General features: G+C 41.1%; 1 protein-coding gene across 1 annotated transcript; it reads right to left on the bottom strand.

Annotated features, from left to right (window-relative positions):
- Positions 1-1,437: 1,437 nt before the first annotated feature.
- bgnb (biglycan b) lies at positions 1,438-42,530 on the bottom strand. The gene is made up of 8 exons (XM_052090959.1): positions 42,284-42,530; positions 15,055-15,320; positions 8,900-9,012; positions 6,087-6,300; positions 5,849-5,959; positions 4,261-4,354; positions 2,896-3,034; positions 1,438-2,815 (listed from the first exon to the last, which is right to left on the bottom strand). The coding sequence occupies exons 2-8, from the start codon at positions 15,299-15,301 to the stop codon at positions 2,618-2,620; spliced, it is 1,116 nt and encodes a 371-aa protein (XP_051946919.1). The 5' UTR covers positions 15,302-15,320; positions 42,284-42,530; the 3' UTR covers positions 1,438-2,617.
- Between the last annotated feature and the right edge of the window lie 18,418 nt (positions 42,531-60,948).

Below are 60,948 nucleotides of genomic sequence, written 5' to 3'. Positions count from 1 at the left end.
CTTGATTACACTTCCTAGCGCCATCAAGCACTAGGAAGTGTAATCGAGCTTGAAATAATTATTGTGCCTAGAGACATGTACAGATGTACATTTTAAAAAGGAGTTACATTTTGCTCTGTTCTCACACAAAAACGATTCGATCATTTCATTTGTGCAGGGTGCCAAGGCCCTGTTTTAGTAAACTATTAACTAGTATCTTGGGTTTCATTCCACATATAGCTTTAAAGCTTTCCTTGTCATTCCAACATGAGCTATGAGTTGCTTCCCCAATTATGGCAACATTTATCTTTTATGACACAAATATTTTTTTAACATACAATGAATGAAGAAGACCAGAATTAGCATATGCCTTTGGTATGAATTATGATGTTATCATAGTACTTGCAAAATGGCAATACTTCTGAATTTCATTTGCAAATATGATATAGTCAGAACAGGGTAAATGAACACATGGATCATTAGATTAAGGTGCTTTCACACCATATATCTCTGTGAAGATCATTAGGCAGTTAAATTAAATGGCACTGGGATATCAATGATTTTCACTGTAGGTCCACTAAGCAACTTGTGGTAAAATAACTGACATCAGGCTCCATTCCATTTTCATGTCACTATGTAAGGTTTTTAACAAATTAACCAAAAAGAAATTAGGGTGACAGAATAATTACACATAAATTAAAAAAGGAAATTGATTATGCCAATGTTACATTTGTGCAGATTTTTTTCAGCCAGCAGTGCTATAGAGACACTGATAACAACTAATATAGACTCTCACAAGGTCAGAAGAGCACAACGAAAAATAACTTTTATAGTTGTAGACTAGTTGATTTTCTAAAGGTTGCTCTGCTGTGTCAATACGACATAGAATGCATGTCATCGCAAGAATGCACAAAAAGCACAGACTCATCAAAACACGTTACAATCTACAAACTGTTGCGAAAATAAGAATAGTTGTAGTTTAGGCTGAACTTCGACACTGAAACTTAATTACCTTTTCAAAATAATCAATTAAAGGTGTAAATGTTTTCGATTCCACACGCCTTTTGAGGAAACTCGTGAATATTAATGTTAGCTCCGCCCAGTGAAACCCAAACTGTGGGGTGTGCGCCGCCCGCTTTTGGAGTTGGCCTTTCTGTACTTCAGAAAGGGGCGGGGTTACTCCAAAAGGAGGTTGCGCCCATTTCAAAAGGGGGCTTCACTTAGGTTATCTTAGCTGGCGGTTTGGACCTCCCGCCTCTTTTTGGAGCTCTGCCTAATTCCCATGTTTTGTGTTATTTAAATATTTGCCACATTGTTCTGTTGTCAAAACACGCAAAAAATGTGGCTATGGACATGCAGTTTTTAATTATCTGTTGATATTACACGCTTTATTATTTTTTTATTGGCAAATCCTAAAATAAGTCATCAAACACATCTCCACCAATATTTCAATGTTTTCATATTTTATTTTTATTTATGAAGTGAATTACTCAGACATGGTTTGCACCACTTAATGTAGAATGACTCATAGACATTGTTCTTGTTGATCATTCATTCAATCAATATTTGGCTTTAATGAGAAAAAGCTTAACAAAGAACATTGCAAATGTTTTATTCCACTGAACTCATCAAATTAATGTTAATTAAAGTTGTATTAGTTACAGCTTTCAAACCATGATGGTACGCCATTTCTGCTCTTGAAATCAAGTTGAAAAATTATTTATTGGAACATGCGGTAGTGTAGGGAACAGTGTATGCATGCAGTGCCATTGCCAAATTCAGCCAAAAAACACTGGGGGAAAAAACAAAATTAGAAAAACAAAAACCCTACAAAGAATATATTTTGAATTTGTTGAGAAACTGTGCAAAACAATACAACATTACAATCCTTATATGAATCAGCCTCAAACTCATGTTGGCAAAAGCTTAGAAATGTGGGTGGGTATAAGGATGTGAGGCATTTGGATGACTTATTCTTAGAAAGAAAACTGTATTGTGTTTCTATACTGTATAACACCATGCATCACTCAGTTCCTTAATTGCCCTAAAGTACTCCCACAAGAAAAAAGACCCCTGAAGCATGGAAGCAATGCAAAGACACAAAAACATGGCAAAACTTGACAAACAACACAAAGATACACTTATTAAGCACCATGAATTTAAAATCTATATTCAACCTTTTTATTCCAACATCCCAACTAAACTTTACCACTGATAATACAAATAAACTGATATAAAATAATAACAACATAACAGTACATAACAATAATTTTACTTATGGAAATGTTGAGCAAACAAAGAACCCTTACAAATAAAACTGATAATATATTGGTAAGACTTTCTGTGAAACACTTACAAAACAATGGCCAATATTTGTTTTTGTAAATAGACTTCACATATTGTAATTTCTCTGCATTCTCCACACACCTCTTTTATAAAGTTTAGGTTTGTTTTTGAAATTACCAATGCTTATTTTTCTTGCACCCTTTTTTTCCCTGTAGATATCACATCCAAGTGTACATGGTTATCTTCTCCAGCACACTGTTTCTTAACACCCCCCCACACACACACATTCTTTTTCCTGTTTTGTTTAAATTCCAGCATTACTTGTTCCCATATTCATTATATAATCCTTTCTTTATTTTTTATAGTTTCCGAACTGAATGGCCAAACGGTCACTAACGCAACGGAAAGTGGCAGGCTGCACCTCCCAGTAGTTAACTGGGTTGCCATATAAACTGATGCCATTGTAGAAGGTCCTTTTCATGCCAAAGCCTCGAGGGCAGAAGTCATTTGTGTCCACCTGGCTTATTTTGTTAGAATGAAGGTAGACCACCTGGGAAAAAACAAAAGTAAATGATTTGCATGTATAAATGAGATATTTGTGAAAGTTTTGGTCTTTCAATGATTCCTGACCTGTAGGTACTTCATGTCTGGCAGGCCTCTTGGGATGCGTGTCAGGCGGTTGTTTTCCAAATGCAACTCCCTCAAATTTGGGACATATGATAGACTGCCATTCTCAATCATCCGGATATGGTTGTAACCCAAACCCAATCTGGCAAACAAGGACAAACAAAACAGTGAGTGAGAAAACAGATAATAAATGGGGCACATCCATTGTGGCAGACACCTAGTGAGGTGGAAACACAATAGACTGTAAACTGTGAACAGGCATTGGGTCGACTGTTTCCAAGCAGGGCAAACCACATTATATTTAAAGAAAGATTGTCTGACACAATTGTGCATCTCTCCAATACAGGGCTTTTGAGCTGAAATAAATGTTGTGTGCTGCCAACTGAGATTAAATTGATAAATAACAGGAATTATTTTTGAGAAATTTTAAGAATAATACTTGATGATTTTTAAGTTTTTTAAAAACGGGTAAGGGGAGAATTTAGAGTGAAAGAATCTAATATCACTAAGTGCAGCTGCTGTTTTCAGTAAACGTGAAGAAAGATCACATAACCACAGATTTCCCTGAGATGAAAGACCTTGCAAATAGGGTCTGCAATTGCTTATATGACTGAAAACAAGTATAAAGGTTAAATATCTAATAAAAAGTTTTTTTTGTTGTTGTTATTAAAGGGTATATTGAATATTTGGATTATCACTTACTAGACACTAATGTACTTTACTAATGTAACATCTAATGATAAGCATAGAACTTTTTCACAGAGTGTGATGACACGTATCCACCTTATTTAGCAGCGTAAATCTCGCAATTTGTTTTATATTATATTATACATTTGTACACATTAAAATTTAGTGTACATTTATAACATTATGCTTTGTGTCATATCACCCTGGTATTAGTTAAAATAAAAAAATTACCACAGCTGCAAGGTTTTTTTTTATTGCAGCTACTGAGAGAGTGACAGTAAATTTGGTATCTTCTCCCATTTTACTGTGTTAATCCACCTTTTTTTCAATTCTGGAAAGTCATTAAAACATAAGAGTGTATTTTATCTTTTGATCTTGGAGCAAATGGGTACATAAAAATAATATTTGTTGTGGTCTCACATTCACCGCTGTCGAAGTTTACCCTGCAAACATTTACTTTCGCGTTACAAAACCCAGAGTGTGGAAAAATATCTATTGTTGTCTATTCTTATTTTCCTCATCCTTGAATTTTCTTTCTCCAGATGGTGCTGTTGCTTTAGGAGTCAGTGAAGAAAGTCTTGCTGGTTTTACCTTCTTCACTCTTTTTTTTCATGTAATTTCCATGCACCTAGTTTGTTAATGATGTGTGGTTAAATGCTATAGAGTCCTGAGCCGACTTACCTGTCCAGGAGTTTATAGTGTCTCAGGTCCTCCAGTTCGATGGCTTGGATCTGGTTATTGTCCAAGTGGAGCTCATGAAGACTGGCAGGGAGGTCTGAGAGGAAACAGGGAAATTCATCATTATATTACTTGAAAGTTACACCACATGTCAGCTCTTAGATTCTTACATAAAAATCATGCAGGGGGCCTGAGTAGCTCAGCGAGTAAATATGCTGACTATCACCACTGGAGTCACGAGTTTGAGGGCGTGCTGAGTGACTCCAGTCAGGTCTCCTAAGCAAATAAATTGGCCAGGTTGCTAGGGTGCGTAGAGTTAAGTTGGGTTAACCTCCTCGTGGTCTCTATAATGTGGTTCTCGCGCTTGGTGGGGCGCATGGTAAGTTGTGTGTTTATGCCACGGAGAATAGCATGAAGCCTGCACACGCACTAGGTCTCTGCGGTAACACGCTCAACAAGCCACGTGATGAGATGCGTGGATTGATGGTCTCAGACGTGGAGGCAACTGAGATTCGTCCTCCGCCACACAAATTGAGGCGAGTCACTACGCCACCATGAGGACATGAAAAATTGTACATTCCAAATAGGGGAGCAAAAAAATAGAAAACAAATCATGCAAATTGTGATATATTTCTGAGGATATTACCAAAACCCATTCAAGTGAGAAACTGCATAAAGGACAATGAAATCGAGACTGGTGTCTCTGCAGAACAAAAATAGGCATCTACCAATCAGTGTTCGTTTTCAAACAGGGATGAGCATTTTGCAGCTGCTTTACATGATTTGCTTACTACGTTGATATTCCCTACTTTCATTGGATAGTTGAAAAATGCCCATCCCTGTTTGAAAACGCCCACTGATTGGGAAACACCCCTTATTGTTAGATAAGATAGTGTAGAGACCTACACTACCGGTCAAAAGTTTTGAAACACACTCATTCTTTATTATATTTTGTTTCTTCACATTTTAGAATAATAGTAAAGTCATCACAACTATGGAATAACAGAAATTAAACTATGGGAATTATGTTTTGACTAAACAAAATCCAAAATAAATCTTATTAACTTATTTTTATTATATTTTAGTTTTATAATTAAATAAATTAATATGGTGGCACAATTATATTTTTTGTCTACAAAACTAATTTCAAACATTTAAGCATACGCCTTCAGATCAAAAGATTTTTAAGATCTTGAGAAACATTTCAGTCAAGTGTTTCAAAAGTATTGACCAGTAGTGTATACTTCATGAAATCATGGGAGTTTTTGAAGTTTTTGTCCAACTGTACTACTTGGAAAACAATAGGAGCCTATCATTTGACCCTCACTCTCACTTTTTAAGGAGACAGTTCATGCAAATATACAGATTCTGTCATTATTTACCTACACTTATGTGTTCCAAACCTACATTACTTTTTCAATGGAACAAAATTGAAAGTTTCTATTCACTTCCATACTATTTTTTCCCCATACTATGAAAAGCGAATGGTGACAGAGACTAACTCATATGTGTTTGGAACCACATGAGGGCGAGTAAATTATGACAAATTTTAAATTTTTGGGTCAACTAACTTGTTATTAAAATGAATCACCTTTAGGTATTCCAGTGAGTTGGGCCTCAGAGATGCGCAGATAGTTGAGTTTCAGGCCTTTAAAAGCACCGGGCTCAAAGCCGCTGTTCTGAATGGGGTTTCCGCCCATCTCTATAAGAAGCATTCAACATCAGACAGAATATCCCATCACAAAAACCAGCAGGCTCCATCTAAAAAAGGAAATGGTTTGGTCACACTGTAACCTCTATACCACATAATGGCAAGAGTGCATACAAACCAATGCAGTTCATGCTTCCCAGATCAGAGAAAGTTCCCTCTGCAACCTTATTAATACGATTCTCATGAATACGCAGCTCCACCAGGGATGGGGGCAGGTTTTTGGGTACCACTGTCAGGAGGTTTCGAGAGAAATAGAGCTTTTTTAAGTGTCTGAGTGGCATGAAGACTCGCGGGTGGACTTTGGAAATCTTGTTGTTGACCAGTGACAGGGCCTGGGAAGAGAAAGTGAGAGGTTAGCATTTGATACTCAAAAATACATAATTAATTAATAATAGCTTGAGCATGAACATAAAACTTAATGTCTTGTTCTTTTTTGTTCTTTTACAGGCCATGTCAAATATTGTGTTTGGTCAGGGACAGACTGAATAAATATTGAGGATAATATGAGTTCTAAGAAGGGAAATAAAACATTAAGTTTGGCCCAGGCATGTGTTTCCAGAACTACAGGAGCATTCTTCTTCAGAGACTTGAACCGTTTTAACATCAATTCAGACTGTTTTGTATTGAGTGCCAAATGTAAAGTAATGCGCCCTGCAAATGACTGCTCAATTTTTCAAGAGTTAGTCCAAACATGCTTTACAACTGGTTGTGCAGTTTTCAAATGTCACTGTTTTATATACATCTGGGGTTTATTAAAGATTTAAATGTTAAATGTTATTACAAGTCTTTATCTTAAAAATTTAAATCTTCAAATGTTAAAAATCATAATGTTACAAATGTACAAAAAAATTTTGTATTAACAGAATAATGCATAGCTGAATATTTAGATAATATGGAACTTGATGAAACTCCTGCATGAGAAGCCATCCATGGAGTTATATATCCTTATACAACAGTTTCTTTCCTCTAATCTAATTGGACAAATAGTGTTCCAATATTACAAACATTTAGAATAACAGCACAGCTACGCTTAACTGTTTCAATTGCTCCACTTGTCTGTGTTTGCAGCATTCCATTCAGGCTGTCAGTCTTGTGTGTTGCTTGGTGATATACAACAGTTGATTTGGCTTTGTTTGGAACTATTTTGCTTAATCAACAGCATTTGTGGCATAATATTGATTACCAGATCAAATTTATTTATTAAACATTTATTTAAAATCACGGTTAGAATGGGGGGGCCTGGGTAGCTCAGCAAGTAAAGACGCTGACAACCACACCTGGAGTCACAAGTTCGAATCCAGGGCGTGCTGAGTGACTCTTGTCAGGATTCCTAAGCAACCAATTGGCCCGGTTGTTAGGGTGCATAGAGTCATGTTGGGTTAACTTCTTCGTGGTTGCTATAATGTGGTTCTCACTCTCGGTGGGACACGTGGTGAGTTGTGCATGGATGCCGTGGAGAATAGTGTGAATCCTCCACACACGCTAGGTCTCCGCGGTAACGAGCTCAACAAGCCACGTGATAAGATAAGTGGATTGACTGTCTCAGACTTGGAGGCAACTGAGATTAGTCCTCCACCACCCGGATTGAGGTGAGTCACTATGCCACCACGAGAACTTAGAGTTCATTGGGAATTCCAAATTGGAGAGAAAAAAAGGGGAGTACAAAAATTGCGGTTAGAGTGAGTCACTCCAAATTTGTGAAAAAGTGAACAGGGCCATTCTATAAACATTAAAATACACACAAAAGTATAGCCACAAGATCTAAACATTATATGCATTGACATTCAGTGTCATAGATAAGTTAAGAGATACAATATTACAACTTTGTTACAGTGACAATGCAAGTAAAGCCTATAAGCGATATTATCCACAATAAAATAATTTGAGTTAACATGAAAAATGTTTACGTCTTGTAGCTTATACTGGCTATACACTCACTGAGCACTTTATTAGGTACACCTCTACATCTACTTATTAGTGCGATTATATAATCAGCCAATTTTGTGGCAGCAATGCAATGCATAAAATCACGGGTCAGGAGCTTCAGTAAAGGTTCACATCAACCATCAGAATGGGAAAAAATATATATTTCAGGGATTTCGACCATGGCATGATTGTTTGTGAAAGATATGCTGTATTGAGTATTTCTGTAAATGCTGATCTTCTGGGATTTTCACACACAATAGACTCTAGTGTTTATTTATAATGGTGCCAAAAACAAAAAACATCCAGTAATTGGCAGTTCAGTGGATGGAAATGCCTTGTTGATGAGAGAGGTCAACGGAGAATGGCCAGACTGGTTCGAACTGACAAAGTCTATGGTAACTCAGATAACCACTCTGTAGAACTGTAGTGAGAAGAAAAGCATCTCAGAATACACAACATTTCAAACTTTGAGGCGGATGAGCTAGAACAACAAAAGACCACGTCTGGGACCATGGCCACGTGTTCCTAATAAAATGCGTAGCGAGTGTACTTTTGAAACAGTGCGTATTGTAATGTTTATGGAGTGGCCCCATTCACTTTATTGCAAGTTTTTTTTTATTGTTACCACAATTAAAGGAAATGTTGAAAATATTTTATTAAAAATATTTGTTGAAAATTATTAACTTCTTATTTATAGAACTTTTGTGTAAAAGCAATTTTACAATCGCAATCACTCGCTTACAAGTGTGATATTGCTAATTTAAGTTATATTTATCATAAATATCATAATAATATTAAACATTTGAGTAATAAGTTACTGCTTTAAATAACTTAATTGAGTGTATTTTACTTGTTTAGCTTAATCTAGGAAAACTGGGCAGATATTTTCAGCATATTTTATTTTACATTCACCCACTGTTTTAAATCTTCCTTTATTTTCACACTTATTTATAGTTCCACCTTCACCCCCTCTAATTCTCATTTCCATCTGTATCTGTGTCTTACATAGAGGTTTGCAAGTCCTTTGAAGTCATTCTCCTTCAGTTCTGTGATGCGGTTGTTCTGTAGGTCCAGGAGTTTGGTATCTATGGGAATCTGCCTGGGGACTGCAGTCAAACCTAAACAGCAAGAACACATTTTTACACACTAGTTTACTATAGAATACACAGCTCTGTACACAAATCTGGGAGACCATTAGCTTGCCATCTGGTTTAGATTTCCTTTAGCCTCTTAGGACAGGACTTCCTCTGTGTCAAAACAACAGAAAAAAATAATGAATAGAATGGAATATCTCAACCATGACAGTATAAATTCTGATGTGGTGTGCATAAATTATTGTGTGGTAGTTATTTTGCATAAAAGCTTATTGTTTATTGTGCAAACCAACATTGGTCAATTTCAATTCAGTATCCGATTCACATTTGAATCAGTCAGATGTATCAACTTTGTATTAGAGTACACCTGAAGGTGATTTGCCACCACTATATACAAGCACTTTAAAATCATTTAGCTTCTTCTGCCAACACATGGACCACATCACAAAGCTATATGTAAATTATACCAGAACCACATCAAGTGCATGAATCCAACAGTGTGTCTGTTTTAGCAGTGCTGTGTCCAAGATTCTAAATCAGGGCAATGATTCATGACGATTTCCAGCAGAGCCCAATAATTGATACTAGGATGGGCTAGACCTCTATTCCCCTCCAGTCATTTATAAATGAACCACAACAGCCACCCAGGCCACCTTGCTTCCCAGAAAGGGTGAAGAGTAAAATCACTGCAAGAGATATTCAATGCATTGAGGAAATATGCCAGGTTAAATACATCTGTGGCCTTCTGTCAATAACCAAAAAATGTATAAATAAACTTGAATGGTTCCTCAGTTTGTAAGAAAAAGAATGGAAAATAATTTACAGTAATGCACTTACAGTGGAAGGCATGCTCTCCAGAGGGTTTAAAAGCAGAAATGTGAAGCTCATATGTTTGTTAAAGCACTTTAATGAACTCTTCAGTTAAAAAAAAAAGTTTGTTATTTGGGCTGTAAATTTGTCTACATTGTCCTTTTTTGAGATGGGACTACTTTTCTAAATGGAACTTCTGATTATGCATTAAAATGACTGCTGTCAGTCGATTAAAAAGTTTAATTGCGATTAATCACATAATTTTTTGTAATTAAATGCAGATTTTTAAAGTGCTGAAATTTGAATCTAAATATTTAAATTTTCCTGTCAAAATGCATTTCCTTCTTAGGAAACAATATGAAACAATATGTAAGAATATAATGCTTAATTAACATTTGACTAATTAAAAGAACTAGTCCCCACATAGGTTGCATATTCATTGCAATGGGCATTACATTTTGTGAACTCTCATCATTTGGTAGACTGCAATCTGCATTGTTACAGCAATCGTGCATTCATGATTTGCATCAAGACATCAACAGGAGCGTTAAGCCCCTCTTGGTTTGTACTGTATAAATGGATTCCAAATGATATATTCAAGATACGGTGAGCTACACTTTCCATCACATCAAAAAGATATGTACATTCTTAAAGTTAAAGATTTGTGACAGGGCGTAGGGTGGTGCTAGTTTGTGATTCTGCACACCCGGCCCCTTATCAGGCTATTCAAGCCTCAGAGAGGGATAAAGGCCGACTGGAGGCTGCAGTGCAAGAGAGAGAGAGAGAGATTTACGGACAGCTGTCCGACACCTGTGTGTGTGTTTAAGTTTATAATTAAAATAATATTTATATTGTCAAGCCGGTTCTCGCCTCCTCCTTTCTATTAATCCCTTTACATTGGTGCCGAAACATGGGATTCATGGAAAGGAGGAGGCAAGAACTGGCTTGGCCATATAAATTATATTTTAATGAAGAACTAAACAAAAAGACAGCTGTCCGTAAATCTCCCTCTCTCTCTCGCACTGCAGCTTCCAGTCGGCCTTTATCCCTGTCTGAGGCTTGATTAGGAGCTGGGTGTGCGGATCACAAAATTTGTTATACATGAAATACATTAAATATTTTTTTCTTTCAAGCCATTTGCCCACTTGCCACTAAAACCATTAAGTGCTCAGTAAATAAAGGCAACCAACCACTGACAAGCTAAAGCTAAAAACATATTATACAATGATGGAGGCATATAACCACAATTCAGTTATAGCCTACATAACAGAATAACTTCCAGATACTGAGGAAAGAAAGACAGCACAATGGATTGATCAATGTATTATAGGAAAATATTCATATCATATAAAGGACCACTGGGAGGAAACATATAATGAACCGCCTGAAGCAAAAGCTGTATTTTTTCAGTTTTATATCAAACCCACAACCATAAACAATGATGCAATGACATTTACAAAAACATGTGCAAAACAAATCCTCTATGACAAAAACACATGCCAGAAGCATGCACACACAAAACTCATGTGCATATGCAAACACATTCACACATGCACAAACAAAAATGGAATACATATATTTAAAATCATAAGCTCCAAATTCCTGAGCTTTTGTTGTTCTATGAGGATCATTATTTGGCTGGAGAGACAGAGAGAAATAGAAAGAGCGTGTTTGTTTGTTCATACTGTAAGTATGACTATATGGGTGTGCACACATGCCTGGTGCTTTGTTTGTTTTGTGTTTATACAGTTCTTGGTTATGTTTGTCTATCCACAGTTTGCATATTTAGGTTGGAGAACTGAGTGATCTCTCTAAGCGGCCTTGGCTTGAAAGCAAGAGAATTGCTATCATGAAGTGAGGGTGAGGGTTTTATATCAAGTTATCAACAAATTAGTTCCTCTTAGATTGTACACCTGTTATTTCCTACATTCCTACAGCTACTGAACAGAATATCCATTATTCAAAGAGCACCAGTGGGAATTATTTTACACATACAGTATATGTGTTTGACTGTGAAATCAAAAGGTGTATTCTGCTCTGTAACACAAAATAATTGCAATTAAACTTCCTATGTCGGACATAACTTTGTCTTCTTTCTGTTATTTTGAAATAAGCAAATACTTACAAATCCAAATCTTCATGTCCACTCAAGGGGTCAAGATTTCACTGGTTAACAAAACCAAGTTAGCCTCTGTAGGTAGTTGCTATAACAACACCATTCTGGGGGCTAAAGGCATCTTTCTTTATTTAATGGCTACTATATTCAAAAATAGCCATGTATTAATGCTGATTTTGTTGTTGTTGAATGAAACATAAAAATATTAAATTATTGTAGATGTTTTGATAGCGATTTATTTTTATTATAATTTGTTATAAGTGGTCTTAAAAGCATGAAATGGACTGAAATGGGCTGTGTTCCACTTAAAATGTTTATGCCCTCCCCTAGTTAACTTTTCTGCATATCATGGACTTGGATGAACTTCATTGTTTATGTTGCACGAGTGCCCTGTACTGGCGGAACCCATTCAATGGGTTCAAATGGAACTAAGTCCATGATCACAATGAGCTCGCTACCGCTCTTGCAATAGAGCTGATATAATTTTGTGGAATAAGTATTTGGCAATTTTTGCACCTGAGAAAATTCTTCATTCATGATTGATACAATCACAGATTCAGGTAAAGTTTAGCTGTCATTTCAGATGCTTATGTATAAACTAGTTTTAAAGAATTAAATTAAAGAAATAGTTCACCCAAAATTTTTATTTACTCACCCTTATACCATCCCGATGTGACTTTGTTTCTTCAGCAGAACACAAATTAAGATTTCGCATGAAGAATATCTCAGCTCTGTAGAGCCATACAATGCAAGTGAATGGATACCAACATTTTTAAGCACCAAAAATAACAAAATTCTAAATAAAGTTATCCATACGACACCAGTGGTTAAATCAATGTCTTCAGAAGCTAAATCATAGGTGTGGGTGAGAAACAGTTCAATATTAAAGTACATTTTAACAATAAATGATCCTCCCTGCTCAGTCAATCTCCACTGTAACTTTCATTTTCACATTCTTCCTGTGTTTTTGGTGATTCACATTCTGCATGCATATGCCCCCTACTGGGCAGGGAGAAGAATTTCTAGCAGAAATTGACTTAAATATTGATCTGTTTCTCACCCACACCTATCATATCACTTCTGAAAATATGGATTTAACCATTGGAGTATTGTGGATTACTTTTATGCTAGCTGTATGTGCTTTCTGCAGTGTCAAACTTTTGGCACCCATTCACTTGCATTGTATGGATTTACAGAGCTGAAATATTCTTATAAAAACCTTAATTTGTCTTCTGCAGAAGAAAGAAAGTCATACACATCTGGGATGGCAACAGGGTGAGTAAATTATGATAATTTTAATTTTTAGGTGAACTATCCCTTTAACTTTTTAAATTAATTGTTAGAAAGGATTAATCAGGTTTTACACAAATGAAAATGGTAAAATTGCAATTAATTTATTGGATATAACTGTGTTAGTCCAGTATTATGTGGCTGAATATCAATTGAACTCTTCTAAACTCAGTAAACAGCTTTCCATTAAATAATTCACTAACATTGTGTGAGTGGGAGTTGATGAAGCGTGATCTACTGTGACATCACAATCGAGTTGCTTTGTGAGATATAGAGCTGCCTTAACTATACATCTGAGTATGCTCATTCCCTCGATTAAAATCAAGGGGTGAGAGTCTGTCAAACTAACCTCGCCCACGTAACAAAGTGAAATGGACTACCAAATTGGCATCAGGGTTTCCCCGAGGGGAAGTGCTTCAGGCAGTTAGTGAGTGAATGTATAAAGTGAAGAGGAACGCAGCCCTCAGCATGTGATAATTTAAAGGATATCTTTCTGCTTCCAAGAAGATGACAAGGAACACCAACTACACCACACGCCCACTCCAAGGAATGCCCCCTGTGATCATAAAGTGATTCTAATGGCTAAAAGAACATTTAAAATAGTTTGCAATCGCTTTATGATTCATGTTGTCTTAACTGAGTCAATTTAACCAAAAATTACTTTTAAATGAAATGTCACACACATATAATATTATTAAACCGTATATTTAAATAGTGAAATTAAAAATGGTGAAATGAAAATTCTGTGTTCTGCAGTTAGCTCACAAGCTAACCGGTTAGCCTATTTTAGCACACCACTAGCTTCTTCTCTTTTTCATTTTCATCAAATTTCTCCTCACTGTCGCCACCTAGTGACAAGGTAAAATGATTGTTTCAGTTGAACTTTTAAGTTGCAATATGTTTATTATTTTAAGACAAGACAAGCTAATGTCCTTAAGATGACAGTGAATTGTATTTCAACTGTTTTTTTTTTTATAGAATTTTGAATGGGAAGAAAAAACAGATGCACAGTAAGTGCTGGCATTCCAAGTGACTTAAGAAAACAAATTAAATCAATTCAAAAGATTGGTTAGAAGCAATGATGTTAATTACAGTAAAAGCAACAATACGGGAATAAAACAACAAACACAACAAATAGACAATAAAGATGAGTGAACAAATGGGCAGTACAAATGCTGATGTTACAAGTGAATTGAAAAGAAATATGATAAAATTGCAAAGATTGGTTAACAACAGTAATAAAGATGTTAGAGATGAAAGTGAATTCTAAAAGATAGTTCTCTCCACTTTAGGTCTCTTTCTCCCTACTGAATTCTCTCTCAATTTCACTTCTAGCTCACACACTTTTCTTTAAAACATCCTGTGTGTGTCACTAAAACAACACAGAACCGTTAATAGAGTTCAATAGGAAGACATTTGACATAATTTTCCATAAAATGCCCTGTTTTCTCTGCCCATTTTGAGTTAATCTCAGTGGAGTTCTTTTTCTCCTACTCTTACAAGATTTTAGATTTAACATTTATGAAGTGAAAGTGTATGTACTTTTAGGAGTTTTTCACCATTTTAATAATCTTTTGACATCCCTAGTTTATTTTAAATGGTCCTGATATATGACTAATTAATATGAGGTCATCAACTGGCAAAGCATTGTATTAGCAATGCCAATGTGATGGGTTCGATTCACAGGTACAAGAGTTGATCCTTGGGAATAAATTCTGCAAACTGTGAATTGATAAGATCCTGATAAATGTATAGCTTAAATGCGCTGTAAGTTGCCTTGGACAAAAGCATCTGCCAAATAAATACATTTATGCAACTGCCCCAACAGTCTCACACACTCTGATACTCACCTAGGTCTGAGCATTGCACCACTTTAAGCTGACACTGGCAACCAAAGGGGCATAATGGCACATCTGGTGACAGCTCCTCCATAGCTGAACCCTCTTCATCTCTCATTATTACCGTTGTCTGATCTCCCCCATCACTGTCCATGCCAAAGTCCCAGAATCCTCTCTGCTCGAAGGGCAGAGCCAATGAAGGAGCAGTCAGGCTGCAGAGACTGAGCAGCAGCAGCAGGAAAGAGTGGTAGGAAAACATTACTGAGATAAACACAGACCTACAAGGTGAGGAGAGAGAGAGAGAGAGAGAGAGAGAGGGAGAGAGAGTTAAGAAAGTGTTATAAAACTTTACATATAATACAAGGGACAATGGGGCTATCTATCTATCTATCTATCTATCTATCTATCTATCTATCTATCTATCTATCTATCTATCTATCTATCTATCTATCTATCTATCTATCTATCTATCTATCTATCTATCTATCTATCTATCTATCTATCGGGTTAAATAATATTACAAACTACTGAAATTGAATAACAGCTTTTGGTATCATCCACTGACATTTAAAAAAATCCCTGCAATTTAAGAAAAAGGAAACTAAAGAGACAGCTGGTGAGACTGTGTCTGTAGGACAGGTCTGGTCAGATGGAGTGTGGTAGTGGAAAAACACAAACTGGTCTTCTTAAAACATTTCTTAAAACAAGCCATTCATTAGACAGTAAGGAGGGGGATATTCCTGACAGTCTCTGTGTTTGTACGTGTGTATGTGTCTAGATGGGTGGGGAGCCACTTATGATGTCATTTCTGAATGGGCTCCAGCTGAGTCTTGTGATGTCATCACTAAAGGAGACTACAAGATGTGTTTAAGGATATGGGGTCGGCCGGGGGGCCCTCACTGATATCTTCAACCAAGGGCATAGGTTTGGTTTGAAAGTTGAACTTTGTGAACTGAACTGAACTGAACTGTGTGAACTTTGAACTTCAGTCTGGTATTTTCTCATACAAAAAGTCTAATTTGACAATTTCTCTGGCCCACCACAATTTATTAGCATGATTTTTTTCTCTGAAGAATAAACAGGTTTAGAACTGACCACTATAGGGCTGCAAGATATGAAGGAAAAATGTTATATGTAATATATGAACTTGTTGGATTATGTATCAACAATATATTATGCAGATAATCAGTAATGTGTCAAAGTGAAATTCAGTTGTCTTTAAGTAGATATACATCAAGAGAACAAGTGCTATCCAGGTGACACAGTGACAAGAAAAAGTGTGTGAACCCTTTGGAATTAGCTGGTTGTCTGCATTATTTGGTCATAAAATGTGATCTCATCTTCATCAATTTGTCAATATACTGTAAATGCAAAAAACGATGATTGGTGTTAGAATGAAAGCATATGCTTTAGGTGTATGAAGACAAAACTGTCCTTCAACATACTTCTTATTGCGTTCTGTTGACATTTCAATAATTTTTTTCTTTTCCCCTCCACTTAAACATAAACCAAAGAAAGTGAAAGCTGCGTTAGTCATTACAACCAGAGTTATTATTATTTTCAATTTGAATTTAGTTTTTATTTCTTCTTCATTCTTAATTTGCCCATTCAGTTTAGTTTAATCTAAAATTATGGGTGAAATAGATTTAATGTAATTAATTAAATACCTTTAATGCGTTTAATACATTTAATTAATGGTAATATAAAAAAAAATGTATAAAGCCCATAAAAAATACAACAACAGAAAGTATACAACAACAGAAAGTAAAACAGAAAAGATCAGATACCATTCAAAATTATTTATATACTACACTACTACACTTCACACTTTTCAGTTCTTCTGCTGTGTACATCCCTAAAGTCAAGATCAAACTCACATCTGACATTTCATTCTTTTCACATTATATTTAGCATGGATAATAGGTGAATAGAAACTTCTCCCCTCACTTTTTTGCCATTGAATCACAAGTGCCAGCTTTACAGTTTACACACAGAGGTTGCACAACAAATATGTGACAGACTGAGTTGTACAATTTCCATGGTCTATTTCAATCGTCATATTAATTAAAATGTAGATGATACATAGTACATTTGATTTTGTCTCGATATAGTCAATATATTCAGTTAGAAATGACTTAGCACAGTAAGCGTGAGTCTGATAAAACGTGTTCAATTTAATAATTTGCAGAGATTAGGAACATACTTTTTAAAGTATACTTTATTGATATTTCTTGATGAGAGCGGCAAACACATGTGGCAATCTCTTTCACTAAACAGGCATGGTGTCCATGGCAGGACACCACAAAGGAAGCCACTGCTTTCCAACAAAAACATTGCTGTGTGCCTAAAGTTTGCCAAAGACCACCCTGAGACTCCACAATTCTACTGGGTTACTTAGATGTCAAGCAACTGGTGCACAGCCACCCTGACATTTTCCCATAGGACAGTGGTTCCCCACCCTGTTTGTTGAGGCCCACCAACACTGCACATTTTGTATATCTCACTTTTCTGACACACCCAGTTCAGGTCTTGGAGTCTCCACTAACAAGCTGATGAGTTGAATCAGGTGTGATTGATTAGGGAGATATAAATCATTTTTCCCCAAAGCAACAAAGCAGCCCCAAATCATGATGCTCCTTCCATTGCGCTCAACAAGCAAAGTGATAAGATGCGTGGGTTGACGTCTCAGATGTGGAGGCAACTGAGACTTGTCCTCCGCCACTCGGATTGAGGCAAGTCACTACACCACCATGAGGGCTTAGAGTGCATTGGGAATTGGGCATTCTAAACTGGGGTGAAAAATCTCTAACCCACACCTCCAATCTCGTTTCATTAATTGTATGCCAGGTTTGCCAACACCTGACTCTATATAGCTTTTGTTGACATCATTACCCTAGGGGTTCACATACTTTTTCCAACCTACAATGTTGGAATGATGTATTCAATATGTACAAGAACAATAAAATAATTTGTGTTATTAGTTAAAACATATTGTGTTTGTTTATTATTATATCTTATTTGATCAAACTACAAACATTTTTTAAACAAATTTATACATAAATGCATTCCAACAGGTTCACATACTTTTTTTGCCATTGTAAAGTGACATTCTGTAAAATGTATTATTCAGCACTAAATAAAAAGGGATATAAACAAAGGATGGGTTAAATTAAAAAGCTACATGTGCAAAGTGACATCTAAAGTTAGACAAATTATGGGGAGAATGGTGCATTGACACTTTTTTTCCTACTTTATACTTTCTGACTCATCTCCCTCCGACATAAACTTGCTCATATTGCCATCCCAAATTAGTAATCTGTGCAGTTATACTATCATCTTAAAATCCTGCACTTCTAATCCACCCCATTACCTAGACAGTTATTCAAATTCAAACTGTCTTCCTAAAGAGAGTGCTGACCGACCGTAATATTAGAATCCATTGGGGAAAATTCTGTATATTTTGTTTTACTTAGACAAAAAACATTTGTACATGAAAAGTATGCTGAATTAAACTATTTTTCAGGTTTAGACCGAACATTCTAATGAAAATTCACCTTTGCAATCTCCAGAAAATTATATAATTATTTTTTTGCAGTAATTACAAACAACTGGTGCATCCTGAACAGTGCTGATAAAAGTAAAAGGTGACACGTGACAGTGCCATTTATACGCTTCTTCCAAAGCAGTTAGACAATAATTTACACATGAATAATGAAAATAAAAACTTATTAAAAACATTGTATAATGTAAAAGTATTTTTTATGAGGTAAAATTGCCAAAATGTATGTCGGAACACTTCTGATTTTCTGAAAGTTTGTTTCAGTTTACTAGTTAACTCTAAGCCTATTTTTTTAACATGGTCATGTAACCAAAACCCCAAACCCAACTCAGCCACATAACCTCCACCAACCCTACACCTGTCAGTTCCTTACTTAACCTTGGCCCTTCAGTTGAATGCCTAAAAATAAAGCCAATACCTGTTTTAAACCCAAGAAAACCCCCAAGCTGATCCATGAATTATGCACAACCTCATTCTGTGCCTCAAACTGACTAAATGTGATTTCTCAAGGCAAAAACTAAAACAACTCTAAAACACAACATTAGTTTGAATTCTTTCCACTGTCACCCTTTGCTTGCTCACTGGGGGTTTTGTAAGGCATTGTTGTAAAGCTGAATTGGAACAATATGTATTGTGAAGAAATCAAAATCAATTAAAATTGAAAGTGTCTTAATACCATCCAGCTGGACCACAAAATATCCAGTAAATTTCAATGCATTCTTAGCTGAATTTCTACACAACAGGTTCTCTTACGAGAGGTTCTCTCGTATTGCGTAAGCTAGCTTACGCTACGGGAAAGATTAATCTTTTCTGAGATATTGAAGCCAAAAAATTATCCTTAATTTTTGTATCCATTGTCAACGCAGTGCGGCAGCTGCAGACCTTGAGCGGGCTAGCTAGCGAGCTCATAGGTTGCTCTGCGGCAACTGCTGCAGCCTATAGACGAGCTTGAGCGAACTCGCATCCAATGAGAGGCGTCCGTGCACTCACTGCAACAAAGCCCGCCAAAATGGGCGTGACTAGAGTGCATATAAGCGTAGTTCGTAGGCTGGAACCCTGATTTTCATCTCTTCAGCGAAGCTCTTCGCATCTCTGAACTGGAAGCCGCGTCGCCGTTTGAGGGGCATCAAGCAAGCGTGGACAGCGCTCGAAGAAGCCGGCCGTCTTCGCCACCTTCAGCCGTCCTGCGAGCTACGCCATCCGGCGACGTATCCTTTTAAAGCAAGCTAGTTCTTATGAACTTCACAAAAGAGTATGAGCGTCTTTTTAAAGATGCCTCGCTCCACTTGCGCCTCATGCCGCCCCTCTCAGCACCGGAGACCGCCACGTCATCTGCGCTCTCTGCCTGGGACTGGGGCATGCAGAGCTCGCCCTCGCTGAAGGCGGATGCGATCTCTGCGAGGAGCTTCGATGTCGACCCTGCGGGCTCGACTCGAGCGCTCAGGGCCGAGCCGCCGCGCGCCTTCCATTCAGCCGCGCAGTAAAAGCGCCGCTCTTAAAGGCTGCCGGAACCAGTGGTAGAAGCGATTGCCTCGCCGGAGCCCCTCCCTCGAGCATCGCCTTCACCCTCCCCGCCCACCGGGACGCGCAGTTGCCGCCGGCGGCTGCTCTGCTGCCATCTCGGACGAAGAAGCGGAGGATAAGGGCTGTTCCATCATGGCTTCGGACAGCCGGAGTGGTCAGGCTCACACGCCTCCTCCTCGGCCCAGGAATCCAGCAGGACCCGCGCCGAGTCGAAGGGGAACTAACGCCTCCTCACACAGGCCGTCGACCGCCTCGGGCTCGAGTGGTCATCGCCCCTGAGCAGGCTCCCAACAGACTCCACGCCGCACCTTTGCCCGCCCTCCGCGAGATGGCGGTCTAAGCTGGTGCTCCCGTCTAAGGCCTGCAGAACTACTTCCGCCTGTGTTGGCCGCGCCTATACCGCCGCCGGCCAAGCCGCATCTGCTCTGCATTCCATGGCCGTCTTACAGACAGAGGCTGTTTCAGATCTGACTAGCCGACTTGGGAGAAGCTGAACGCACTACGCCGCTCTCTCTGTCCGGTCTCTTCGGTTCCGTGGTGAGTGGCATTGTTTACCGTTTCTCGAAGCCCAAGCCATGAATCTCTTTCTGCCTCGTCGCGCTAGCTCCTCTGCAGGCCGCCCACGTGACCAGCCTCCTGCACGAGCCTCTTCACAGCGCCCAGCTCAACAAGCCAGACTTCTCAGCGTCGACAGGGCGGCCGCCCTCGATCGCGCTCAGACAGCCGCCGCAGACCGCCGCCCCCCTGCGGGCCTCGGCCTAAGATTGTACTGAAACCTGAGCAACCGAAGTCCTCCTAGCGTTGTTGAGAAAACGACGGCTCAGTCCCGCCACGGCCGGACCACCGTCAAAGCTTCGCCCCTGTCAGTCCCCTTCTCTCAGGCTACTGCAGTGGTGGATTCAGCAGCCAACAAGCCGGTGATACTACCCGTTTGCCTGCACTCAAACGCCGTTTTCACGGCGACCCAAAGAAATCTTGTAAAGAGTAAACATGCCTTAAGTGTAGAAAATGTGCCCACAATCCAGTGCTCACCCCTACACACAAGCATTACACATCCCGTGTCCCTATCAGAGCACACTCACATAAGCGGTTACGACCCGCTCGAGTGTTAGAGTTAATAAACCCGCCCACGAGCCTGTGTGCGCGCCCCTCCTCTGCCCGCTCTGTCACACGGCCAGCTGAATGTAAGTCCCGTACGCCCCCTGTCAGTCCCCTTCTCTCAGGCTACTGCAGTGGTGGATTCAGCAGCCAACAAGCCGGTGATATTACCCGCTTGCCTGCACTCAAACGCCGTTTCCACGGCGACCCAAAATAAAGCCTTATGTGTAGAAAATGTGCCCACAATTCAGTGTTCACCCCTACACACAAGCATTACACGTCCCGTGTCCCTATCAGAGCACACTCACATAAAGCAGTTACGACCCGCTCGAGTGTTAGGGTTAATAAACGCACCCACGAATCCGTGCGCGCGCCCATTCTCAGGCCGCTCTGTCACACGACCAGCCTTATGTGTAGAAAATGTGCCCACAATCTAGTGTTCACCTCTACACACAAGCATTACACGTTCCGTGTCCCCATCAGAGCACACTCAAAAGCAGTTACGAACCACTCGAGTGTTAGAGTCAATAAATGCGCTCACGAATACGTCGCGGCGCCCATTCTCTGCCCGCTCTGTCACAAGGCCAGCAAACACTTCTCTGTATGTAAGTCCTGTGCCCGTGGCTATGCTTGCGCATCACTTAACAGACGTGACTCTTTCCCCATTCACCTCAATCGGAAGTCACTCACAGAACAGCCTGTCCATGCTGTCTGCGAGCAGTCCAGCATAAGCACAGTAAGCGCGCCACACATTCTGTTCAGCTGCTGTGTGCGGCAATCAGAGCGATTTGGCCATTCACCCTCTAACATTACGCTTCAAAGCATGGGAAGATATTCCAGGGATATCCGAATGGGTGTTAAGCACAATAAAACAGGGCTATTTGCTATAGTTCGATCGCCGTCCTCCTTGCTTCAGAGCGTGGCTCGAAACTACTTTGATCACGGAAGCAGCCTGCATGCTTCGTTCAGAAATAGCAAACCTTCTGTGCAAAAGGGCCATAGAGAGAGTGCCGCCTCCCCTGAGCGAGTCGGGGTTTTACAGCCGTTATTTTCTTGTCCCCAAGAAAGACGGCGGCCTCAGACCAATATTAGATCTCAGGGTTTTGAACAAAGCGCTTGCAAAAAGACCGTTCAAAATGCTTACAACCAGCAAACTCATTTACATTTACATTTATGCATTTGGCAGACGCTTTTATCCAAAGCGACTTACAGTGCACTTATTACAGGGACAATCACCCTGGAGCAACTTGGAGTTAAGGGCCTTGCTCAAGGGCCCAACAGTGGCATCTTGGTGGTGCTGGGGCTTGAACCCCCAACCTTCTGGTCAGTAACCCTGAGCCTCAACCACTGAGCCACCACTGCCCCACAAACTCCTTGCGCATGTGCGCCAGGGGGACTGGTTTATTTCTCTCGATCTGAAAAATGCATACTTTCAGATTCAGATAAATCCCCTTCACAGGCCATTCTTGAGATTCGCCTGACGGCCAGGTTTATCAATACACCGTCCTTCCGTTCGGCCTGTCCTTAGCACCCGTACTTTCACGAAGTGCATGGACGCTGGCGCTCGCACCCCTGCGGAGTCAGGGTTTGCGAATTCTGAACTATTTGGACGATTGGCTGATTTTGGCACAATCACATACGGAGCTTCTGTCTCACAGGACAGTTCTCCTCAGTCATCTGAACAGTTTGGGCCTTGCAGTCAATTGGACCAAGAGCTCACTACAGCCCAGTCAGGCAATTTCCTTCCTTGGAATAGAACTAGACTCAGTGGCAATGACGGCTCGCTTATCTACACAGCGGCGCCGTGTGCAGCGACTAGCCGTGTCATTTCAGATGAACAGCCTCACACCTCTGAAGAAATTTCAGAGAGTGCTAGGCTACATGGCCTCAGCCGCAGCAGTACTTCAGCTGGGTTTACTGCACATGCGCCCGCTTCAGCATTGGCTAAACACCGCGCGTCTCGCCGGGCTTGGGCCACAGGCCGCCAGCCCATCAAGGTGACTCAGACATGTATTTCAGCTCTGCAGCCCTGGACAGTGGCCGAATGGTATCAGCGGGGAGTGACAATGGGAGCTGTATCTCGCCGAAAAGTCATCTCGACAGACGCGTCCAACACGGGTTGGGGCGCGGTCTGCGAGGGCTCTCCGGTTTTTGGCCTATGGTCAGTTCAGGAAAAGCTCCTTCACATAAATTGTCTGGAAATGATAGCGGTCGAGTACGCGCTCGTGCGCTTTCTCCCGGTCATTCAGGGTCACCACGTCCTGGTCCGTTCGGACAACAGATCTGTGGTATCCTACCTAAACCGTCAGGGTGGTGTCAGATCCAGGAACCTCTTCCATCTGACCGAAACGCATACTGAGTTGGTCCCAGTGCCACCTGCGCTCGCTGAGGGCGACGCGCGTGCCAGGCCACCTGAACGACGGCCCGGACAGACTGTCCAGAGACAATATTCCCCAGGGGAATGGTCCCTGCACGCTCAAACAGTCCAGACGTTATGGCACCTATTCGGCAGAGCGGAGATAGACCTCTTTGCGTCCAAAGAGAACTCTCACTGCCCAATATTTTTCTCGAAGCGAGGACGCGCTGGCCCAGGACTGGCCCAGACGCCCGCTTCACGCCTTCCCTCCCGTCTCGCTATTGCCACAGGTAATGCAGAGGATCAGGGAAGCGTGTCACTCGGTGCTCCTCATAGCCCCACGTTGGGAGAATCAGACATGGTTCCCGGAGCTTACGCAGCTGTCACTGACAGCGCCGTGGCCCATCCCAGTGAGAGCAGATTTCCTCTCTCAAGCTCGCGGCACAATCTGGCATCCCCACCCAAAGAGCTGGGCGCTGCATGCGTGGGTGATCAACGACTACCCGTCGCTCTGCCAGAAGGAGTAATAAACACCATCATACATGCTAGAGCCCCTTCCACGAGAAGACTCTATGCGTCAAAATGGTCTGTGTTCTCAAAATGGTGCACCGACCGAGACCTGGACCCGCGGACATGTGGGGTGTCGTCGCTGCTCGTATTTCTACAAGAGCTGCTGGATAAGGGCAGATCCCCATCCACGCTCAAAGCGTATGGGGCGGCCATTGCGGCGTTCGCTGAACCCCTGCACGGCCAGTCATGGGGTAAAAACGAGCTGGTCATCCGCTTCCTCAGGGGAGCTAGAAGGATGAACCCCTCCGCGCCCCCCATCGGTTCCTATCTGGGATCTTTCTATAGTTCCCGAAACTATGAAAGCCCCCCCTTTCGAACCACTTCAATCCGTGGATTTGAAATACCTTTCACTCAAAACCGTTTTTCTGACTGCCCTGTCATCAGTCAAACGTGTGGGAGACCTTCACGCGCTGTCTGTCAGCGCTGCGTGTCTTGAGTTTGGACCAAGTGACTCCAAGGTCATTTTAAAGCCTAGACACGGCTATGTTCCCAAGGTGATCGGTACTCCTTTCAGAGCACAGGTCATTTCCCTATCGGCGCTGCCAGCATCCGATAGCTGAACGCGACGCCAATCTCCTTTGCCCGGTCAGAGCACTGAGATTGTATACTGCGCGCTCCGCCGCTTTCAGACGCTCTGAGCAGCTTTTCGTTTCGTTCGGAGGGCGCACCAAAGGTCTTGCCGCCTCGAAACAGACACTATCTAGATGGATAGTGGACGCTATTGCTGCTGCATACGCGTCAAAAGACCTGCCATGCCCGTTGGGCATTAGGGCTCACTCCACTAGAGGCATGGCATCCTCGTGGGCATGGTCCAGTGGGATTTCCATTCACGACATATGTGTGGCAGCGGGATGGACTTCCCCCTCCACCTTTGTCAAATTTTACAATATGGAAGTGCCCGCTCTGCAGGCAAAACTACTAGCGGTTTAATACGCTACAGCTCCCCTGGTGAGCTGCACTGATGGGACACATTCCACACAGACCGGCACCGCCGCTCTGTCATTCCCTTCCCACTATGTGCTTATGTATTACACAATCAATGACCCGCATTCTTGCCAGCCAAATATTATTTCCCCACTCATAAGGGCTCCCCCGGGTCCCCCCTTAATTCCCTGGGGCTCATACAGTGGATGCTTGGCGCGCACGGCATTGACAGTGGGTTCCCGTAGCGTAAGCTAGCTTACGCAATACGAGAGAACCTCTCGTAAGAGAACGTATCGGTTACCTAACGTAACCTCGGTTCTCTCTAGATGAGGGAACGAGTATTGCGTAGCCGGCCGTGCTTCGCGCCACGGCGACTTTTCGCTTCAGTCAATGAAAACCAGGGTTCCAGCCTACGAACTACGCTTATATGCACTCTAGTCACGCCCATTTTGGCGGGCTTTGTTGCAGTGAGCGCGCGGACGCCTCTCATTGGATGCGAGTTCGCTCAAGCTCGTCTATAGGCTGCAGCAGTTGCCGCAGAGCAACCTATGAGCTCGCTAGCTAGCCCGCTCAAGGTCTGCAGCTGCAGCACTGCGTTGACAATGGATACAAAAATTAAGGATAATTTTTTGGCTTCAATATCTCAGAAAAGATGAATCTTTCCCGTAGTGTAAGCTAGCTTACGCAATACTCGTTCCCTCATCTAGAGAGAACCGAGGTTACGTTAGGTAACCGATACGTTTTCATGCGACTCCACCATGAGCTGCCACATTGTTACTGTATTGAAATTAATGTTGTTCTATACATGCTACTAAGAAAAGTGTGGATGTGTGAGAGAAGCCAGATGGTCAGAGGATATCAGTTTGAGATGCCCCTTGAAATTTCCTCTTGGAGGAACTTAATTGATATTTTCCAGAGAGAAGCATGCAGTGTACAAATTCTATGTCTTCTCCATTACAATCCCATTACTCTTTACTGTCACATTCAAATAGGTGTCTTCAACAACACCAGAGTCATGATTTGATGATGCCATGACAATATGCAGAGGCTGTATTCACTTAACAGACAGTATTTACAGATTCATGCATATGCTGTGTATGAAACCACATAATGAATTGCATATGTGAACATAAATGAGTGAATTCAGACAAAGCAATAGACACTCCGCTCTTTATGATGTTATATAAACACTGCATCCTGAATGACAGAAAAACTACAGTAATTAAAATCTGATCTGAATGTTTTCAAAAGTGATTTCAAACCATATGTTTATATAAAATTTGGTTTCATGTCTCTCTTTATTGTTCAGACTACAAACAACTAATGTTTTGATTTGGATAAAAGACTGATCTGCATCTCAAGGTTCATACTATCTGTCCTAAACAGGGGAGGAAAGAGTACTGAAAAATCATACTCAAGTAGAAGTACTGTTACTTCCCAAAAAATTAGTGTCAGTAGAGTAAAAGTAGCTGTCGTAAAAACTACTCAAGTAAGAGTAAAAGAGTAGCTCATTTAAATTGTGTGAATTGAGTACCGAGTTGCAAAACCTACGCCCCATTATAATGAACACTGTATGCCAAATTTTAAAATACATCACTTATCTACGATAAACACTACATGAAACTGATTCAAAAAATAAAAGGGAGACATGATAACAGAAATGAAAAGATGAAAAAGTTATTTTCAATACACTGATCACCACTGCACGCTGCTGAGGTCCCGAGACTCCGCCTTCAGAGCAGGCGATAAGGCAGCCCTAAGAACAGCTAGGGCCAAACTGTCACGGGCAATCAGAGAGGCAAAGCGCGCACATGCCCAGAGAATCCACAGTCACTTCCAGGACAGCGGTGACACGCGGCGCATGTGGCAGGGCATCCAGGCCATCACCAACTACAGGACAACATCAGTTGCCTGTGACAAAGATGCCTCCCTTCCAGATGCGCTGAACGACTTCTACGCTCGGTTTGAAGTGCAGAACGACGTGATGGCGAGGAAGTCCACCCCTCCTCCCAACGACCAGGTGCTCTGTCTTACCACGGCAGATGTGAGGAAAACTCTACGTAGAGTCAACCCACGGAAGGCTGCTGGACCAGACAACATTCCTGACAGAGTGCTCAGAGGATGTGCAGACCAGCTAGCAGATGTTCTTACCGACATCTTCAACATCTCTCTGAGCAGCGCCGTCGTTCCAACGTGCTTCAAGGCCACCACCATCATCCCCATGCCAAAGAAGTCTTCAGTGTCCTGCCTCAACGACTACCGTCCCGTCGCACTTACACCCATCATCATGAAGTGCTTCGAGAGGCTCGTCATGAGGCAGATTAAGACCCAGCTGCCCCCTCACTAGACCCACTGCAGTTTGCGTGATCGTTCAAACCGTTCAACGGACGATGCCATCACCACAACCCTCCATCTGGCCCTCACCCACCTAGACAATAAGGACTCATACGTTCGAATGCTGTTCATAGATTTCAGCTCAGCATTCAACACAATCATTCCCCAGCACCTGATTGGAAAGCTGAACCTGCTGGGCCTGGACACCTCCCTCTGCAACTGGATCCTGGACTTCCTGACTGGGAGACCTCAGTCAGTCCGGATCGGGAACAGCATCTCCACCACCACCACACTGAGCACTAGGGCCCCCCCAGGGCTGTGTGCTCAGTCCACTGCTGTTCACTCTGCTGACTCAAGACTGTGCAGCAATGCACAGCTCGAATCACATCATCAAGTTCGCCGATGACACGACCGTGGTGGGTCTCATCAGCAAGAACGATGAGTCAGCATACAGAGAGGAGGTGCAGCGGCTGACGAACTGGTGTAGAGCCAACAACCTGTCCCTGAATGTCGACAAAACAAAAGAGATGGTTGTTGACTTTAGGAGAGCACAAGGTGAACACACTCCGCTGAACATCGACGGCTCCTCTCTGGAGATCGTCAAAAGCACCAAATTCCTTGGTGTTCACTTGGCGGAGAACCTCACCTGGTCCCTCAACACCTGCTCTATCACCAAGAAAGCCCAGCAGCGTCTCTACTTTCTTCGAAGGCTGAGGAAAGCACATCTCCCAACCCCCATCCTCATTACATTCTATAGAGGGACTATTGAGAGCATCCTGAGCAGCTGCATCACTGCCTGGTTTGGGACTTGCACCGTTTCGGACCGCAAAGCATTGCAGAGGATAGTGAGGACAGCTGAGAAGATCATTGGGGTCTCTCTTCCCTCCATCAAAGACATTTACAAAAAACACTGTATCCGCAAAGCAACCAGCATTGTGGACGACCCCACACACCCCTCACACAAACTCTTTACCCTCCTCCCGTCTGGCAAGAGGTACCGAAGCATTCGGGCCCTCACGGCCAGACTGTGTAACAGCTTCTTCCCCAAGCCATCAGACTCCTCAATACTCAGAGACTGGTTTGACACACACGTGTCCTGAGTTGCACTTTAATTACTGTCACTTTATAACTGTCTGCTACCTCAATAACTGCTATGTGCATAGAACATTATCTCATAGTATGTTATGTTTACATTTTTAGAAACTGTCATCTTTTTGCACTACTGAGTACTGGTCGGCGCTGCACTGTCTATTGTCCTGTTCATTGTCAGTAATTTGTTGTACTGTCCTGTACTTTTTGCACATGTTTGCACGTGCACTTTATATAGGTATATGTAGGTTTTTTTATATAGGTATTTTATTTCGTTGTGTTGTCTCATGTGGTCTTGTGTTGGTCCTTTGTTGTTTTTATGTAGCACCATGGTCCTGGAGGAACGTTGTCTCGTTTTGCTGTGTACTGTACTAACTGTATATGGTTGAAACGACAATAAAAACCACTTGACTTGACTTGACTTGACTTTAAATTGTAATGTATGAAACAATTACATTAAAATCAGTTTATGTGTAGGGTCTAAATATCCCTGAATGCTGACAGAGTGTTATTGTTGTGCATAAAACATGTTTAAACAATGCAAGGAATGCAAAAAAATGCTAAATAAGCAGGATTACAATAGATGAGGTAGAGCAGGCATAGGAAAAGTTCTTTGGAATAGGGGCTACATCACGCTTAAAAAGGAATAATTCACCCCAAAATGAACATTTACTCATCATTTACACACCCTCATGCTATGCTGGATGTGTATGACTTCCTTTCTTCAGAACACAAATTAAGATTTTTAGAAGAATTTCTCAGCTCTTTTGGTCCACACAATGCAAGTGAATCTGTGCTAAAATATTGAACATTAATCATCTTAAAATTAGTCTAATCCATGTCCCTCCAGTGATTTAATCCATGTCTTCAGAAGCGATATGATAGATGTGGTGAAAAACAGATCAATATTTAATTCCTTTTTTTACTATTAATTCTCCTCCCTGCTCAGTTAATCTCCACTTTAAATTTAATATTGTTCTTCTTGTGTTTTTTTTTATTCACATTCTTCATGTATATCTCCACCTACTGGGGAGAGAGAAGATTTTCTAGCAAAAATGGACTTAAATATTGATCTGTTTCTCACCCACACCTGTCATATCAATTCTGAAGTCATTAAACCACTGGAGTTGTTTGTATACTTTTATACTGCTTTTATGTTATTTTTTTAGCGTCAAAATTGTGGCACCCCTTCACTTACATTGAATGGACCTAAAGAATCTTAATTTGTGTTCTGAAGAATGAAATTCATAGACAGATGGCATGAAGGTGAATAAAAGAGAATTTTAATTTTCATGCTTTTTCAGCTAATATTGCCCAAAATCCCTTGCTTCATTGCTCGACGGAAAGTTTGCTTCAAAACTACAGTTGTGAAATGTAAGAAGCTACAAATATGGCGGTGATGGACAGTGCTTCATCAGTTCTTAAGTGTTTTAACAACTAAAATGTAATGCAATTTAATGGTTGAATCCAGTGAAAAGAAACTACTTTGTTCTCGCTGTAGGATGAACACACAAATCAGCTCATTAAGTTGTGAACAATCAGCTTCTTTATTTACAAAGTGAACAGAAAAGGTTTTAATTGATTAAAAATCATTATCATCTTACTTGCATGATTTTATGTCATCTACTCTATTTGTATTGCTTATTGTGGATCCTCGTGTGCTTTCTTTCTTGAAAATAATCTTCAAAGAAAAGTGTCAGCAGCATTTGGATTAAAAAGGAAAAATCCCAAACTGAAAAATCAAATTAACACGTTTTTATTTTATTTATTTCAGCTTGTGGAAGTGGCGCCCCCTTTTGGAGTTGGTCCAACCCCTTTCTGGAATAACCCCGCCCACTTCTGGAGTTACTCCGAGCTGCAGTAAAACCTGCTTGAGTTTCCAGGTGAAATGTCCACAGAGTAGTGCAAAAAATGAGTTATATGGACACGTTGGAAAAAGAATCACCATTGGCTAGTACATTTCTGTTAGCAGGCACAACATGCCGCTACAACAAGGGCCGCGTTTTCAGAAATCCTCGTGTTCCCTTTCCACACTACAGCGCGAAGATGGCATTTTCAAATATATCACTTGGGAGAGCGTTTTTGAAATGTTTTGTGGTCAAAAACGCTCTTTCTGAATGAATGAATGGAAGGCCAAATAGTAGAGAATAAAAAGCATTTTCAAATGAAAACGTATTGGTGTGGACGTGGCCTTAATCGCTAGCTTCTTATTCATTAAAGGGATCTCTGTGCTTTGCCACTGCACAAGTCAATCACAGGCGATTGAAGTATGAATATATACTAGCCAGTGGCTATTATATACTGACATATTTTGTTGCATAGCATGAAATGTAGTCACATATGTGAGTGATTTACTCGCAACGTAGGGGGCTGTGTTTGAACCCCAACCCTAAACCTAACTGTCCAGAACCCATGTGTGATGAGGATGAGGGCATGGCCAGGCCATGATGGAGATAGGCCAGCGCTGGATCAGCCGATCAGTGGGAGAGTGAGATAAGGGGCAGCCGGAGGTGCCAGTTGGAGAGAGAGAGAGACGCATGTGTGTCTGTTTATGTTTGTTTAAGTTCATTGTTTAAGTTAATTTATGCATTAAAAGTTTATGTTGATTGTTCAGCCGGTTCCCACCTCCTCCTTGCCTGTCCGTTTGCCTGTTACACCATGTCTCTGAGGTTGGTCATGTAACCTGCTATCAGCAGAACCACAGGAAAAAATAAACACATTTGAATTGATGTAAAAATATCTGATGGGAGATGCTGCTTGTCAGTAACATCTGGTAGCAACATGTTGACTTCCCATGTAATCATGTTTGCCAACAACCCAAGACCTCTAATACAGATCTTTTTTTTAAATTAATTTCTAAGTTTAATAATGTGTACTCTAACGTTTTTTGTCTTTCAGGGAGGGCAAATGAGTTGAGGGGCATATCTAGAAATCTTCAGTGTCATTAACTGAATAATGAGCATGGATGCTTTTGCCATAACTCTTGACTACTGCTAAATCATCTTCTCAGAACATTCAGACTTGCCATCAGTGGCTGGAGCAATAGACAGATCGCTGAAATGGACTCACAAAGAGACATATACATAAAACATTTGTCACGCTAGCTGACAGTTTCTAGAACTGCCCATACATGGCGAATCTATCAGTTGTGCAGTAGCATTTCCAAAGGTAGGCATTAGAGCCTAAATTATCATCCATCCTGATATGCCAACAACTAATGTGTGTTGCTTGCACATTTTCTGCACGTCTATTACTTTAAATCAAACATGTGGGAAAGCAATGGCCATCTTTTATGCTGCTGACCTGGAATAAAAGCAAAAAGGGAAAACGCAGTATACAGTCTGTATCCATTTGTAAAAATAGTGACAAAATTATACAGTGCTCCCCAAAAAAAGACCGGGTTTGGACTGGCCAGAGGAATGCAAGGAGAGATGGCCGAGGGCACTCTCCATGCAAAAGTCTGCAAACTATATGCGTTATTTATGAACACAAGCACCATAATATGCTTAAGTATATGTGCAGTTTTTATGAGATAGAATACTGTTGTGCTCAGCACATTCAAGAAGCAACTCTTTAATTAGCAGCTGCTCAACAAAACAAGGTGCCTCAATAAGCAAAAGCCACAGTACAGCTGATCCTGTTGACATCCACACAAAGAGAAGGGAAACAAACTAAAGTCAGACAGACATAAACTGAGACAAAGATAATCCTAACCCACAGCTTGAGCCAAATGCATCAGTGGACAATCTGATGCTCATGAAATAACCCTGTGCACTCTGACATCTATCTCGTGTAGCGACCGTGTAGGAATGGCTTGGCTTAACATAACAACTGCTTCTTCTGGTAATTAGACAGCACATACTCCTCTATGAAGAACGGATACAGCTATTTCTATCACTTAAACTGTTACCAGCCATGTTAGCCTTAGAATTATGTGTTCCTGAGACAGTAAGAGAGAGAGTGTAAGAGAAATTAGGAGAGAGAGAGAGAGAACAGGAGAGAGGTCGTAACCTCCATTCCCTGATGGAGGGAATGAGACGTTGTGTCGATGTAGTGACACTAAGGGTCACTCTTGAGAGCCCAGAACACCTCCCATTCTTTGAGAAAAGGCCATATTTGCATACCACTCAACCAGACATACGGGTATAAAAAGAGCTTGAATGCGATTCCATTCAGGTTTTGTGCTGAGGAGCTGAGACAAGGTCCGGTCATTTCAGCGGCTAGTACAGTGTTGTGGCAAGAGGGACACAACGTCTCGTTCCCTCCATCAGGGAACAGAGGTTACGATAGTAACCAAGATGTTCCCCTTCTGTCACTCACTCAATGTTGTGTCGATGTAGTGACACTAGGGGTCCCTATAGAAAACGCCACAACAGCTGAAACGTGTTACGTGAACTGCTGATGCAGGTGCAAGCAGGCTGCTGCGTGCATAATAGCAGGTGCATCAGACTGCACATAATCTCCCCCAACGCCCCAAAAGATGTCAGGTAGTTTCCCACATCCCTGAGCGGAGGAAGCGACATAACTAGCTTGGGAACAGGCCGTGCCAGCTGCGGCCTTTTCTCTCTATGTTTTCTCTCCATCTAAAAGCTATCATACGCATCGGTGAAGGTGTTCTTTTCCTTTCCTATTTTTTCAGTGGGATAAGACCCCACAGAGATCACATCCTGCCCAAAAGGGAAGGTCAACATGTGGCAATACGACACATGGGCTCAGCAGCCACACATGGATGAGGTGCGGTGGAAGGTCCCACCAAGAAAGGGGAGGGTCGGGGTCTCAGGATCATGTGAGAATCTGACTGAACCGAACTCTAGGCAAGAGTCACTGACAGAGAAAGCTTGCAGTTCCCCGACGCTCTTGATGGAGGTGAGCGCAATCAGGAGGGCCATCTTTAAGGAGAGAGCTTTCAGCTCGACTGACTCTAGTGGCTCAAATGGGGCTCTCCAAAGGCCCAAGAGGACCACTGAGAGATCCCAAGGGGGAAGAGGCATGACCTGGGAGGATTCAGCCTCCGGGCACCACAGAGGAACCTGATGATCAGGTTGTGTTTCCCTAGGGACTTACCATCCACTGCGTCATGGTGTGCGGCTACAGCGGCTACGTATACCTTCAAGGTGGAGGGGGACAGCCGCCCCTCCAGCCTGTCCTGCAGGAAGGAAAGCACTGACCCGACTGTGCATCTCTGGGGGTCTTCGGCTCGGGAAGAACACCAATTCGTGAACAAACGCCACTTCAGGGCATAAAGCTGCCTGGTAGAGGGAGCTCTGGCTTGAGTGATTGTATCTACGGCTGCTGGTAGTAGGCCACTTAGATCTTCTGCGTCCCGTCCAAGGGCCAGATGTGGAGGTTCCAGAGGTCTGGGTGTGGGTGCCAGATTGTGTCCCATCCCTGAGAAAGAAGGTCCTTCCTCAGAGGAATCTGCCAGGGAGGTGCTTTCGTGAGTAGCGTGAGGTCCGAGAACCAAGTCTGGGTGGTCCAGTATGGGGCCATGAGGGTGACTTGTTCCTTGTCCTCCCTGATTTTGCACAAGGTCTGTGCAAGAAGACTCACTGGGGGGAATGCGTATTTCTGCAGCACCCGGGGCCAGCTATGTACCAGCATGACTGTCCTGAGGGTTGCTCCCGTCAGGGAATACCAGAGTGGGCAGTGGGAGGATTCCCGGGAAGCTACCAGGTCTACTTTGCTTTGCAGAATCGACTCCAAATCAGCTGGACCACCTGGGGGTGGAGTTTCCACTCTCCACTAAGCATTGCCATAGCCTCCGCAGGGCGAGTAGTTTAGTCAGCAACTCTAGGCAGTTGAAGTGCCAAACAAGTCGCGGTCCTGACCAGTATCTCGGCTGGAGGGACAGGATCTATCGCGTCCTTGCGAAGAAAGGCTGCGATCACTGCACTCAGGCACCTGGCGAACTGAATCACGTAGCTGAATCAGATGGCCACGATAGCCACCGTAACAGATTGGAAAGCGTTAACCATGCATCTGGCACGCAAAGGCAGGGAGGCCGTGTTCGCAGGGTCCTGACTGCAGGTGCTAAGTTTTCAGTGGCCGTGACAATGGCGGCTGTGGACACCGATTACATGACCCAAGGAGTGAGGAAACTGGTCTCTTTTTGAGAATGTGGGTACCGCAGCCTTTTCGGGGTGCGGTGAACAAAAGAGAAAAGGAAACAAAGGATTTACCTCCCAGCCCTCCAGCGGCCCTCTCAGTGATTTCAACTGTGGCATGACTGTTGGTGCCAAAAAGGCTGTTTGAGTATTTCTGTAACTGCTGATCTCCAAGGATTTCCATGCACAACAGTCTCTAGTGTTTACTTAGAATGATGCCAAAAATAAAAAACATTCAGTGAGCGACAGTTCTGCAGATGGAAATGCTTTGTTGATGTGAGAGGTCAACTGTGAATGGCAAGACTGGTTTGAGCTCACAGAAAAGCTACAGTAACTCAGATAACCACTCTGTATAATTGTAGTGAGTAGAATAGCATCTCTAAAGTAGAATGCACAACTGGTCGAACCTTGAGGTGGATGGGCTACAACAGCAGAGGACAACATCAACCATAGTTCCCTAATAAAGTGCTCAGTGAGTGTATATTGGAGTGACTCCACGTGTAATTAATTTTCCCTAACCCAATATAACACTGATAGCATGAATAAATTACTTAAATGACAGCTTTAGTGTCTTTCAAGCTAATAAGCTTATGATCAGTTCTGTATAGTATTTAGATCTGAAGCAACTGATACATGTCTTTTCTCATTAAAACAATTAATTACTCTTTCAGTCTCCACCTAGTCTGGGGTTTCTGACAAAGACAAACAATAATTAACTAAGGCTACATCCACACTATTATATTTTTTATTGTTTAAAACGCATTAATTTTGCTACGTTTTGATCTTCCTCCCACACTGACACAACATTTTTATCCAGCAAAAAAGGAGCTTTTCGAAACCACTCACAAGTTTATCACAAGTGGATAAACTTTTAAACTCTGTTTTTGCATTGTAATGCCAACAGGGAAAATAGAGGTATTCCAAAACGATGATTTATCTGTTGTCATTTGACACAGTCATGTGATACATTCAACCCAAAACAAGCAAGATGGCAGATGTAACAGTGTTGTTGTGCCTGATATTCACTTTGATAGCATTGTTAAAGATAAATGTAAATGTTTTCAACCTTCACACTGCGTTCCTTCAAAGGCAACAGGATGTTTACTCAGAATTGCTGTCCGGCGGTGGAACACAAGGACAATTTAAGGAGATTTAAGTGTTCTGAAAATGGGAAAATATTTAAAAATGGCAGTGTGGGAGCGTTTTTCAAATGTATCCAGACTCATGTGGATGTAGTATAAATGTCAGATTTTAATAATAGAGAACACTGCAGACTCCTCCCCAGAAATGAGAGGGGAAAAAATAATGCCTACATAGACGAGCAGCTACAAAGAACTCTCTCAAAACACTTGAGCATGTTTGACATGATTACCGTAATAATAATAATAATAATAAAACACAACAATAACACATTAGTCAAAGGAGGAATTTCCCTCCACATTGTGAGGTATATGCTTATTGTATGTTTAAGTCTTTGTTTGTATCTTATTCACACCATGGCAATAAGCCTAGAAAGCGAACAGTAAAAGCCATGCCATATGTGCTGGGTTAAACTGTGAGCTGCAGTATAACTGAGAAAGGAGATAAAGCATCTGTGAAAGAACATCACAAGAAACATTTGAAAAGTGTATGAAGAGTGCTCCATGAAAATCTCAGAATTTCTTGATTTTCTATCAAGCAAACTGTATAGAGCTTTGATTCACAAGAAATTGCTATAATCGAACTAGAAGACAAGAAGCAATACATTTGTTAAATACCCTTTCAAGATGCAAATTAGGCAAGAATGAGCATAGTCTCATGACACACTTGTAATAATTTTTGTAAATTAACCAGATGGTCTAATAGTAAGATGTAATACGAGTTGGCTCTTACAAAACAACATTAATTCCCATTTGCTGCTCTTAATGATCGCAGAATACACTGAAATTGGACAATTATATCACATCTCTGTACCAGTTTTAATTGATTTAATTACAAATATTTTAACATTTGTAAACACTTTAGACAGAATGTGCAACAGCTGCTGTGTTTCGGTAGCTGTATGTGAACTTTAACCTAGGTTGCTTTATTTATTTTATACTCTGTATAGTTTGTATTATGTATTGATTTATTGTTTTCATTTATCTTCTGATGAATTTGCTTTGTTTATTTGTCAGTTATTACAAAATATTTATCTTCTATACTTCAAGAGGACAATTTCCTGGTAATTAAAAATGCTCTTTTTATCTTTTGTAATATGCTCATTAAGAGCTGACTGTAGTTAAATTCTGGTATGTCTCTAACTGACATACCAAAGATGGGAGGAGGAAGTTGTTTGGTTTACTGAACTTTAACTATGGGAGCAAGTGAACTCACTTGACTCTGGTGAATCTGTGGTTTGCAGCATTAGTTGGAAAGGCCATGGATAAAAAAACTTTTTTCAAGTGAGGCTCAAACTTAAACAATGGTCTGGGTTCCATGCACTTGGCAGGAAATATCTGCTAGCTTGACTGTTATTTGTCCCTAAAAACTAGGTATTTACTAGGGATGCACTGATACCATTTTTTCTCTTCCGATCCGATTCCAATATTGGAAATCTCAGTATCAGCCGATACCGATCCCGAGCCGATACCAGTGTTGTTTCTTTGCATAATCAGTTTAGAATATTTTTACATTATTGCGTAGAACTAATTGGGTATGCTCTTTAATATTTAAAGAAACACAAACCTGTAACTACACATTATTTCAATATAACTGTATAGCGTTATTGTAAACAAATGATAATAATACTAATAATATTATAATAGTAATATATTGTAATACTGTATATCTCAATCGTGCACCTTTTGTCACGGATCCACTGGTCTCTCTCTCTTTCTCCCTCACTGCCGACACAGCGTTCACTCTCCCCTGAGTTCTGATTACACGCACCTGCATAGCATTAGGGACTAATCAATGCATAGGACAAAGCCTCTAAGTCATAAAATCATCTTGGTTACTGTCGTAACCTCCGTTCCCTGATGGAGGAAACGAGATGTTGTGGCGATGTAGTGACACTAGGGGTCGCACTTGGGAGCCCCAAACACCTCTAATCTTTGAGAAAAGGCCGATGGGAATTGGTGAGTGGAATTTGCAAGCCACTCCCCCAGACATATGTGTATAAAAGGAGCTGGCTCGCAACCACTCATTAAGATTTTGCGCTGAGGAGCCGAGACAAGGTCCCAGCCATTTCAGTGGGTAGCTTAGCATTGTGGCAAGAGGGACACAATGTCTCGTTCCCTCCATTAGGAAACAGAGGTTACAACAGTAACCAAGATGTTCCCTATCTGTCACTCACTCGACGTTGTGTCAATTTAGTGACACTATACAAAACGCCACAACCAGCTGAACTGTGTTACATGGACTGGTGGTGCAGGTTCAGGCAGACCACTGCGTACCTCATAGCAAGTGCACCCGGTCACCACATAAACTTCCCAACACCCCACGAGTGTCGTATGGCCTCTCGTACCCCAGGGACAAGACGGACTCATAGTGGGGACAGGCCGCTCCAGCCATGGCCTTTTATCTTCTTAATTCTCTCCCATAAAAATGGAAAATTATTCAGCTGGCCCATATGCGTCCACATTGGGGGGGATGTCCTTTCCCAAGGGGAAAGACACCACAGAGACCACATCCTGCCTGAAGGGGAGGTAACGTGTGGAGAATACCTCACATGGATTTACCGACCGGGAGTATCGCATCTGGAAGAAGTCCCCCTGGTAGGTCCTACCCGGAGGGGAGGAGCTCTACAAACACGGCGACCGGTGGCAGAGGGATCTCTGCCCAAGGAAGACGCCGATTTGCAAACAGGGAAACCGTAATGTGTAAAATACATCACACAGGAGAATACTTAAGGAGAATGAGACCTCACATGGTCCAATTATTGAGCATTTTGTCAACTGGTGTGATGAATCTTATTTACAGTTAAATATATTAAAGACCAAAGATATGCTCATCGATTTTTGGAAAAGTACTCATCCAAGTGATCCTACTTTAATTAAAGGCCAAAAAATAGAGTATGTACAATCATACATATACCTTGGGACCATAATTGATGAGAAACTAAAATTTGAAGAGAATTGTGAGGCTCTGAACAAAAAGGGGCACCAGCGTTTGTACTGCCTAAGGAGATTATCTGCATTCAATCTTGATAAAACAATAATGAAGATGTTTTATCATGCTTTTATAGAATCTGTTTTGTCATTTTCCATTTTAGTATGGTACGGTCATATATCCTTAAAGGCAAAAAATCAGCTAGACCAGATAGTAAAATGGTCTGGCCGTTTGATAGGCGAGTCAAAACCAGGAGTGGCATCACTATATGCCAAACAATTACAAAGGATGGCCCTTTCAATTTTAAATGATGACTCTCACCCTCTGCGAAATGAGTTTCAGTTATTACCGTCTGCGAGGAGGTATAAAGTCCCTAGGTGTAGAACGAAAAGATATAAAAGCAGTATACAAATGCGATTGATATGCTTAACAAATTGTAGAGGTGTTTTTCAGATATGTACTAGGGGTCTTATGATTTTAAGACGTTAAAAAGATCATATGAAATGCTCTTGAGAGCACTTTCTTTCTTTCTTTTATGAGAGCACTTCACTAAGTTTATGAGTATTTATTTATCTGTCCTTATGTGTAGTGTAGTGTCCTGTGTTTTGTGTTTTTTGTATTGGATGCCATAGAATGTCATTGCACTGTAAAACAAATTTACCTACGGGTACAAATAAAGTAAACAACAACAGGGTTACCCACGGGCAATCAGCACATGTTAAGCATCGACCCCAGTACAGGGCATACTAGCGCACATACTGGGCCGGCATCAAACTTCTCATTGGCCAAATCTTGGGCACATAGCCCGGTCGGGGTCTCAATATCATGCGAGAGTACCCTGGACTGACATCCAAGCAGGTGTTGCTGACAGAGAACACCTGCTGGTCCCCAACTCTCTTGATGGATATGAGCGCAGTCAGGAGGGCAGTCTTCAATGGCCTCCTAGGCCACACATGAGGTGTGGCCTAGGAGGATTCAACCTCCTCGTACCTCTAAGGAACCTGATGATCAGGTCATGTTTCCCGAGGGACTTACCATCAACCGCGTCGTGGTGGGCTGCCATAGCGGACACATACACCTTCAAGGAGGAGGGGGACAGCCGCCCCTCCAACCTCTCCTGCAGGAAAGAAAGCACTGATCACTGCAGATCTCTGCAGATCTCTGGGGGTCTTCATCTCAGGAAGAACACCAATTTGCAAACAAATGCCACTTCAAGGCATAAAGGTGCCTCGTAGAGGGAGTCCTGGCCTGAGTGATTGTGTCTACCACCTCGTGTCACTTATTATGTCTTCCACATCCCATCCAGGGGCCAGATCATGCGAGAGTACACTGGACCGAAATCCAAGCAGGTGTTGCTGACAGAGAACACCTGCAGGTCCCCAACTCTCTTGATGGACATGAGCGCAGTCAGGAGGAGCTCACGGAATCCCAATCACCCATTCACACACACATTCACACATACACCAATGGCGGAAAAGTGCTAGCCTGCCATTGGGAGCAACTTGGGGTTCAGTGTCTTGCCCAAGGACATGTGGAGTCGTGTGGGCCAGGAATTGAACCTCCAACCCTGCGACTGGCAGCCAACCCGCTCTACCACCTGAGCCACAGCCACCCCAAAGATGGTGATGAGAGAGGCGGTCGTCCCTCAGGGGAACTGGGAGGGGCTGTCGTGAGGTGCGTGAGCTCCAAGAACCAAGTCTGGGTGGGCTAGTAGGGCACCACCAGGACAACCTGTTCCTCATCCTCCCTAACCTTGCACAAAGTCAGCTCCTGCATCCCTCCCGGGTCGGGACTACCCTCATGCAGCTCTTTCAGCATCTTGGCCTAGTGCACTTGCAGAAGGGCCATGGCGTGCACTGTAAGCCTTGGTCACCAAGGACGACGTGGACTTACAGGCCTTTGACGGGAGTGCACCGCAACTGCCTTGTCCACCTGGGGAATAGCCGCCCCACCGTCAAGTGTAGTGAGAGTGGAGAAGCTCACAGGTCTGGTCTGGGCAGAAAAAGGTGCCTCCCGCGACTTCGTGAGCTCCTCGTTCATCTCTGGGAAGAATGGAACAGGGGCGGGGTGTGGCTAAGAGCTAGGAACCAATCATCAAGCCACGAGGGCTCAGGGCAGGGTCGCGGTTTCAAATAAAAAGGTAAAAGAGAAGAACATTGAACTCTTGTGCTTTGGAACATGTACATTTTTAGAGAATTCAAACAATCAAGGTAATTTGCAACAGTACAGAACAGATCAGAACTGATATGGGTCTTTATTGGCCATTTCAACAATTACATCTGGCGGGGACCCCCCTTGCACAGTATATGTGTTTACAGTCTTAAGTGAGATAGAAATGGAATAGAACTTCATTTATCCCTCTAAAAAAACACACACAGAATAATACAGGACACATCAGATATATTAAAGGAAATATCAAAAAGAAATGGAAAAATGAAAAGGATAAATTAAGGAAAAAGCAAAAGGAAATGTAAGAATTACAACTTGATTGTGATTCAAAGAGAGCCTCATTCTGAATCCAGCAAGATTGTGGTTCTTAGGCAATACCTTATGCAACATCACCCCCCCACCCCCTTAAGAAAAACAATGTGTTTTATAGAGCCCCTTAGCCCCTGCAACAGAGAGGGCTTTTTACCCCAAATACCATCCTTTCACTTAATTTATATTTATTAAACAACTTGTGATTTAATGGCCTTGAACAAAACTTAAAATGATAAATAAGTATTTTGTCTCAAAATAAATGTGTTAATTTCAGGGATTTTTATTAGCTACATGAATTTGCTACATTTACATCTATGCATTTGGCAGACGCTTTTATCCAAAGCGACTTACAGTGCACTTATTACAGGGACAATCCCCCCGTAGCAACCTGCTAAGGGCCTTGCTCAAGGGCCCAACAGTGGCATCTTGGTGGTGCTGGGGCTTGAACCCCCGACCTTCTGGTCAGTAACCCTGAGCCTCAACCACTGAGCCACCACTGCCCTACATTTTGCAGTGTATAGTGACAAATAGATACTTGGTACTTTGGTGTTTTTTGTTGCTATTTAGTGTTTTGGGAGAAAACAAAATCAAAGGAGACTTTTACCCTGTACTCTACATTTGTCTTAATTTTGAACAGTATACTGTGTGTGTGTGTGTGTGTGTGTGTGTGTGTGTGTGTGTGTGTGTGTGTGTGTGTGTGTGTGTGTGTGTGTGTGTGTGTACTTTTTACCAAATATTTTGTTTGAAATGTATATATCTGATATCTTTTTATATATATAAATAACATATTTTTATGTTTTGTCTGTGTAATGACATTCAAACATTTTTAGACATTACTGGTCCAAATATTTTGGAAAGAAATGTTACTATGTCTGTAACGCCTATATGGCTTATTAAAGCTTTAATTGAGGCTTTACATAGGCTATCAGAATAGGAAACAAGTTCTGCATTTCAATTATCAAAAGGGGGTGGGGTGGTGATTCACCAAAGTCAAACTCAAATCCAAATAATAAGAAAAACCCCGGGGAAACCCCACACTTTGACAAAGAACTAAACTATCTGATATCAATGACCTAAAATAAACGTGTCTCTGCCTTAATAACTAGAAAAACAAAACAAACATCTACTTACTTGTAATGAGTTGCAATATTTCCAGACTGTTCGCTCTTGCGTCCGATAGTAATCGATTCTTCTTTAGTGACTGGTAATTGGGCTCTGAATTTCGCGCTCTAAAACCAACACCTAAAACATATTCTCGTTGGTGAGCCTTTGTTTTAGAGTGTATCTTTACATGCTCCCCCGGGTTATGAAGCCTGTATCTGTCGGTGGAGAGAAGAGTGGGACTGGATTTACTCACTGAGGAAATGGGCGAACTCAGGCGCGCGGGTTTTGGGTGAGTGCCCTAGAGCCAACCTCATTCAATGGTGCGCGCGAGTAATCTGTACATAAGCAGTAGGCTACATTTATTAAATACTTTTTGACAGGTTCAAATGTCTAGGTGCAAATTAACCGGTTTCTAATCCTCTAAAATCCTGGATTTCAAAGTTGAAATTCCGCAAATACTAATGACTGTCCTGACAGCCATGTAACCATAGTGAAACAATTAAAACAATTAAAAGTTTAAAGTTAAACTATTAACACCATATTACTACAGTAATACCATGGTTAACATTAACAATATTAATGTAGTAAAACTGGTTAATTTTTCCGGATCATCTCTTAACTTCCCAGTCTTCACCGTGACCAAATCACTGCGAGGAAATCAACCGTTATATGAATTTGTATTTATTATTATTATTAGTATTATTATCATTATAAGTAGTATTAAAGGAAATATTAATGGTGGAGACAGGAAGAGGAAACAGTATGGGAAAAAAATGGAACTGAACCTGGGTCATCCGCATGAATAAATGCACATCTAGACTATCATTACACCCCATGACACTGCAGCAACGCTATAGGTGCTGTTTGACTTCAATTTTTGTGTTTCCACCAGATTAATTAAGTGCAAATAGCCGCACTGTAAAATGAAGTGTTATATAATGTGTCTTGTGCGAGATGAATGTAAAGGGGAGACTTAGTGTTTAATGTTTTGTTATTTAGAAGAATTTCTGTTTAGTTTTGGGGGTTATCATTATGGTGAATAGCCTACTTGAGCTTAGGTTGAAGAAAGGTTAAAGTTTAGTTTGTTGTATATTGCTTTACTCATGAAGTAATTGCTGTACTAATCAAAGTAGTGTTTCCAATTACCATGCTAGCATTCTATGTCCTGGCCAGTTTATAACAGAAAGAGATTAATACTGCCTTCATTTGTTATTGGAATTATTGTAAATACAAGTCTCCCACTCGGAGACACATGTACACACAGTGTACACACGACCCCTCGAGTTGTAATTACGACTGGGAAACAAGTACATTTAGCATGACAATTTAGTTAGGTTTACCTCTACTTGAAGTATTTAAATTGGGATTACATGGTCATTTTAAGTTCAGCCAAAGAGTTAAATTTAAAGTGCCATCAAAATGCATAACTAATAAGGAATTACTGCAGAACTAATAGGTCATTCTTCATTAACACTTAAGTCACTACTATTAACTACTAAGGAAGATGTGTTAACTAATCAGTATGTAATAGCATTTTATAGTTGTGTTAAGTAACAATTAGCTAATCAATAACTATTGGACTGGAGTAAAAAGTATAAAAGATGGCGGATGTTACTGCAACAAGTGTTCCTGGGTTTGCCAGAGCTCGTCTTAAACCAGAAATATATAAGACCATTGATGGCAAAGTTATAGTTGAAGATGAACTTTTACACTTCCTTTCGATAAAAATGAGAACTTTAAGTCAGGATGAAATAGTACTTTTAGCTGCAAACCACTTCGGATCAGATTGGATTGAGGCTTCAAAGAAAATGCTGTTTGAACTTTGTTCCACTACTCAACGGAATATCTCTCACAAAGGGGCACAGAAAGACGCCAATAATATCAAGAGCTGTCTTAAAGTCCTTAATGAATGTGGGGACAATATACCAAAATTTGTATCATATTATTTGGACGAGCTGCCACCTGTGACTTTTTCCAACATAGACGTCTGTGGCCTTCTTCGGAAAGTTGAGCAGCTACATGCTGATGTATCTGTCTTGAAACATGCGATGCACCGACAATCTGAAACAGGTGAAGGTTTGAGTGCAGTCGCGGCGGACGTGAGCCGCCGGGTTTGTGCCCTCGAGCAGAACGCTGCCCACGGTGGTACGGGCTTTGATGTGCCGGTGAGCTGGATGGAGAATGCAAGCACCACGCGCACTACTCACTATACGGATGTCGGTTCGGCGGAGGCGCCTGAAACAACAGGTGACAGACGCCGAGGAGAGGCTCCAAGACCCTTGCTTCAAGCAATGGAGAGTATTATGCCAGCAGCTAGCCCTGGGTTGACGAGGCTGTTGCCTGGTTTACCCAAGTGGAACCAGGTTGTAAAAAGGGGGCGACAGAAGCGCACAGAGGAGTCCCAACAGGGAGTACACATTGGCAAATCTGTGTTGGAACGGAGGGCAGCAAAAATTGTTGTGGGCACTGGTGCGGCAAGAGACATCAAGATGATAACAACAAAAAGGGTGAGTGTCTTCGCCAGTAGGTTTTCACCAGATGTAGATGTTGAAGTATTGCGCGCTCATCTTATGCATAAACTTGGGCATGAAGTATCATGCGAAAGGATTGCTACTGTAAACAGCAGATACGCATCATTTAAAATAGCTGCTGAATGCAAAGATGTTGGTGATATGTATAACCCGGAACTATGGCCAGAGGGAGCGTATGTACGGCGCTACTATGAACCACAGAGAGCTGGAACCGTGGGTGCTAACATTAAAGCGGCTACTCTACCTTCTGCCAATATGAGTATGCCTGATAATTGCATGAGTGCGAAAGTATGATGTCGCTATGGATATACGCGTCCTATCATATAATTGCCGTGGCCTGCGCTTGGGTCAAAGTGCTGCCGTTTTATTGTTGATCAGTTGCTGGAGCACAGTGATATTCTGTGCCTACAGGAAACATTTCTTGCAATGCAGGATTTAACGGGCCTGAACTCAATCAGTGACAGCTTTCACGGTGCTGGAGAGTCTACCACTGACCTCAGTTTGGGAATACAAAGAGGCAGAATTCCAGGAAGTGTGGCAATTCTGTGGAATAAAAAGCTGGACTCAGCAATTAATGTAGTTAGGCTTGGTGTGGACTGGTGTATTGCTATACGTCTGACACAGTGTGATAGGGAATTTATTATTTTAAATATTTATACTCCATATGAATGCCAGCAAAATGAAGAAGATTATGTAAATAAGGTTGCTTTTATTAGTTCCTATTTACAAAATGAGTGTTTTTCAAATATCTTTATTGTTGGGGATATGAATGCAGACATCTCAGACAACAAGTCAGTGTTTGCTAAACATTTAAATAACTTATGTACCAATAATAATTTAATACTGTCCAGCAGAGAGCTCCTGCCTGTTGATGGCTACACACATATTAGTGAGGCCTGGCACACCACGTCCTGGCTGGACCATTGCCTCACTACAGCTGATGCTCACGCATCCCTGGCACATATGGAAATTTTATACGATGTATCCACTTCTAATCACATTCCTGTAAAAATGGTGATCAGGTCTGAGTACATACCGTCAACTATAAAGTGTGAAAATAACTCAAATCATGTTTTTTTGGACTGGTCCTCTCTTACATGTGAAGAAATGTCTTTGTACTATGAACATACTGATCAATTATTGAATAATATATATCTCCCTATAGAGGCACTCATGTGCAAAAATGGTAATTGCACAAACAGTGAACATATCATAGATATCTCTGCTATGTATACTGCAATTGTCTCTGCTTTACTTGAAGCTAGTAAGTCTCTTCTTAAGCATAAAAAGGGAGGAAAAACTCGGCCTGGCTGGAATGCATATGTGGCTGAATTCTATGCTGAGGCTCGTGAAGCTACTAGATCTTGGGCAATGGCTGGTAAACCAAGACAGGGACCTATTTTTGAATATAAGAAGAGCACAAATGCAAAATGTAAATATGCAATACGCATTTTTCATTAGTAAAAATGAGCAGCATCTGAAGGCAGAAGCTATGGCCAAGAAACTTTTAGACAACACAAATAATGATTTCTGGAAAGAGGTGAAACGTACAAATAACTGCAAACCCTCACTACCATGTTCAGTTGATGGAGTCCCTGGTGCAAATGCTATTGCTGAGCTCTGGCGAATGCATTATAGAAAATTGTTTAATTGTGTACAGACTAAATGTTTTAAAGTAGATAATGTTGACAATGTAGATACAATCAAATTTCATGAGGTCTCTAAAGCTATTAGGAACTTAGCAGTTAATAAATCAACTGGCCTGGATTCTATCTCGGCTGAACATTTAAAAAATGCAAGCATAAGGCTATATACACTTCTTGCACTAGGCTTTACTGCCTTCATGATCCATGGCTTTCTTCCAGACTCAATGATGTCTGTGATGTTGATTCCTGTGATTAAGGATAAAGCAGGAAAAGTGGGTTCCTCAGACAACTATAGACCCATCGCTTTAGCTAAGATATTATCAAAAGTTGTGGAATTAATTCTCCTTGAGAGGATTAATGAATTAATTACCTCTGCAGATAATCAATTTGGTTTTAAACCGAAGCATGGTATGGATATGTGCATATATGTCCTGAAGGAACTACTAAGCAACTATAAGAGAAACAACTCAGCTGTTTTTATATGTTTTTTAGATGCATCTAAGGTATTCGACCGGGTGAATCATTGGAAATTATTTAAAAAATTGGATGCAGCAGGAGTCCCTAAATACATTGTCAGAATCCTATCATATTGGTATGCCCAACAGACCATGCAAGTGAAATGGGATAGCTGTATGTCGGCACCCTTTCATATCAGTAATGGAGTAAGACAAGGGAGCATCTTATCCCCCATTTTATTCAATTTTTACATGAATGATTTATCATATAAATTAAACCGAGGTAAAACTGGCTGTATGGTCGGTAGTACAGTGATGAACCATCTTATGTATGCAGATGATTGTGTGATTTTTAGCCCGAGCTCAGCTGGACTGCAGCATCTTCTTAGTATATGTTCTGCGTTTGGGGAAGAACATGATGTAAAGTACAATGACTCCAAAAGTGTTATCATGATCTGCAGAACCGCAGAAGACAGACATTTAACTTTTCCTGTTTTTAGGCTCGCAGGTAATGTTCTTAATATCTGCAGTAAAGTGAAATATCTTGGTCATCTGATTACAGATCAGCTTACAGATGTCAATGACATTAATCGTCAGTGCCGTATGCTGTATGTGCGGGCAAATGTTCTGGTACGCAAATTTGGTTGCTGCACTGCTGGAGTCAAGTTGACCCTATTTAAAGCATACTGTTCGCCTTTGTATACTGCACATCTGTGGCTGAACTATAAAAAAGCTAGTCTTCAGAAATTGCAAGTAGCATTCAATGACGCTCTGAGGATGTTACTAAAAAAGCCCAGATCAACTTGTGCGAGTGAGTTGTTTGTGACCACCAGAGTGGACACACTACAGTCTGTCCTCTGTAGCGATGTTCAGGTTCATTTGTCGACTGAATGATTCTGTAAATCAAGTTGTTGTGGTGCTGGTGAATGTTAGGTACAGTGCCACACGCTGCATGTCTCAGTTTTGGGAACACTGGTATAAGTGTCTTTTAAAAACGAGTCATTTGTAACTTTTTGTTGTGTATTTGTATTTGTATTTGTATTACTGTTTTTATTTTATTTGTATGAATGGACCATGAGTCTGAATAAAAGGATAATAATAATAATAAAATATTGAATTCAGTCATGCCTCCTGATTAACTACTTTTAATTACCTACTAATTCACCTTCAGGAGAAATAACTATTGAGTAACTACTAATGAACTGTCGATTAATTACAATTACAATAATATCATAACAATTAGCCATTACAATATTCAGGTTGTGGCCATTTCTTCTTCCTTACTTGTAATGTTATTATTACTATGGAAATGCAATATGCATTTCGTGGAATTACTACACTCCCAAAATGAGTCATTAAAGCAAATTTAGTAGTTTTGGCCTGTATGGTCAATTGCTTTGTGAGTGTGGTCTGTAACCAAAAATCAACAATGGAATGGAACCCCATCCCCACTATAAGTGACTAGCCAACTTACCTCAGGTAGCTTTATGATTTATATACAGTATTGTGTGTGTGTCTCTTGTTTTCCTCAGCACATATCACATTACATTTGGGTAAATTATTCCTGTATGTAAGGCAATGACTGAGGGGAAGGGAACATACAGGGAACCCCTGAGTAATTAATAAAGAATTACCACATAATTATGAGGGAATCACTTACAACCTGGAACAGTATTCTAAAGTGAAAATACAGGGAACCCCATTAATGAATGATTGTTTATAAAAACTAAAAAAAAACTTTAACAAGCATGGTACATAGTAACTGAGTTGTTATACTGATTTTGCATTTTAGTAAAACATTTGACACAAGTGTCTGTTTCACTTTTTTTATTAGTTTCATATCCTTAAACAACTTTACTGAACATTGTAGTGTTTGAATTACAATATATGATGTAATGCCTTAAATGCAGTAATACTTTCTAATGTCCTTCATCAAACGCCTCAGAGGACCATATCTGTGCTCCATCCCCATCCAATAAGACCACTCAATACAAGCCAAGTGTTCCTTCAAGAGCTTCTCAGTCTTGTTGCCTCTCAATCTCCAGATCTGACTTTTGTATGTAGACCACAGCCTTTCAATATGTTGTGTGTGCCCTCCATGTTTTACATTTAAAAAAATATTTTTGCCTATTTTTAAGATTTATCCATTTCAATTGAATAACAAATTTCCATCTAATTGTTTTGTCTTAAAACATTTCTTTAACTAAATAAAATGTATAAATCTTACCAAATGCAAGTTTTATTAATTACATTTTCTTCAAGACTATTCAATTCAATTAGATGGAAATTTGTTATTCAATTGAAATTAATAAATCTTAAAAATAGGCTAAAATATTTTTTGGAGTGTGGTGTTCTAAAGTACTGGGGAAATGTCTTAGAAAAAAAATTGTCTAGAGAGTACGTTAAAAACAATGCCATAAATAGTTTTCGCTTCTCAATTAACATCATAAAAAGCTAAATGAATATTCAGCGTAACTAACTTTGGTCATGTAATCCCAGACTCAATAATGATGAGATCAGGACCTAATTGGGGTCGTACCATATGTGGCAGTGAACTCTATTTGATTGATATTGTCACAACAGACGATAGTCTTATTGAGTTACTAATCATGCACCTTTTTCCTCTCCCAGTGTTTCTACCAGAGCATGCAATACAAAGATACAAAAAGGTCCTGCAGTATTTGGAACAGGGAATCACTAAAAAGCTAACGTACCTCAAGTGTGGGATGGACCGCAAAACAATTGTAGATACTGCAGCAATAGCTGAGCTAGAGGCTTGTGACGTTGAAGCCTACAAGACCTTGCGTGAAACGTTCCATAGAGGCCAGAAACTGTCACAGTTTGCAGAACAATGCAAATAAATTAGCATGAAGGAGCCACTTCGAAGTCTCACTGTCCAAAAAAAGACAAATGCTTGCTCATTGACCTTTGTCAAAGGTCAATGAGCATACATGTATTAATGTATTAAACATGTATTAAATACATACATGTATTAAACTTGATTTAATACATGTATGACAGTGTTCACCTTCTGTTTGTTTTCTAGTGTGGAAATAAAGTAAAAAAAAAATTAGAAAAAGTTATCAAAACTTATTGCAAATAATTCCAATGTTCTTATAATTTGTCATCTTGTAATGTGGAATTACAGTTCTGTACCAGATAATCATTCATTAATGGGGTTCTGTAACGATGTGAGGAAGAGGCAGACAGGAAGTGCGGATCCAAAAGCGGCTTTATTTGGCAATCATGAGACAGATAAAGAAATAAACAAATTCAGGAACAAATGAAAAGTCCACGATGGGAAAAAGAACTAAATACGGGAAAACATAAAGGGGCTACACAGGTTGGGGAAAACATCCATGAAGGGCAGGGAGACCTCGAACGAACACAGATAACCAGAGGAACAAGAGCAGCGAACATGCAATGATAACATTTAACATACAACGATCGACAGTGACTAAACAAAGAACCAGGGTTTAAATACACAGACACAATGAAGACTGAACGAGACACAGGTGAGAACAATGATGAGTGCAGGCAGTGAGGGAGGCCGGGAATTGTGGCTATTGTAGTTTTTAGACAAGGACAGTTAAACACGGGGCGGACAACAAGGAAAACGTGACATGGAGCGTGATCAGTGACGAGTGAAACAGAAAACACGGGGCAGACAATACTGGATCGTGACAGATTCCCTGTATTTTCACTTTAGAATACTGTTCCAGGTTGTAAGTGATTCCCTCATAATTATGTGGTAATTCTTTATTAATTACTCAGAGGTTCCCTGTATGTTCCCTTCCCCTCAGTCATTGCCTTACATACAGGAATAATTTACCCAAATGTAATGTGATATGTGCTGAGGAAAACAAGAGACACACACACAATACTGTATATAAATCATAAAGCTACCTGAGGTAAGTTGGCTAGTCACTTATAGTGGGGATGGGGTTCCATTCCATTGTTGATTTCTGGTTACAGACCACACTCACAAAGCAATTGACCATACAGGCCAAAACTACTAAATTCGCTTTAATGACTCATTTTGGGAGTGTAGTAATTCCATGAAATGCATATTGCATTTCCATAGTAATAATAACATTACAAGTAAGGAAGAAGAAATGGCCACAACCTGAATATTGTAATGGCTAATTGTTATGATATTATTGTAATTGTAATTAATCGACTGTTCACTAGTAGTTACTCAATAGTTATTTCTCCTGAAGCTGAATTAGTAGGTAATTAAAAGTAGTTAATCAGGAGGCATGACTGAATTCAATAGTTATTGATTAGCTAATTGTTACTTAACACAACTATAAAATGCTATTACATACTGATTAGTTAACACATCTTCCTTAGTAGCTAATAGTAGTGACTTAAGTGTTAATGAAGAATGACCTATTAATTCTGCAGTAATTCCTTATTAGTTATGCATTAAGTAAGATACAGTATTCTAAAGTGTTACCGTCTCCATCAGATGGTTATCGTGGTGAATGTGTGTATGTTTTTTAAAGTGTTATTATCACTAATCACTCAAATTTCTCTTACAAATCAGTGGTAGTGGATCATAATATGAGGATGTTTAGTGGGCACATATAATTATCAGATAGACAGATGTAAAGATGAGGAATGTAATACCTAAAGGCAACGGTTCAATCTCAGAAGTGTATCCAAGTTGAATAATTAGGTGTTAATATCAGTTTTGCTTGTCAAAACCTATTATAAAGCTATTATAAAAAATTCATGAGAAATCTTTGAGTTCATGCAGAAATCTCTGACTTTTGATTGCAGACTTTCATATCTTGCCAATTCTGCACAGATTGAGACATTAGGATTTCTTCTGAGAGAAGTGTGAGATTTTTGGGGTCATTTTAACTGGAGAAAAATCTTTTGAGGAGCTTTTGCTCTCATTTTTGCTCTCAATTTAATCTTGAGCTGTCTAGGAAAAACAACTGAGCTATTAAAGAGATCTAATTTTCTTTGGTTGGACCACTGTAAAAAGAGGTAACCTGAAATTGTTACCTTAAAGGGATAGTTCACACAAAAATGGAAATTCTCTCATCATTTTACAACATTCCCAAATGTGTGTGACTTTCCTTCGTTTGCTGCTGCAAAAATCACATAAAGTTTACTTCAAAAGAATCCATGAGACTCCAGTGGTTTAATTCATGTCTTCAGAAGTAATATGATGGGTGTGGGTGAGAAAGAGATCAATATTTAAGTAATTTGTACTTCTAAATCTCCAATTTCAAAATGTGAAAGAATGTTAAAGTGAAGTTCCCTTTACAAAAAGCTTCACTAGGATGCTGCGCTTAGCAAAGCGCTATGGGAACAATCCTGCATTGTGACCAGCTGTGAATATGTGTGTAACACGTCAATGAACATTGACCGGAATTTATAGGCTCGGCTGATGTAATCATTAGACGCACCTGTGGCCAGGCTATAAATGGATGCGTCACCAGAGTGTCATCAGATCCTCTTTTTTCAGAGCTATTCTGTGTGTGTGTGTGTGTGTGTGTGTGTGTGTGTGTGTGTGTGTGTGTATCGCAAGCCTGTCAAAACTTTCTTTCCTCTGCTAGGAGTTAGAACTTGGTTAGGCAGTGCGCAGTGAACCTTTTCTTCTTTCTCTTCTTCTTTCTAGAAAATATATACAAATATATTTATAAAAAAAAGAGAGAGAATGACTGAAAGCTGGGGCAAACGATGCGTTTTCCCTTGTTTATGGTCTATAGCCGAAGGGGACACGCATCAGATTTGCTCTGTTTGTTTGGGGGAGGAGCACGCTGCTCTTGCGTTGGAGCGGGGCGGGTGCGAGCACTGCAATCTGCTTTCGGGCAAAGTGCTTTGCGCTCGCCTCGCTTGCTTCTGGGAGCCAGCAGAGACGGGTTCGTCCCTTTCTCTCGCTCTCTCCCCAGACCGAGCTGGTCCTTCCCATGATCTCGAAGTGCGTTCCGGCACCTCTTCGGTTCATGAGGGGGACCTCGAATCTCTACCCACCTCTGAGCTAAAATAAAAATCAGCGGAGGAATTGCTCGATGTGGTTACTCGTGCGTTGGCCAGACTCCAGTTGGACTGGCCACGCCAAAAAGAGACCCCGAAACCCTCCAACTTGGGGGATAGATTTTTATCTAGTGACTGGGGGAAGGGAACGCCTCATCAGTCCCTTCCCTTCTTTGATAAGCTTTCTCGCTCATGGAGGAACCCCTATTCTTCCCGTGTTCACGTACCCTCGCCGTCATTAGTCGACTATCGTGGGTGCTGAGGCACGGGGATATTTAGTGATGCCGCCAGTCGAAGAGACGCTTGCGGGCTATCTCTCGCCGGGCTCGGCATCGTCACTTAAAAAGCCCTCTGTCCCCTCAAAGCCTTGTAGAACAACCTCCACTTTAGTGGGAAGGGCTTATCAAGAAGCAGGTCAGGCTGGTGCTGCTCTGCACACTATGGCTGTATTACAGGCGTACCAGGCTGACCTGCTGGACGACCTGAGTGTGAGTGCTGTGCTCGACGAGCAAGCTTTTTCTGAGCTTCGCCGAGCCACAGATCTTTCTCTCCTCGCGACCAAGCAAACAGCCCGTGCTATTGGCCGGTCTATGTCTGCCTTGGTCACCGCGGAGAGGCACCTTTGGCTTAACCTTTCGGGCATCAAGGACAAGGATAAAGTTTTCCTCCTTGATGCCCCGGTTTCGCCCACTGGCCTATTCGGAGACGAAATGACCACGGTTATCTCCAGGTTCCAGGAGGTGAAAAAGCAGGAGGAAGCCTTCAGTCTTTCAGCCCTCCAGACCCGCCTCAGTCATGCTAGAAGGGAGGCTCAAAAGAAAAGCGTGGCGAGTCGTGCTCCTCCCAGGGATTGGGGACAGTCTCATCGCCCTCGGTAGCCCCCGAAGCAAGATCTCAGGACCATCATTTCAAAAAAGAGAAAACCCTGATGGTCTTGCGCCTAGTTTTATGGGGTAGCTCCCCTCGGGATGGGGTGCATGCTCCACTTCACCCCTCCCGATACCCCCGCAAAGTCTCTCCATTCCCGCCACCTTTTGGTGATTCGGGTGGTAGAGGCTCCCATCAAAAGTTGGGTATTTTCGCTGCTCCTTGCATTTATTCAGGACGCGGAACACTCGACACCCCCTCAACAGGAAGTGTTAAAAAAATTAATACCCATCTCAGAGAACCTGGCAGCATAGAAACTTCTGCCAGATATATATATTTTTGTGTGGGTCCTAAGGACAGTAGGAAAGGGTGACAGAATTTAATTCACTCACAGCCTTCTGTGTTTCAACAGCATGGTTCCCACTACCGTAAACCGGTCTGTCTACTGTTAAAAGCAAAAAAAATAAAAAATCTCCTGGTTAAAGGGGCCATAGAATGTGTTCCCCTTCCAGAGAGAGAGTTAGGTTATTACACAGAGTACTTCCTGGTTCCCATGGAGGGTGAGGGGTTGCGTCTGGCTTAGATCTTAAAGCTTGAACTGCCCAGTCAGTGTGTTCAAGTCCTAGATGCTGCCTATCAAGACGATCGTGTCACAAGCCCAGCGTCCCATTTGGCTGGTCACCATCGATCTTATGACGCACTTCTTTACTTCTTTATTTAGAAGTTCTGGCACAACACAGGAAGTTCCTGATGTTCGCTTTTGGGGGCGAAGCCTTCCAGTATCGGGTTCTTCCATTCGGCCTAGCCCTCTTAACCCGCACATTCATAAATGCATGATATAGCGCCGGCACCTTTGCGACTCCGAGGCATCTGCATTTTGAATTATATTGACGACTGGCTGATCATAGCGCAGTTCCAGTGACTGGCAGTTCAGCACAGGGATACCATCTTAGCTCATCTGGTTTCTCTGGGGTTGAGGCTCAGCGCCAAGAAAAGCATCCTCTCTCCCACTCAGAACGCTGTCTGTCGGGTATGGATTCGGATCGCAATGCGGGCACAACTCTCTCCCGCTAGAATAAATTCCATTCAGAATACCCTGAGCAGAATCAGGCTAGGTCAAGGTTGTACTAGGTCTCAGGGCGACTGCGTCCTCGGTCATCCCTCTGGACCTTCTGTACATGAGACTGTTTTTTTGTTGTGGCTCAAAGCCAGGGGTTTTCTTCCAAGGGCCAAATCCCCTAGGCTGATAAGGACACACCCTGCTTAAGGGGAATAGGGGGGTCATCCAGCTTAAGGGGAATAGGGGGGTCGTCAGCTTGGTTGTCACAGTAACTGTCTTGAGCTGATGGCTGTATTTTGGGCCTGAAATACTTCCTCCTGAGGCTGCCATGTCTTGGTGCGGGTGGACAATACAGCGGTAGCCTCTTACATAAACTATCAGGGAGATCCACGTTCATGTCAGCTGAATTTCTGGTGCGTCGGATTCTCCTTGGGGCCCAGGGCAGCTCCTGTCACTCAGGGCAGTTTATATCCCTGGTTGCTCATATGTGGGAGCAGATTTACTGTCCAGACAGAAAATACCGACGGGGGAGTGGAAACTCCACCCTGGGGTAGTGGAACAAATCTGGGTGAGATTTTTCAGGGCAGAAGAGAACCTCTTTGCCTCTATGAACAGCGCAATGTCTCCTCTACTTCTCCCTGAGTCACCCAGCCCCCTTGGGTCTGGATGTAATGACACATACATGACCTGGAATGCGTCTGTATGCGTTTTTTTCCCCAGTTTCTCTGCTCCCGGTAGTCTTGGCCAAGGGTCTTGCCTCCTACTGATAGCACCACGCTGGCCGAACAGGGTATGGTTCTCGGAGCTAAATTCTCCCCTAGACGGCTCGCCTCTGGCAATTCCGAACAGGAAGGACCTTTTTTCTCAAGGACAGGTGACTGTATTTCATCACCGGCCCGAATTGTGGAACCTTTTTCATGCTTGGCCCCTGTTGGGTACCAACTGAGGTACACAGGGCTTTCTCCTGAGGTTATCAAGGACAGTTTAAGTGCTAGGGCTCCGTCTACTTGGAACTGATCTGGGTAGATTTTATAGGGCAGAAGAGGACCTCTTCGCCTCTGTGAACAGCGCAATGTCTCCTCTACTTCTCCCCAAGTCACCCAGTCAGAAGAACTGTCAGCAGGCTCATGCCTCGCCACTGCCACGTTCTATGTGGCCTCCACTTCGGTTTGCCATGCCTTGATGGACGGCGTGCCCTTTTAAAGGCATCCTCTACACACGTGCTTCATTCGTGAGCCATGCGACTGCGTCATCCTGCTGAGACTAAGACCTCTTTATAGGACTTAGCAAGTAGTCCTTGAGGGTTTGGTTAAGACCCCTTTTGAACCTCTAGAGCCAGCGTTTGGCAGACTTCTGACTCTCAAGCTGGTTTCTCTTATGGAAATTACGTCTCTAAGGAGATTTGGGTACCTACAGGCTCTGTCTCTTTTGCCAGCCTGTTTAGAGTTTGCCCCAGGAATGACCAAAGCATTTTTGCACCCTCACCCTGACTACCTGCCTTTCGTGACCCTATGTCCGGTCACTCTCTAAGCCTTCTGCTCCCTGCCGTTGTAACGCCGGAGCAACAAAGACTTCACAGACTTTGACCGGTCTGTATCCTTCAGACTTATGTCCACCGCATTTGCCAGTGGCGTAAAGTCAGGGCAGCAATTCTTTCCTTGGGAGCCGTAGCTGGGTGACGGTCACCACCTGGCAGACTATGTCACTTTGGGTGAGGGACGCTACTGCCCTGGCCTACGAGGCTCGTGGTCAAGCTTCGCCAGTAGGTATTAGGGCTCACTCTTCCAGAGGGCTCGCCTCCTCTAAAGCCTTGGCTAGAGGTCTCCCTCTGCAGCAAGTTTGTGATGCGGCAGGTTATCCCCTCCACACACATTCATTAGATTTTTATAGTTTGGATGTCTTCACCACTCCGGGCTCTTATGTCCTTGAGTCGACATCTCAAGCTCTTGTGTGAGGCGTCTCACGCTCTTGTGAACACACTACACAACCGTAAGGGGTCCGGACAGCCACAGTGCAGTGGCGTGAGTATTCTCGTTCCCATAGCGCTTTGCTCAGCGCAGCATCCTAGTGAAGCTTTTTGTAAAGGAAACATCTCGGGTTACGTATGTAACCCTTGTTCCCTGAAAAAAGCGGAACGAGATGCTGCGCTTCTTTGCCGCACTGGGATGCCCCAGGACTGCTCTTCAAAAGGAAGTATCTGACGACACTCTGGTGACGCATCCATTTATAGCCTGGCCACAGGTGTGTCTAATGATTACATCAGCCGAGGCTATAAATTCTGGTCAATGTTCATTGACGTGTTACACACATATTCACAGCTAGGTCACAATGCAGGATTGTTCCCATAGTGCTTTGCTCAGCGCAGCATCTCGTTCCGCTTTTTTCAGGGAACAAGGGTTACATACGTAACCCAAGACGATTTATAGTAAAAAACATTTACTTAAATATTGATCTTTTTCTCACCCACACCTATCATATCACTTCAGAAGACATTGATTAAACCACTATCTAATCTAATAGTCTAATAGTTTAATTGTATGCTGCCTTTATGTGCCTTTTTGGAACTTCAAAGTTTTGGACCCAATTCACTTGCATTGTATGGAGCTTCAGTGCTGAAATATTCTTCAAAAAATCTTTGTTTGTGTTTTGAAGAAAGAAAGTCATACGCAGATGGCATGAGGGTGAGTAAATGATCAGAACATTTTAATTTTTTTTTTGAACTATCCCTTTAAGAAGCTATCTACTGGATCTAATCTTTAAAAATGTGTTTTGTATTTTTTATTTGAATCAAACCAGTTGCTACACAAAAAACATTTTTTAACACCATGACAAATAAAAGAGTCTGCATCATTTGTATATATTATTGTTGGTAAGGTGTTCTGATGGCATTTTTTGTTTTATTCAAAAATAGTCCCCCAAGCTAAAATAGCTGTCAGATATTACAAAACCCAGCATGAGCATTAACATACAGTACCTGTAGCTGCTTGTGGTTGCTGCTTACTAGTTCTCTTCTCAAAGTGACAGTACAATTATGTTGCATCAAGGTTATTCTGCGTGAAGACTGGATAACCGATTGTGCTGGGCAATTCAGAAGTGTACATTGAGGTAATGTTTGATTGCATGCTCAGCTGGGATTTTAAGAAAGGAGATGCTTTGCTTTCTGTTACAATATTCATTGTGAGCTGCGCTGTTAGTGTGGCTTCACAAATTTCAGATGCATTTATTTTTGTTCTAGGGCAGCTGGTTTTGCAGCTGTCTGTCTTCATGCAAATAAATACCATTATCATCTTTGGGCAGAAGTGATGCATGGGAGGGATAGAAGTTGTAATACATCCAATATTAATTATGCTCCTGCTGCTCTGAGAACATAGGGGCTGCAAGAACACAGGCTTTATAGTTTGCAAACATACCAGTCACTTTGTTATCAAATCCTCACTACTTAAGCAGTATGATTACCCAGAATGCATGTTTGTACCTAAGAGTCATGATCTGTTGTACAAACAGTTTACAGCAAGAACATGTATGATATGATCTCATAAAATCATGTAGTGTTTTTTTGTTTTAGTTTTTTGTAAACAATAACATTCCCTGCTTAACAAATCCAGCTACAATTTTATTCTAAAGATGGAGTCAAGGTTTACAAGATGTGAGTATACATAGGCCTAATTATACTAGGCCTATACTTATATGTGGGAGACAGTATAAGCAGGAAATAGGCCACTCAATAAAGGCCCACATTTCAATTACATTTTGTTTTGACATCAGGTTTTTCAACCATCTTTATTCTAAAATGTGCATGTAGACCAACCTGAAAAATACATTGATTATTTGATCATTTTTAAAACATATTTGAACTCATATTTTTAAAACTAAATTGTGAATTTACACTTACATTTATATAGCCTATATTATATACACATTTTCAACAAAAATCTTGATGTTGAAAAATAAAGTCCATGTCCATGTTATTTGTCAACTACCCATATATTATTAACGCTTAAATGCTTGGGAATTTCACCAAACACATATTAGGGTCTTTAGAGACCTGGCACATATATCTATCACAAATATATCAACAAAATGCCCTGATAGTGTAAAATTTTAACAAATATTTTCAAGACAATTATAAAATAATCGAATAAAATATATTTTGATGTTTTATTTTTCACATATTAAAAAGATAATGCAACAAATCAGGAAAGATCTAGAACAGGATACATAACTTTAACCCTGAAATTTCATGAGATGCAACTGGCTGTCAAACACATATTGAGCTACACAGAACACATAAGCTATACACATAAGTGGTTTCTCAGACACTTATTGAGTGTAAATAGTTGCACAACTTAAATCATTTCAGTAGTACACCAAAAGCACAATAGTCATATCAATCTGTTCATATGTTACACTTGCTATAATTTACTTCCATATTGTTTCGTCATCCTGTGATCGTAAACTTATATACAGTAGATTAAATAATCATAAAAATAGAATTAATAGAAGTGCAAAATAAAAAACCTGGCTATTATATATCTAGGATTTTAATGACCCTATCCACTTTTGGTATTTAAACCATTATATATATATAATGTAATGTATAATCTGTATTCCACTACTGATTACAGAATACATGCTGTAAAATGTAAATTATAATGTATTCCATTAGATTACTCAAGGTCAGTAATGTAATCTAAATACTTTGGATTACTTCTTCAGTACTGGTAGATTAAATTAGAAATATATATTAAAAATATAAAATTAAACAAATGACAATAAAATGCAAAGTAATCAATTATTTTAATTGTAACTGTAGTGGAATACAGTTACTTATATTTTAAATACGTAATACCGTTACATGTATTCCCCAACCCTGTGTATATATATATATAAAATAAAATAAATATATATATATATATATATTTATTTTATTTTATCTTATTTTTTATTTATTTTTTGCTATTTTGTTATGTGGGTTATATGATTTATAAGAAAAAGATTGAGGAATACAGAGGTGTGGCAACAATAGTAGTAAAATAGTGGTTAAATCCATATCTTCAAGAGTGATATGACAGGTGCGTGTGAGAAACGGATTCATATTTATGTCAATTTTTTGGCTAGAAATTCTTCTCCCTGCCCAGTGGGGGGTGATATGCATGAAGAATGTTTAACACCAAAAACACAAGAAGAAGAGTGTGAAAGTGAAAGTTAAAGTGGAAATAACTGAGCAGGGAGGAGAATTTATAGTAAAAATTGACAGATATTTTGATTTGTTTCTGAAGACATTGATAGCTTCTGAAGACATTGATTTAACCACTGGAGTCTTATAGATTACTATTATGAGATATTCTTCTAAAAATCTTCATTTGTGTTCTGCTGAAAAAAGAAAGTTATACACATCTAGGATGCCATGAGGGTGAGTAAATGATAAGAGAATTTTCATTTTTGGGTGAACTATTCCTTTAAGGGTTAAAATGTAGACTTGCCAAGCTGTCTTTTCCCATGCAGCCAAGTAAATAGGAGCTGTACTTTCATGACAGAAAATTACTGCCCAGGGCCGTTACCAAGATCTCCCTGACTTCCTTTAAAACGGACTTTGAGTGCGTCCACATGGCATCATTGTAATGTAATTCAAACCAAATGTGTTATGCCATCAGAGTATCTCTGAATGATCTGGCCATCAACAGCTTAATGTAAATCATCTAGAAATGTGAGCTAGCTAGATATACTCTTTGATAGATTTCTTGGTTATGAGAAATCTGATTTATGGTATTAAGATTCAATGAATTAAACCATTCTTTACCCAGATGTAGTGCCACTGAATGTGCACAGAGAGGCCCTATTCAGACCTGCAGGCATCATTCATTCCTAAACTCAGCAGACATCACAGCTCATAAGTGCTATCTCATTACCCTGCCATTCAAAACATCATCTACACTCTGAGGCTTCCAGCCATTCTCCTTGAGGCTTCACAGAATCCTGCTTTGGAGTTCATGCATTATAATGATTCTGTCACAAACCGCTCAACTGCACATAAAAAACTGTTAGCTGTGTATACACTGTGAAACTTACTGTATGTGGTTCCATCACAAATTATTTGTAAAAGATAGATAGACATACCACTTTACAATAAATTTGTATA

The sequence above is a fragment of the Xyrauchen texanus genome, chromosome 25 (genome assembly GCF_025860055.1).
Source record: "Xyrauchen texanus isolate HMW12.3.18 chromosome 25, RBS_HiC_50CHRs, whole genome shotgun sequence".
Taxonomy (NCBI): domain Eukaryota; kingdom Metazoa; phylum Chordata; class Actinopteri; order Cypriniformes; family Catostomidae; genus Xyrauchen; species Xyrauchen texanus.
This window is presented reverse-complemented; position numbering and strand designations above follow the sequence as displayed.

Excerpts from the sequence above, each read along its gene's own strand:
- bgnb (XM_052090959.1), bottom strand. The coding sequence starts at position 15,301 with ATGTTTTCCTACCACTCTTTCCTGCTGCTGCTGCTCAGTCTCTGCAGC. Across the intron at positions 9,013-15,054 it reads GGTGCAATGCTCAGACCTAG|GTTTGACTGCAGTCCCCAGG; the intron begins GTGAGTATCAGA and ends CTTGCTGTTTAG. Across the intron at positions 6,301-8,899 it reads AAGGACTTGCAAACCTCTAT|GCCCTGTCACTGGTCAACAA; the intron begins GTAAGACACAGA and ends TTCTCTTCCCAG.